Source organism: Macrotis lagotis, chromosome 1, assembly GCF_037893015.1.
Source record: "Macrotis lagotis isolate mMagLag1 chromosome 1, bilby.v1.9.chrom.fasta, whole genome shotgun sequence".
Lineage (NCBI taxonomy): Eukaryota > Metazoa > Chordata > Mammalia > Peramelemorphia > Peramelidae > Macrotis > Macrotis lagotis.
Genome location: NC_133658.1, coordinates 749610823 through 749671770, shown reverse-complemented (window position 1 = coordinate 749671770; position 60948 = coordinate 749610823). Strand labels below are relative to the sequence as shown.

The following is a 60948-nucleotide window of genomic DNA, read 5'->3' as shown; positions in this document are numbered from 1 at the left end:
TGCAGTCTTTCAGCATCTCTTTTCTTTTTGTTTGTTTTTCCTAGGCTGATCTACAAAAGATGGCTAATTTCAGGAACAGATAGAAGACCTTAGGGGCTGATCCCTGAAATCAGTATTTCCCCTGGCCATTTCCAGTTTAGATTAGGGCAGCTAGGTGGCGCAGTGGATAGAATACTGGCAATGGAGTCAGGAGGACAGGAGTTCGAATTTGACCTCAGACATTGTCACTTACTAGCTGTGTGACCTGGGGCAAGTCACTTAACCCTGATTGCCTCTCATCCAGGGCCATCTCCAGATGGACCCAGATGGTTCTGGAGGGGAAAGTGAAGCTGGTGACTTAGCTCAAATTCAATTCATGTGCTTGTCGTGGCATCACCTCCCTGGTGTCGTGTTCTTCGAAAATGAAGGACAATCATTAGATTAGGCTCTCATGGTGATTTATTATTCCCATCACATTTACAGCTTCATCTCCAGATTACTAATGAATTTAAAACGTAGCTAGTTGTCTAGATTGAACACAATATTCCACATGTGGTCTGAAGGGGGAAGATTACAGAAGAAAAATCATTGTCACACACACACACACACACACACACACACACACACACACACACACGACCCCTTTTGCCATTCTTCTGAAAGAGAGGAATACTACAGTCTTTTTTTTCTCCTCTCTTTTGGTGATCTTTCCATTCTTGTGCTAAGTGTGCTTTGATGTCCATGGTTTCAGGAAGATATTACTGTTTTGGGACCTTGGTGTGGGTCTCTGGGGATGTGTGTGTGTATGTATGTGTGTGTAAGACAAAAAGACTTCATTTGCATAAGAGAGACTTCAGATAATCGAGAAACAGAGACAGAATCCTTTGCATACAGTCTTTAACCCAACTTGATAAAGGTCGCCTACAGTAGAACCCAACGGAGATTTTTTTCTGAGGAATGTCCCGAAGGCTCAGGGAAACACCTACCCGGATCCAGTGCGTTATTATCTAGGAAGATCGGAGTTAAGGCAGCATCCTAGCAACCAACTAACCTGTCCCCGGTCCCTGCTGCCTGCTAGCCCCCTCCCCGCGGCTGGCAGAGCAGAACCAGGCTAAGTGGCTCTGGGTCGTGTGGGCGGGGCCCGGTTCTTCGGGCTCCCCGGGAAGCTGGAGGGCTGCCAGTGAGGGGAGGGGCGCCGGCGGCCGAGCCCGGAGCCGCGCGGGCCCTTTAAGAGGGCTCGCCCCGCGCGGCGCCGCCAGGGTCTGCGCCTCTGCCAGTGGCTGCGGAGGCTCCAATGAGCGCCCCGGCGCCTCCCCGCCAGGCCCCGGGCCACGGAGCTCGGGCTTCTGCACTTGACGGCGATCGCATATAAAGCTCCCGAGGCGCGCGCTGCTCGGGGAGCCCCGGGTCGGAGCCGGGCCGGCGCAGCGTGCCCCGGAGCTGCGGCCCCTCGGCTGGGTGCAGCCAAGCCGCCGTGCCCGAGAGGAGGGGGCAGCGCTCTCGCCCCCGGCGCCATGCTCTGGCTAGCCATCCTCGCCCTGGCCCTCGCCGCCGGCGGCTCGGACCCCGAACAGGAGATTGTGGTCCCCGTCCGCCTGGACCCGGACATCAACGGGCGCCACTATTACCGGAGGGGTCCCGAAGACCCCGGGGACCAGAGACTCATCTTCCAGATCGCTGCCTTCCAGGAGGACTTCTACCTACACCTGGCTCCCGACGCCCAGTTTCTGGCGCCCGCCTTCGCCTCTGAGCACCTGGGGGTCTTCCCGGTCGGGGGGTCGGGGGGCTCTCCCGACCTCCGCCGCTGCTTCTACTCCGGGGATGTGAATGCCGAGCGGGACTCCTTTGCGGCCCTGAGCCTGTGCGGGGGTCTTCGCGGCGCCTTTGGCTACAGGGGCTCCGAGTATGTCATCAGCCCCCTGCCCAACGCCAGCGCGCCTGCGGCGCGGCGCAACAGCCAGGGCGCACACCTCCTCCAGCGCAGGAGCGCCCCGGGCCGGGCTCCGGGAGACCCCACCTCCCGCTGCGGCGTGGCTTCGGGCTGGAATCCAGGCATCCTGCGCTCCTTGAACCCCTATAAAGCCCTTCGGGGAGGCTCGGGTGAGAGCCGGCCACCCCGGAGAGCGGGGCGGGCCAAGCGTTTTGTATCCATCCCGCGCTACGTGGAAACACTAGTGGTGGCCGATGAGTCCATGGTGAAGTTCCACGGTGCGGACCTAGAACATTACCTGCTGACCCTGCTGGCCACTGCCGCGCGGCTCTACCGCCACCCCAGCATCCTCAACCCCATCAACATCGCGGTGGTCAAGGTGCTGGTCCTTGCGGACAGAGACAAGGGGCCCAAGGTCACGGGCAACGCAGCCATGACCTTGCGCAACTTTTGCGCCTGGCAGAAGAAACTTAACAAAGTAAGCGACAAGCACCCCGAATACTGGGACACTGCCATTCTCTTCACTCGGCAGGTGAGTAGGGTTGACTCCTCTTTAATCCTAGGTATTTCCGTTACCCCGGGGCTACTCGAAAGTTTCTTTTAATTACCTTTCTAATCCCCCACACATCTCCATTCAACTAATTGGTTTCTATTGTTTGCCTAAAGCCTTATTATCTGAGACCCAATCCAATTCTCTCAAGTTCTTTTTATAGTCACTTAATCCCAAAGGGTTTCCCAAAGAGTTAGGGGAGGAGAGAGAGGGAGGAAAGGGATTTCCGTTTATTTCTAAATCTCGCTACCATTTCAGTTTCTCCTTTGCTTCCGCCCTCCAACTAGGTTGAGTCCCCAGGTCACGTTTTGGCAACGCGCTTTAGGGAAGGTTGGTGCTTCTGGGAGGTGTTGCCCCAAGTGGCCAATCAGCGCTGGAGCAAACCAGGGAGCTCGGTGGGCTGGAATTTGGGAAAACTTGTTGGCTGGTCTCCAATTCTCACCGAGGCCGAGAGGAGGCGCTCTGAGGATGGTTGGTGGAGTTCTTTCAAGTACTGGAGCTATTAATGTGGGGGTGCAAAAGTCTTCACCCAGGCCGCTCTCCTTCCATTGGTCAATAGACGGGAGAATGAAAATCTCAGTGCCAATAAGTTGGGCCCTCTGCGTTGTTGGGCCAGTTGGGCATCCTTCTTGAATAGGATTCGAATGGAAAGAGTTGCTGGCAAGCTCTGTGTCTTCTGGGCGTCAGTCAATGCAAAAGGACAATTCCTTCCTAGGACTCTGAGAGCTCTGTCAGGGTCATGTCTTCAGCTGCTGCCTTTTCTTAAGTTGGCTTTTAGTGGGTGAGTCTGTTTCTTTCTCTGAAGGATGTGTCTGCTTAGAGCAGGATGTCTAGCTAATGCACCTGTTTGGGAGCTGAGGTGCCTGGGTCCTCCTTTAGAACTTCACTTGCAGTAGAAGTTGAAGAGGTTCCATCCGATGAGAATTCTCTGTGGCAGGCTCTGATCAGACTTTGGCTCAACAGGACACCATAATTTATGTCTTTTCTCATTGAAACTTTCTAGTCCTGCTTTTAATATCAAAGTAAAAAAAAACCTGCTGCCTTTGTGTCAGTGTTTGAAGTGGACAGATGAAAGAAACCAAAAGAAAACTTGTTTGGGAAGGTATAGTTAGGCAGAGGAGGAGGGGAGCGCCTGAAAGGGAACAAGAGATACTCATAGGTCAGAAAAGCTGGTCTGTGGTTTAGAACCTTCCGGTTTTGGTCTTTGAAATCCCCAGGCTTGACCAGGGGTTCTGCATTCTATCTACCTGTATCTTCAGGGAGCACCTACCAATCAGAACCAAATCTGACATTGCTTATGCTTGCAAGAACCCAACTCTTTCTTGAGGATTCCCATACATTGGAGGCTGACTCAGATCTTCTGTCTGTTGCAATCTTTGGTCGGTGACTTAACTATCACTATTGCTTCTCTCACTTCCTAAAGAAATGCTTCTTCTTCTTTTTTTTTTTTTTTTTTTTTTTGTGATTTAATTGGTATAGGCTAACTCCCAAGTGAACACACTTTCTCTATGAGAAATTCCTTCTACCAGTTCAAGAACTGGTAACTGTTCTGCAGTCGTCAGTCTTAAGAGAGTTACCTTTGGGTACCAAGAGGTTAAGTAACTTGCCCAGTATCATACAAGCCAGAAGGTGTCATAGGATGGGCTTGAATCTGTTTTCCTAATTTTTAGTGTCACTCTATATATTATGCTGTGCTTCCTGGTCATGACCAGAATATCTACATATAAGACCTTGCATTCTCCTAGCATTCTTCTTCCACCATCTGGTTTCTCTTGGGGGCTGCTTGGCCTGTGGAAGTTGTCTTACACAAATTCTTCCAGACTAGGAAAGTCTATTTGCTGCATCTGCAGGGTTCCTACACTACTGACTAATCTTGGGGGACCATAAAGGGAGTTTCTATGACCCATTCATAAAACCCATCTCTTCCTTCAGTTTTGTGAGAAATAAAGCAAGACCAAGAAGAGGATGCCTATAATGCACCAAGCAGCTATAGTTATTTTTGCTTCTGTGCTTTCAATTCATTAACTGTTGGCTGTCCCCTATGGAGGTCAGTCTTGTGCTCTAAAGCAATGGAGATCCTTTCTGTAATTCAGAACCAAAGCAGATTTTTTGGAACCAATTTGGAGAGCGCAAGTCCCTCAGGGAATTTAGACCATGTAAGACAGAAGGATCCTGTCCTTTGAAGAAAAGAAATCAAACTGAATGGATTGAGGGCTTCTCAGTGATGTGTTACACCCATGACTTGACCCCAGAATGTCATGTTGACCTTGCATAATGAATTCAAGATGCATGACCACTTTGGTCTAATGCTGGGGTTTACAGTGTATATGGCATTCCAAAGCTGCCTTTCCTCAGGAGTTGAGAGGAGAGAGAAACTGCTGGCTGTTTGGTCATCAAGGTATGTGCCTGAGACTAGAGTAACCCCCATTCCCAGCAAATATTTAGGGGTCTGCTGCATTCTAAGGGCCTTACCAAGCCCCTCATTCCTGAAACCTCCAGAGTCAGTACAGTATAATAAGAGAACTCATACCAAACACAGCTGTGTTTTCTGAACTCTGGCAGCTGAAGTCTTCACAGACTAGGGAATTGAGCCTACTACCAAAATACTCCACGATAAGAAGTGGAACTTGTGTTTTCCTTTGTGAGGATCACTTGCATTATTCAAGTCAAATGTATTAGTCCTCTGAGTTCTGTAGTACTTTGGACTCTGAGCAGCATATTTATATTTGGATGAATTCTTTTCTTTTCTCTCTCCTTTTTTAAAAAAGATAACAAACTTCAATACTAACTCATTGGAATGTTTTTCCTCCCTTGAGATTTTTATTCTTCTAGACAGAAACATCTGAACAAAACATTTGATGAAGTTGGATTTATTAAAGCGTGGTCTTCCCTTCCCTGCTTAGAATTGCCATATTTATGGTGAACTTTTTTGTATTCCAAGGGAATTATAAAAAATTGTCTGTGACCCCTATTTTTCTGAGATGGATCAGTGAGTTGACTGGCATGTTTAGGGTTCAAGTTCTTTCTCTTCTAAAGAAGATGTGCACAATAACTAGTGGGCTCCTAGGTACAAGAGATGACTGACTAAATTATAATTTTCTTGTAGTAGGAGCTTAATTTGAATAAAAGCCAAAGCCTCTAAGATGATGGGGTAGGTACCCAGGCAGAGGCTATTGTCTTTTTGGGCTGTGTGTAGCATGATCACTGGGAGGAGAAGACCTTGGAAGGATCTGGAGATATTTTGAATGATTGATTATAGAATAAACATATCAACAGATGGTGGTTTATATTCAGAGTGAAGACAGCTTGGTGGACAAATGTCACACATCTCATGTTGCAGAAGGAACCACAGATGTTCTCCTTGTGGTCATATTGTCAGAACTAACTTTTCTCCAATTTTGCAGTGACTAAAGACAGGTGGAGTCGTCCTCTGTCTTCAACCAGGTAAGGAGTAGCACTGCAGTTATTCTGAATGAAAATTTCCTTAAAGGGGAAAGGCTTTTTCATGTCCCTTTGGTATTTTGGAAAGTATGGAGTCACTGTTGACTCAGTTAGACCTGCTTATGTCTTATGCTTTTACTTCAGGCTAAACATTAATCTTATGCCTCATAGGCAGACCATTATTAAAGCTTGCTGCTTACCAACCTCTGTCGATTTTCCATATAACCATTGTAAGCTTGACCTAAAGGGGTTGGCAGTGTGAAGTTCTCTGCTTCCCTGGGTGCTTGTTGGGAAGGGGGGAGGGAATAACATGTATAAATCAACTGTTATGGGCCAGGCACTGTGCTAATCACTTTTTATAAATATTCCTCATTTGATCCCCACAACAACTCTATGAGGGTGGATGCTTTATTATCTTCATTATTTTAGGGTGGCATAGTAGATAGAGTACCAGTCCTGAAGTCAGTAGTAACCTTAGTTCAAATCTGTTCTCAGTCACTTACTGTCTGTGTGACCCTGGGCAAATCACTTAATCCCAATCACCTATCTCCTCCCCCCGCAAAATCATCTCCATTTTACGGTTAAGGAGATTGAGGTAAATAGAAGTTAAGTGACTTGATCAGGGTCACACAGCTAGTGAGTGTCTGAAACTACTCAGGTCTTCTTGACTTCAGGTCCAGGGCTCTATCCAATGTGCTACCAGCTGTCTCTGTTGAAGAGTCCAATGGGAAAGGGACTAAATTTTCTACTTAATTGGAAATGTTTAGGTTTGGTCCTTTACCATCTTCCCCGAAACAGTCATCATTACCAATTATTACTTAGAATTGGCATTCTCTGTACTAGGAAATCTCAGGTTTCTATTTGTTCCTTCTTTTCTTTTCTTAGATTGATCAATATAATTTTGTTTCTCCCCCTCCCCTCCCCTCCCCTTCTCTCCTCCCCTCTCCTCTTTGCCTCCCTTCCTCCATCCCCCTTTTATTTTTTTTTTTGATTTTTGCAAAGCAATGGGTTTAAGTGACTTGTCCAAGGTCACAGAGCTAAGTAATTATTAAGTGCCTGAGGCAGATTTGAACTCAGGTCCTCCTGACTTCAGGGCCAGCACTCTATCCACTGCACCACCAAGCTGCCTCTTCTCTTTTTTTCCCCTCTCCCCTTCCCTTTTCTTCCCTTCCCTTGTCTTTTTCTCTTTTCTTCTCCTCTTCTCTATTTCTTTTCTCTTCTCTTTAACTTCCTAACTTTCTTCCATTTTTCTTTCATTTTATTTTGTTCATCCTTTCATTCATTCCTTCTCTCCTTGTCTTTGCTAGACTTGTGCTTACCTTCTCATTTATCATGAGAGAATATGTAGTAGTAGGAGCTTGTTGTAGCCATCTGTGTTTTGTTGCTATTGCTTAGTCATTTTCATTTGTGTCTGATTTTCATTCTTGGCAGAGATAATGGAGTGGTTTCCTATTTCCTTCTCTAGCTCATTTTACAAATGAGGAAACTGAGGCAAAAAGGGATGTGACTTCCCTAGGGTCACACAACTAGCAAATGTCAGATTGGATTTGAACTCAGGTCTTCCTGACTATGCCTGGTGCTCTATCTGATGCCCCACCTCACTTCCCTTAGCTTTTTGTTTTTCTTATGAGATTAGAATACAAACTGTGTTTTTGGATTTTTTATGATACTTGGGACATGGCCTTACACATGGTTCAGTTAGTACTCAGTGACTGTTGAATGATTCAGTGGTAGCTTTGGGTGACCTTCTTTCTTGTCAGGGTTTATACTTCTACTCATGCCCTTGGTTTCATCTCTTCCTCTGGGAGCTTTTCCTGGAGGGGCTTATTCTCCCTACCTCTTATCTTATTTTTGGTCTCTCTCTATTCATTCCCTTCCCCCTGTTTAAAAACATACTCACGTGCTTCCCTTCTCATCTTTAAAAGAAAAGAAAGGAAAACAAAAAACCTTCACTTGACCTTTCCATCTTCTCACTGTCCAACTCTTAAGAAGAGTTGCCTACTTTCTATCTTTACCATCCATTTATCTTTTGCCTTTTGACCCCAGTACTAGGTGGCACAGTAGATGGAGCACTGGGCCTGGAGTCAGGAAGACTCCTTCCTGAGTTCAAATTTGTCCTGAGACTAACTGGGTAAGTTACTTAATCCTATTTGCCTCAGTTTCCTCATCTGTATCATGAACTGGAAAAGAAAATTTCAAATCACTGTATTTCTGCTATAAAAACCCAAATGGAGTAATAAAGAACTGGACATGCCTGAAAATGTATTGAACAACAACTTTACTGAAACTAATCTTTTGAAGATTACCAATGATTTCATCTTTGAAATTGGCTGGCATTATTCTCTATGTCCTCTGAGTAGCTTTTGTCATCCTCAGTGCTCTCTCTTTTCCTGGGCTTCTGTGACACTGCTCTCTCCCACTTCTCGGTTTCAATCTTCCTGCTGGGCCTGGTGTGTAGTCCCTGTTACTGGGGAATCTGAAGCTGGTAGATGTTTGGGTGTCTACAATTTCTTGAGCTCACAGGAGTGAAGAGTCACTAGGTAGGGCAAATTAGTTCAGACTGGAAAAAGGGAGTAGGTTAAAGCTTCTATGTCAATGGGATCAAGCCTGGGAAAGAGCACTGTTGTACTGGCCTGGGCAAAATAGGGAGATCCAATCTTAAGACCCCCCCCCCCCAACCAAACCAAACCAAACCAAACCAAAACTTCCTTGTAAAGACACAGTTCTAAACATGCCACTGCTCTGTTCAAAGAACTTTAATAGATTTCTTTTACCTCCTAGATAAAATGCAGATCCTGTAGATTGGAATTTAAAGCTCTTTGTAATCTATCTTCTTTAGTCTGGTTTCCTTCAATGGACATCCCATTTCCTACTCAGGTACATTCATATTTGCCTTGTTCCATTCTTTGAATGCACTCCCTCTCTATCTTTTGTAATTTTCATCTTCCCCCAAGGCTTAGATCAGGGTCCACTTTCTCCCTGAAGCCTTCATTCGTCTCTTCTTCTCCCCCTGCCCATTTCTAGGATTTTCTTCCTTTCCAGATTACTTTATTACATATTTTACCTCTGTATGTGTTATATTCTGATAAGGCTGGGGTTTTGTCTTAGTGTTCCCAGCTTCCAGTCCTGTGTCACGCACAAAGTCAATGTTTAATAACTATTTGATATTGTTTGGGTACTCCTATACCTTTCTCCCCCTTCAACAGATCATTTACTTAACTCTCCAGGGTTGAGTCAGCCTGTTGAGTGAAGGGGGATGGGTTGAGGTCTGGGGCCTTTTTGGCACTTGAGAAAGTGAACTGGGCACTCTGCCACTGGGGCCCGTACCAAAGACTCCAGGGAAAGGAGGGGCTCAGGAGAACAGCTTGTTTAATCCATCCCTGAAGTTAGCAGATGAGGTTCACTGCAGTAAACGGGGTCAGTGTGTCAGTACAGGTGTTGGGCAAGAAGCCAGGAACTTGGCTAACTGGAGAAGCATGGATACTTTGCAGAGACTATGCTTACTGCTTAATCCTTCCATTCCTTTCTCCCCAGGACTCAACCCTCAGCTTTTTAACCAGCACCAGCTTGTATATGGGGAGGAGAGTGAGGAGGGGAGGGGAGATCAGATCAGGGGAGGGGAAACTCATAAGTTTCTGATTTCCCATCTTACTTTGTTGTCCAAGAACAAGGTCAAGGGGGCATTCCTTAATAGATGCCTTTACAGACCAACCCATCTTTGGTGTTCACCCTTGCCAAAGTGCTTTCCCAGTGGACACTTGGGCTGTTCTTCATTTTTCATTTTCTCACTGCAGTGATATTTGCTGTTTTATTTATTTCAACCTCTTCCCTATGGTATCATTCTGAATACCAGTGATTTAAATGCCACTGAAATCAAATCCTCTAATAGAAGTAACTTAATCCTATTCTTTGAGTTGAATTATCTGTCTTCCATTTTCCTATTCCCTCCAACCCTAGTTAGCAAAGACTTATAGATTTTTTTCTTCTAATAAGCAATGGCCATCCTTCCTTAAAAATTACAAATAGCAAAAGGGAATGTGATTTTGGGGCTTGGATTAGGAAATGTAAAAATGTTGGGTAGAAATCCAAATTGGAATGAATTGAAGAGGAATATATACTTGGACATTCTAATGTCTAACTGGAAGGAGAATCCCTAAGTAGGGCACATTACTGGGGATGGAAATTCCTCCCCCCCTAACATTTTAGTACAAGTGAAATAGAAAACTAGCTAAGTGAATGAATAAATCAATAGGAATTTATTAAACTTATGATATTTACCAGAGACTATGCTAGACTCTGGGGCGTAAAAATATAAATGTGATTGGCATAGTAGTACCTGGTACACAAGTGGCACACTAAATAGTTGCTTAATAACTGACTAATCTCAAGGATCTTAGATTCTATTGGGGGAAACAGGATAATATACAAAATAAAAGTAACTTTGGGGGGATGCACTAACAATTAGAGGAATCAGAAAAGACCTCTTGATGGATGTGATATTTGAGGGACTAAGGTTCCAAGAGTCAGAGAAGGGGAGGAAGAGTATCCAAGAAATGAATGGGACACTACCTATACAAAGGCATGGAGGTCAGAGATGAGGTATTGTATCTGGAAAACAGAAAGGAGGCCAGTTTGGTTGAATTATAGAGGTTGTAAGAAGGAATAATGTGTCATCAGCCTAGTAGACTAGAAGCAAAACTGAGAAGGGTTTTATATGTGAGAAGCATTTTGTATTTTATCCTAGAGGTAATTAAGAATTACTGAAGTTTCTTGAACAGGGGATTGACAGAAGATCATAGAATGACAGATCTTAAGGTTGGGACCTCAGTGACCATTTAGTCTAATAGTTTTGTTTTATAAGGGAGGAAATTGAGGCCCAAGGAAGCTTAGTGATCTTCCAAGGTCTCACAAGTAATGAGAACTGGATGTGTGATGGTCACAATGAGACTTTAGGAATAGCAATTTGGGAGCTGGAATTAGGGAGATGAATGAAGGAGAGAGAACTGGGAGGGAGGTCAAGAAGATAGAATTTATAAGAGTTGGCAAATGATTGGATATGGAGGTTAGGGAAGTGGGATAAAAAATTGACAATGTTTGAGGTTGTGAACCAGTATGACCAGGAATATCTTTAATAGAAACTAGGAAGTTAGCAAGAAAACTAGGTTCTAGAGAATTAATAGGCTAGGGAAGTGGTGATGGGTAGAAGAGAAAGCTTTAGATAAGCGTGGTTGCCTGATGTAGATGGTCTGTCTTGATATGTTAGAAATTAGTTGGCTCCATTCAATCAATTTATTATATTGATATTACTCTGGGTGGTGGATATTACTCTGCAAAAGTGGTCCTTTATATGTATAATCTAGGATCACTCTGATTCCTGGAATTAATTTTCTTTGCCAAAATTTGTTCAAATCAGTGGCCATGGTCAGTTTCTCAGACTTACTTCCTTTTGGAAGAGTAGAAGAGAAGAAACAAAAATCTATTAAGTTTTTGCTTCAGGGCCTTATAAATTAAATGATGAGTCCATTAATTCAATTCCACCAACATTTTTTTAGACACTTTCCTTAATGAATGAATAAATGAATGAAAGCCCTTGCTATGAACCAAGTACTATATTAAGTGCTAGAAACACAAATTCAAATGAGCAATAGTTTTTATTGTCAAGGAGCTTCCATTTTAATGGGAGAAATGATACATATGGGAATGATGCCAAGGAAGTGAATTTTAGTTTGGGAAGTCACAGAGATGATCAACTGATCTACAGGAGACTTGATTAACATACTTTTTTCAGAAGTAATGGTCTTATTGATTTGATTATTGTGTGTAGAGCAAAAGGTGGACAGGGAAGAGAATAAGTTCTTGGCAGAAGAGAAGATGACAAGATAACCCCTGGTCTAGATGGAATGTTAAGCATTTTCTGATCCTTACAGGCTAGACATAATGGACCAGGCGAATCTGTACACACTCATTCACTCATCACTCAAGACAGCTCTACCCCAAGGCAGTAGTTCCAAAGTTGTGAGTAGCTTAATTTACCATCCTAGATGCTGAAGATTTAGTAGAACATGAGTTCTGGAAGTTAGAAAAGACTTTGAGAACTGGACTGAGACTGAAGGTAATTTTTCATCTGAGGACCAGTCTGACTAAATTTAGAGAGGTTTGTCACCTGCAGACTACTGTAGGGGGATCAGTTTTTCCATGGCTAGCAACTCGGGAAAACCATTCTGTAAGTAAGAAGACCTGTCAGTTCAGTCTACTTTTTAGCCCACAATTAAGGGCCTACTATGTTGGTCTGATCATGAAATAAGATAATATTTGCAGAGCATTTGGCTTGGTATATTAAGATTTTTTTTTTTTTAGATTTTTTTCAAGGCAGTGGGGTTAAGTGGTTTGCCCAAGGCCACACAGCTAGGTAATTATTAAGTGTCTGAGGTCAGATTTGAACCCAGGTACTCCTGACTCCAAGGCCGGCACTCTATCCACTGCTCCACCTAGCCACCCCTGGCTTGGTATATTTAGAAAGATTTTATTTATTTTGAGTTTTACATTTCCACCCCCCCCCCCCAATCTTGCTTCCCTCCACCCACCCCCACAGAAGGCAGTCTGTTAGTCTTTACATTGTTTCCATGGTATATATTGATCTAAGTTGAATGTGATTAGAGAGAGAAATCATATCCTTAAAGGAAGAAAAATAAAGTATAAGAGATAGCAAAATTACATGATAAAAAAGTTTTTTCTTCTAATTTAAAGTTAATAGTCTTTGGTCTTTGTTTAAACTCCACAATTCTTTTTCTGGATGCAGATGGTATTCTCCATTGCAGACAGCCCCAAATTGTCCCTGATTGTTGAACTGATGGAATGAGCGAGTCCATCAAGGTTGATCATCACCCCCATGTTGCTGTTAGGGTCCACAATGTTTTTCTGGTTCTGCTCATCTCACTCAACATCAGTTCATGCAAATCCTTCTAGACTGCCCTGATTTACCATCCCTCCTGGTTTCTAATAGACAATAGTGTTCCATGACATACATATACCACAGTTTATTAAGCCATTACCTAATTTAAAGACATTTACTTAATTTCCAATTCTTTGCCACTACAAACAGGGATGCTATGAATATTTTTTGTATAACTGATGTTTTTCCCCTTTTTCATGATCCCTTCTGGGTATAGACCCAGTAGTGGTATTGCTGGATCACTCTTTGAACATAATTCCAAACTGCTCTCCAGAAAGGTTGTATTTGTGTCCCAGATTTCCAACATCCCTTCCAACATTGGTCATTGTTGTTTCTGGTCATAATGACCTGGTATAGTTAGACAGTTATTGATTTACATATATTCGCATTATGTAAATTATACTTTATGGAAAGAATTTTGAAAGAAATTTGGATTCCGAGAGAGAGAGAGAGAGAGAGAGAGAGAGAGAGAGAGAATACAGTATTATACAATAAAATTAACATAGGGTTCTGGAGAGCAGTTTGGAATTACACTACCCTGAAGAGATTATGAAAAAGGGGAAAAACATCACTTGTACAAAAATATTCATAGCAGCCCTGTTTGTGGTGACAAAGAATTGGAAATTAAGTAAATGTCCTGTAGTAGACTGTAGACTTCTACAGTCTAATGGAGATACTTTTCAAACAATTATGTACATAGAAGATTTGTAGAGGACATATTGGAGATTTTAGTTCAATAAAGGGAATAATAATAAAGGGAAGGTATTAGCATTAAGGGAGACTAGGAAAGGCTATCTGCAGAAAGTGGGACTTCACTGAGACTTGAAGGGATCCAGAAAAATGAGAAGGTTATGAGAAAGGAGAGGGTTCAGACCAGGGAAAATTCCCAGAGATGGTAGATGGAGTATCTTATGTAAGACATAGTAAGGAGGTCAATGCTACTGGATTACCAAGTATATGGTGGGTTGGAGTGGATTAGCAATAAGAAGGCTAGAAAATAGAGAAGACTAGAAAGGGGCTAGGATATGAAGGCTTTTAAAGTCAAACAGGATTTTAGATGTGATCATGGAGGCAACTGGGACCAATTGGAGGTAATTGAATGGGGAAATGGTGGTGACATGGTGGGACTTGTGTTTTAGGAAGATTAGTTTGAATGAATGGAGGATGGGTTGGAGGGGTGAGAGATGGGGAAAGGAGACCAAATTGTAGGTTATAGAAATAGTTCAAATGTGAGGTGATGAGGGTTTATACTAGGGTTCTGGAAGTGTCAGAGGAGAGAAGAGGATGTATATAAGAGATGTTGGGAAGGGTAGAAATGATAGAAAGTTGAAAGCTAGTTCAAGGTGGTGAGAAAATGAGTCTAAAATGACACCTTGGTTGGAAGCCTGACTGATTGGGAGATACTTACTTGAAGTAATGGAATAGATAGGAAGAGAGGAGGGTTTTTGGGGGGTGGACAGAAAGATAATGAGTTCAGTTTTGATATGTTTTGAGGGATTCAGAATTACTGGGGTAAATCATAAGAATGCATAGTTGACTACGTGGTATGGTGGATAGAGCTCAGGACTTGAAATCTGGTAGATAAACTCTTGAATCTGTAAAGATCAAAAGAGCTAACATATCTAGCGATAATAGAAATGGATGACCAGAAGTGTTTGCTAGGATGGGAATGTGCTGGAGAAAGAATGTGTGGGAATCCTGAGAAAGATGGGTTATGCTGATGAACAGATTGTAACCAAATAAAAGTAGCCTTTGGAAAATGATGATTCAGAGTTGTCTGGATTTCCTGGTCACCAGAAGTAAGTGGATGAGGCAGGAACAGTGGGAGTTCTTAGATGAGATGGAAAAACCATCCTGTCTGGACTATTTCTGATGGGCTATCCTGAAAAGGGGACAGCAGCAGTAGCAGGGAAGATAAATGGTAAATGAAACAAGCAGGAGGATTTTCAGGGAATGTTCCTGCTAACACATGGGAGTCATAACAGATTCCATTCCTGAAGACCTGGGGCTAGACTGAAGGGGTTAAAGAAATCAGAGTGCATCTGGAGTTCTGTCTAGATGGATGGAGGCATTCAATGCTGTAAAGTGAGGAAGAACTGGAAACGGCTGTTTCTGAGGCTCTGTACCACTGCCATAGGTGATGAGAGCAAACAAGCCTTGTGCTTGTCTGTCATATCTCCCTGATGCAGGGGGATCCAGAGCCTGGGCCCCAAACCCTTGCCGTTCTCCATGATGACGTGAATTGTTGATGGACAACAGAGCTCAGCTGGACTCTAGCCCTCACAAAATTGGCTGGACTTTTCCTTACAACCTGTTTTAAGCTATGGGAACAGGAATTTCTTGATGGAAAGAACAGGTTGCTCACCAGCCAGGAAAGCTCTTGTGGTAGAACAGGAAAACCTCTTTTCCTCCCTTCAGTACCCTGAGGTTGCTTCTAGAAACAAATCTTGGTTGATTTGTTCTAATATAAGAGGCAGAGCATGGAAATAATCCCCAAATCTCTGATATTTGGTTTGGGAGCACATTGTGTTATCATTTTGTTTAGTTCTATCAGCATATTTAATCTTAGCAGAATTCATTAGGGCAACATGAGAAGTGATTATTATTCCATCCATGTGCCAAGCTTTCTTTTGTCTCTTTATTTCCCACTGTCCTCATTTGCACCTGCCTGCATTATTGCAATATTTTCCTTACAAGCTGTCCTATTCTGTTCTCCCGTGCCTCTAATCCTCTTTTTTAGGAAAGAAGAAAAGAGGGGAGAAGAAAATAAGGAAGGAAGGAAAGAGGTAGGGAAGGGAAGAAAGAAGGAGAGAGGGAAAGAAGGAAGGGAGAGGGAAAGAAGGAAGGGAGAAGGAAGAAGGTAATGAGCAGAATGGGAAAGAGGTGGGAGGGAAGGAAGGAAGGAAGGAAAGAGAAAAGGAAAGAAGGAAGGAAAGGAAGAAAGAAAATAAGGAAGAAAGAAGGTGGGAAGAGGGGAGAAAGGGAAGGGAGGGAGGGAAGGAAGGATGGAGGAAGGAAAGGCAGGATAGAGAAAGGGAAGGTGGGAAGATAGAAAGGAGGGAAGAGAGGGAAGGAGGGAGGGAAGGAAGTGGTGAAAGAGGGGAAGCAAAAACACTTATTAAATGTTTACTGTGTGCCATCAAATATCTCATTTAATTCTAACAACCCTGGGAGTTAGGTGTGATTATTATCATTCCTATTTTACAGTTGAGAAACCTGACATAACTTCTGGCTTTATAGCAGCCCCCAAAATCTTTTGTTCTATATAGGTCTTAACACTTTCCTGCTCAACAATCCTAAGTGACTCCTTATTTCCCAATATCAACTTTTCTGCCTAGCTTTCAAGGTTCTCCCTTATTTAGCTTCAATTGTACCTTTCTAACCTTATCTCATATTATTCTTATTTTGCTTTAGTTAGACCAGGCTCCCCTCTGTTTCTTGAATCCTCCGTGCTCCCTTACTGTCATGCATTTTTTTAATGAATACCCTTTTTGCCTCTAGATTTGCTCCATATCCTTTAAAGTCCAGTTCAAATATCAGTAAATACCATCCCTTCTTCAGATCTCATATAACACTCTAGGCAACTCTTCATTAAATTTACCATGTTAAGTTGTGTATTATCGTTATCTATGTTTGTCCCTTCTAAGAAGCAGAGTGACACAAGGGATAGGGAGCTGGCCTCAAAGACAGGAAGACCTAGGTTGATATTCTCCTATGATATGGTGGCCGAATAACCCTTGGCAAGTGACCTGTATCAACAGAGGTTGTTTTTTCACACTCATGAGTTCCTGAAATGAATGTAACCCAAGTTTCCAACTAAACCCAGGAATTTTTGGATGCTGCTGTTTAGGTGGAACTCTGAATTGGTAGAAAGAATGGTGATGTAGGACTTTGTGAATATATTATGGATGGAGATATTCCTAGGGCTTTGGAGAGGAGAGCTTTTCTTATTATTTTTTCAAGATGCTGGTTCCAGTCTCTCTTCAGGATAGACTCTAGAAATCAGGAAGAGAGAATAAGACTGTACAAACTGCAGACATGTAGGGGAAGTTCACTCTTCAAAATGTCCTCAATTTCTAGCCCATCTCCCTAGAGACTTTGGAATATTTTCCCTTGGGTGTGATTCGGGCCTCTCTCTTGGAGGAGCTGAGATCTCATCTTATTCTTGAGTGTTTTCTAATATATTTAATCTGTATAACTTCTTCAATTTTTGTTTACTATCTGCTTGGATAAATGGATTTACTCATTATTTACTATTTGATCTTTTGTTAACCAATGTCAGTGAGAAGAACTGGAGCTGGTGAGTGTAATCTTGGTGACCTACCTTAGCAACCCTATGCCCATGTGAGCTATTAGGAAAGTGGCTTTTTGTTTAGGAAATGATTATACTCTAGACCAACAGTATTTAGAGGCAGATAGATATAATTCTGATCCAGTATGTCTTTGTAGACTAGAAGAAAGCATCCAGCCTGGCATTGTTCAAATCACCTGCCTTTCCTCCTTAGCTTTCATCCTCTCCTCAAGGGCAGACCAGATCAATCAATCAATCAATCACTATTTATTAAGTGCCAACTATGTGCTAAGCACTGTGGTATCCATGCTTTCCAGGAACTGCTTATCTAAATGTATAGATATCCCATGTGGATGAACACATAACCTAAATGGGTAGCACACCCCTTATGCCAATAAAATCACAGATCTGCTCCCTTCCTGTCTTTGTGTCTAATGTTCCAGATAGGCTATAAATTCTATGAGGGTAGGGACTTTGTTATGTAACTATATCTCTCCTAGATCCTAGGAGTATAGTATTCTTCACATAGTAATTAGTTAATAGATATTTGTGGTGGCATATAAATGTGTGTGTGTGTGTGTCTGTGTGTGTGTGTGTGTGTGTGTGTGTGTGTGTCTGTGTGTGTGTCTGTGTATCTGTGTGTTGGGGGAAGAAGAGGCCATGAACTGGTCCAGCATTTTGAATGATTAATGGGTGACAGTTTAGCCACATATGAATAACCATATATATATATATACATATATATATATATACACATATATGACAGGAAAGAAGAGTTTTATTTTTTAAAATCTCTGCATAAGAGGTATGAGAATTTTGAGTTCCACTATCTGTTTCTGTCTTCTTAGTTCTCAAGTGAGCCTAGTGATTTACATCTGTCCCTACTTAGGGCCAAGCTGAGATGGGCTGCTGAGAGGAGTGGCAGAGGAGCAAGCGTCCCAAAAGGCCTTGGAGTCTGGTGTGGCTAAGATGCATGCTGAAAATGAGCTCCTCCCCTTCTTCCCTAAAAATATGAAATTCTATTTCAAGCTACTTTTATTGGAAAGGGGACTAAGAAAAACTAGTAGTGGGAGTGATGAAGACTCATAGAATGTTAGAACTGGCAGGGACCCTGATGACCTTCTTGTTGAACCCCTTCCTCTAACAGAGGTTCAAAAAGGAAGAATTACAATCTCAAGGCTACCCAGACAATAGTTCACTGGAAGAAGTTATGATTCTCCTGCTTGCTATTCATGTAACCATTGGCAGGTCCCATAATCTCTGAGGGTCTCAGCTACTTCAGTTGGCCCAGATAGCCTCTGAGGTCTTTTCCATTCTTATTTCTATGATACTATGACTTATAATGGGCAGTTACTAAGTATCAGGGGATAGAGTTCTGAGCTTAGAGTCAGGAAGACTCTTTTTCCTGAGTTCAAATCTGACTCAGACACTAGGGTTTTGACTGTGGACAAGTGTCTTAATCCTATTTGCTTTAGTTTCCTCATCTGTAAAATGAGCTTGAGAAGGAAATAGCAAGCCACTCTAGTATCTTTGCCAAGGGTCACACAGAATTGGAAATGACTGAACAATATTAACAACAAATGGCTTAGAATCCAGGTGTCCTAATCCCTTAGCTAATAATCCTATTTTCCAGTGCTTCTTCTCTTATCCCTTCTTCTTTTCTCTTCCTGGTTTCTGGATAGTATCTAGGACTAAGGGCTGACTAGATTGGCATTTGGGAGTAACTTGCAGGGGAGTTTAGTGAAAGACATTTTTGATGTGATGTAAAAATACATGCATTTTTAATGTCAGAAAAGTTCTCATTCTTCATGACTTATAGGCATTGCTTTGTGATGTCAGATGATAACAAGGGACTGAAGACTCAGAACCTTCAGTGAATGGTCATTTGCAGGGAGAATAATTTCCAGACCTTGCCTTGGGCTCATAGCTGCCTTATTCCAATTCTGCTTCAGGTGAATCTTACAATCTGGTCTGTTTTATTTATCTCCTTTTTGTCATTTGTTCAAGAGACATCTTTCTCCGCTCTTCCTCTTCATGTGATGTCCCCTCTGAGATGTTTATTCTAGAAGAGAATTCCTGAGTATGAGAAGCTCTCAGAGCTGTAAGGACTCCAACTGTGGGTCCACTGATTATGCATAATCCACCAAAGAGTCTGTCTCAAGCCTTACTCTGCTTTTGTCTATAACCAGAGACAGTTGAGTAATTAGAAAGTATGACTAGCACATGATCATGTGTACCCAAGTTTGATTGCTCAAGTGATAAAACTTGGAGAAACCTAAATTAAATCATGAACTATGCCTCCTCCCAATCTCTTCTTCCCCAATAAGTCAAAGCTAAAAAAGAAAATATGATGAATAAACAAGAAGGAGCACAATTAGCACAACTGGAGTGAGGAGAGTTGAGTGATTGTATGTACACACACACACATGCACACACACACACACACACACATAAAGTATATATCCCTCCTAATTCTCTTCCCCTGGGGAAAAAAGGAATTTCAGAGAAGTTGATACAGGCAACTAATTGGCACAGTGGATAGAATGCTTTATCCTGGAGTCAGGAAGACTCATCTCTCTGAGTTCAAATCTGACTTCAGATTCTTACAAGGTGTGTGATACTGGGCAAATTACTTAAACTCTGTTTGTCTCAGTTTCCCATCTGTCAAATTGGTTGGAGAAGGAAATAGAAAACTTCTCCAGTATCTTTGCCAAGAAAACTCCAAACAAAGTCATGAAAAGTTGGACATGTTTGAAGGACCTGAACAACAAAATTGTATACAATTTGGATCAATTAAGTCAACAAATAAGCATCCATTAAGCACCTTCTTTGCGGAACTGTGCTAGATGATATGGAAACAAAGATGATTGTAACTTGAGTCCCTGACCTTAAGGAATTTATATTCTACCCAGGTGAGTGGGGCTTGCTAATGTAGAAGTAGGGAGTGACTTCATAGAGTTTCCTTATGACTGGGGGTGAAGGAAAAGATAACATGTGTGCATATAGGTATATATATATACATACATAATATATATATATATACATGTGTATATATATATATATATATATATATATATATATATATATATATATAACAGATGTGAGGTAATTTGGGAAGTATTTGGATAGGGAATGGTCAGGAAAAGTTTCATTTAGAAGGCAACATTTGAACTGTGTTGAAGAAAGTTAGGGAGTCTTAAAGAGATATATGTAGGAGAGGGGAGGAAAAAGACAGTGCATTCCAGACATGGGATGCAGCTGGGACAAAAGACTTGGAGATGGGAGATGAATGTGGTGAATGAGAAACAGCAAGAAAGTCTGTTTGACTGAATCATAGTGTGCATGAATGCTATTAGGAAAGATAGAGAGTAGATGCCTGCAGGAAGCCTGTCTGCCTCTTCTAACTAAAGCAAACAGGGTTAAGTGACTTGCCCAGGGTTACAAAGTTAAAAAGCTGGATTTGAACTCAGAAAGACGAGTCTTACTGACAGGCCTGACACTGTATCTCCTGTGTCACCTAGTTACTGACCTTTTAAATAGAGTTGGCTGCTCAAAGTTCTTAGCTATCTATAGTCAAGAGGACAAAGATTTAACTCTCAGCTCCATCATTATGTGACCTTGAGCAAGTCACTTCACATCTATGGACCTTTGTTTCTTCATTTGTTAAATGAGAGAATTTGACTACTAGTTCTAAATTTATGAAATTTGGTCTTAAATCTTATTTCAAACAGAGATGACTTTCCTACCAAGTGCTCCTCCCAGATCAGAATTCATCTTTTCTTGTTATAGGCAATCTGCTTCAGCTACATAGAATTATCCCTCACTATTAGTTTTCCTTGACCCTGCATCTGGCATATATAGAAAGCCATGTTCAGATGGCTAAAAGTCTTGCCCTTTAAGAGATGAAGATTGAGAGGAGCTTCTTTTTTAAAATTTTATTTTATTTATTTTTTTGACACTCTTGTTTTAAGTAAAATTTTGAGTCAAATTTTATCCCTTCCTCTCTTCCCTCCTCCTTAAGATAGTAAGCAATTTGATATAGCATATATATATATATATATATATATATATATGCAAAAATCACGTAAAACATATTTAGATATTATGTTTTAAAAGAAGAAACATAGCAAAAGAAAACTATGAAAAAGTGTAAATACTATGCTTTGATCTGACAGAATCTTCTAAAGTCAAATGTTGACTGTGGAAGGGGAGTATGCCCACTTTCTACCTTGTCTTTCCTCTTTGGACACCAAGGCCTCAACCCAACTAAAGAGTCTTGTCTCAGTAGGTTAGGAGGGCTTTCTCTATGTAAATGACCCTCTGGATTTATTTCAAGCATCCTAATTTTCCCCAAGGATGGTGCCCCAGACAGGAAGTAGGCAGAGCTTCCCTGGCAAACCACAAAGCATTCATCTTAGGGCCAGTCATCTTTTTAAGTCTGGTCAACCCCCTTGTCATCTCTATAGTAGCTTCTTCATCCCTCTTGACAGAAGGCAGAAATTAAACTGTCTAGGAAAGGACTGATGGGGTCAGGAATGATATTAAGCAGATATATTCTAGGTAATTTTATTTCTTCTTCCTTTCCCCCACCCCATTCCCCAAGGTCACTGTTGTTTTTTTGTTAACTTCTGGCTGTTTACTCCTCCTTCTTCCATTGCAGGATCTGTGTGGTGCTAAAACTTGTGATACCCTGGGAATGGCTGATGTGGGCACCATGTGTGACCCCAAGAGAAGCTGCTCAGTCATTGAGGATGATGGACTTCCATCTGCCTTCACTACTGCTCATGAGCTGGGTAAGGTGGGAGAGAAGAGAGAGAGAGAGAGAGAGAGAGAGAGAGAGAGAGAGAGAGAGAGAGAGAGAGAGAAATTTTTTTTGCTCCTGGGCTCCTGGGTTTGCTCTGAATGTTTCCAAGGATCAGAGAGATTAGCCTCTGCTTAGGTTTGTTTTAGTATTTGGGCTCAAGAGGGACCCTGCTTCTCATCTGCATAAATGCATAGGTCCTTTGGCCCTGAATGAGCACCTACTGTGTGCATCATGCTTTTATGGGATGTTGGATGCAGAAAAAGAGAGAACTCAGCCTTTTGGGGGATATTGGCTGCAGGTGTGCAAAGGACATGAGTACTCTTATGAAGCAATATGGAAACAAGTATATATAATTTACATAAATTATACATATATATATATATAATTTATATAAATTACTTAGGAAAAGGAGAGGGAGTAAACATGTGAGGATTCTACCACCTTTTTCAGCTATCACCCTGTGCTTCCTTCTCTCAGTTCCTTCAGGCTGCTTTTTTGTTCCAATTTTTTGCCTTTGTCACCAACTTTGTGGGATCTCTCCCCCCAGAGGGCTACTTTTCCCTTTTGTTGCGTGTTTCTTATCTCTCCTTGGCTGTTCTCTGAGTGGTCTGCTTCCTTAGCCTAAACAATCAATTTTTCTTGTTTTACCCACCCAGGTCATGTGTTCAACATGCCCCATGACAATGTGAAGGTGTGTGAGGAGGTGTTTGGGAAGCTAAGGGCCAATCACATGATGTCCCCTACCCTCATCCAGATTGACCGGGCCAACCCCTGGTCAGCCTGTAGTGCAGCCATCATCACTGACTTTCTGGACAGTGGGCATGGTGAGTAGGGGTATTAAAAGAGGGAGGCAGGAAGGCATCAGTGGGAGGCCATGTGTTGAACTAGACTGGCCTACAATTTTATGATTTTAGGCAATGGTCAGTCATCTTTTGGTACCTGATGTCTCTACTCTGGAGACAAATAGTCTAAGACTTAATTAGCTCCTTGTAATAGCTCAGTATAGTTTCTTTTGTAAGAAGAAAGCTTTTCTCTAGAAAGGTTAAAATCTGAAATAGGAGCCAGGAATAAAAATCCTTGGGCTGTACAGAGATGGAAAAAGGATGGGTAACAAGAGTGTTGAACTTAATCTTACTATAAGATTGGCAGGTTTTTATCACAAGTATCACTGAGACTTGTTGGAATAAGCTCAATGACTAGAGTAAAGCTCTGGAAGGTTAGATCCAATTTAAAAGATCAGGACAGGTACAAGTGTGTGTCTATGTGTGGATGCCAGAACATGGAGAAGTATTGTATATAAAGAAGTTATACTCATGTGAAGAAATCCAGGGAAGGGCATAATGAAGAGCATTAGAGGTCAAAACAAGAGCAATGTAGTCATCAGAACATATTACAGCTCATCTGACCAGAAAGAAAATAGGTGAAGAGTATGGAAGATACATCATAAACTTGGCACAGAAGCATGACATGGAAATGAGGGTAAACTTAAATTATCTACATATTTATTGGAGTTCTCTTGCTACCAAAAGCAGAACAGTTGATAATTTCTTCCATTGCCTTAAGTATAATTTTACCTTCAGAAAATAGAGATACCAATAAAAGGAAATTCAATTCTGGATTTGATTCGGACCAACAGCAATTATGAAGGACTGGAGTAAAAATGATGAGAACTGAGGAGGATATTACTATTTTATTTTTAAATTTGTGATAGAGAAGAGGAAGCCAAGAATAGTCTGCTGGGCACTCTACATTTTAAGAGTGAAGCTCTCAATAATAAAATTCTGAAGTCATAACAAGCAGCAATTCCCACAAGAAAGAAAAGGAATTAACCCACAAGAAAAAAAAGGGAAGGACTTCTCTCCTCCTACCCTGGGATCCCTGTGAATGCACAGGAAATTGTCTGTTCAATTTAGATTTTTAAAAATGTTCAGAAGATGGAAGCAAGGCTAGGTAATGGGGATGAATATAAAAGTATAGCATAATCATTGTTGAAACTAACACAATTGTAAGAGTGTTGAAGAATTGATTCACAAGATATTGAAAGGAAGTAAAGATACCAAAGGGAAGAGAAGAAATTCAGATTTTTATTAATGTCCCAAATCCTAAATTGGAAATTTATATTTATTTGAGTGCACCATTTTAAGAAGGCTATTGATAATCTAAAAGATGTCTAGAGGAGGCCACTAGGATAATGAAGTCCCTTAAGTTTGTGATCATTTAATTATCACTGAGGGAACTGGGAATGAAAGAAACTACTTTAGGAAACATGAATGCCATCCTTAAAGATTATTATTTGGAAGAGGGATTAGATTTATTCTACTTGGACCCCAGAAGGCAGAAAAATGCAGATAAAAGTTGAAGAGGTCAATATAGGTTTCATATGAGGATAAGTTATTTAGTTGATTTTCATCTGTGTCTGACTCTCTGTAACATATTTTGGGGTTTTCTTGGAAATAATACTAGCGTGGTTTGCCAGTTTTTCCCCTCCAGTTCATTTTACAGATGAGGAAACTGAGGCAAACAGGGTTAAATGACTTGTCTAGGGTCACACAGTTCGTAAGTATCTGAGGCTGTGAACTCAGAAAGATGAGTCTTCCTGACTCTAGGCATTCTAATGACTGTGCTACCTGCCTGCCCTGGTTTAAAGAAAAACTTCCTAATAGAATGATCCAAAAGTATAATTGTCTATCATGGGAAAGAGTAGGTGCCTCTCTTTAGAGAAGTTCAGATGAAGATTGGATATTCAATTGTTAGGTATGTTGCAGAGAGGATTTTTTTTCAGGTATAGGTTGGATAAGATGGCCTCTGAGATACCTTCTAGCAAGATAGCATATGGCATAATGAAGAGAGTGGTGGATTTAGAGTTAAAAAAATCTGAGTTCAAATCATGTCTCAGACCCTTGCTAATTTATATGATCCTGGAAAATCCTTTAATCTCTCCTAGTCTCAGTTTCCTCATCTAAAAAAATGGGGATAATTATTGTACCTAAGTCAGAGGATTGTTGTGAGGATCAAATGTGTGCTTTACAAACCTTAAAGTGTATATTAATTCTAGCTATTATTCCAACTCTTAGATTCTTAGATCCTGAGTAAGCCATAATTAAACTCTTCACTGAGGCATCTAAATAACACAAAGCATAGAATATTTGCCCCAGTTTCCTCATCTGTAAAAGGAGTTGGAGAAGGACATGGCAAACCACTTTAGTATCTCTGCCAAGAAAACCCCAAATGGGATCATGAAGAGTCAGACATGACTGAACAACAAGTTCTTCTCTTGCCATAGGTAAAACTCTAAATCTCAGCTTTGTAAGATTTTGTGTTTCTTGTCTATAATATGATTAGAATTGTTCCTATCCTCCTTACTTTATATGATTATGAGGCCAAATAAAGGGATAGAAAAGAGAGTGCTTTGATAGTAAAAGTGCCTTCCAGGAAAGGTTGAATGGAGGCAGGGTAATGGACTACAAGATCTCTAGCAACAATTCTTTGTTTCTAGATTTCCAAATGTAAAGGGCATGGGGGCGGAAAACTTTTCCTCCTTCTTTTGGGAAGTAGCCCTCAACTGCTGCTGGGATAAATTAATCCCAAGTAACCAGCAACTCTGGACTTTCTCATTTCCTCCTTTTTCAATTCCCTTGGCTTTCCACAGGTGATTGCCTCTTGGACCAACCCAGCAAGCCCATTTCACTTCCTGAGGATCTACCAGGATCCAGTTACACCCTGAACCAGCAGTGCGAGTTAGCTTTTGGTGTGGGCTCCAAACCTTGCCCTTATATGCAGTACTGTACCAAGCTGTGGTGCACAGGCAAGGCAAAGGGCCAGATGGTGTGCCAGACCCGCCACTTTCCCTGGGCAGATGGCACTGGGTGTGGAGAAGGCAAGTTTTGCCTGAAGGGGGCTTGTGTGGAGAGGCATAACATCAGTAAATACAGGGTGAGTACCATAGTCTACTTGTTTCTGGGAATGTCCATGGGGAGGAGGGCAAGGTGGAGTGTCCTCTTGTAGTTAGTTTCCTTCTGTAGCAATGCAGTGTCTAGGAAGAAACAAGGGCTCCCAGAGAGGCAGGGGATACAGATTCTATATCTTCTACTAATTCATTGCATGACCTTAGGGATCATGAATTTTTTCATTAGATCTCAGTTCTTCCATCTACTTTTCCTAACTTTTAAGGAGTCGGGAGAGGAGATGAAACAAATTCAAGGAACTTGGTGGATTTTATTGAATGACTTGTCAAAAGAACCATCCAGAATGAGTAGATGTTAGGACCCCATTTTCTGTGTCTTTCTTCCTACCTTGGGGAACCCTAGGTTTGACCTGTAATCCTTCAGGGATGGCTGTTTCCCCGTTAATGTCACCAAACTGGCATTCATTCATTCATTCATGATTTGATGAATAAATACTTAATAAACCCTTATTAGATGGTAGACACTCTCCTGGGTGCTGTGCTATACAAAAAATGTACCAGTTGTGCTTTTGGCCTTAAGTGGCTTTCAGTCTAGAAGGTTGTTAGGGCTAAAATTTAAACTGGGCCAAGAGTAAAAAACCTGAATGAATCTGAGGGTTTGCTGAATCTAGAATCAAAGCTAATAAATAATAATATATTATTTAATAATAAATTATTTTTACTGACCTAAAATTTCCCTCCATCCTTTTCAGTTCTACTCCACCCTTTCAGATCAGAACATCATCTTGCTTATAAATCACTTCATTTTCTTCATGACCCTGGATAGTTAAGGACTTAATGTCCCTCAAGAGAGATCCCACAATTTTTTTTTTCATGTTAGAACACCCTTCTGGGTTACTGAGTGAGGGCTTGGCTCTATTTGATGTAAGGGTGAGTCTTGTTCACCAAAAACAGCATTTACTTTGGGGCCAGTTACTTATTGGCCCGGAAGTTATGCAGAGTTCTGCCTTCTAGGGGCCTATGATTTGAATGAGAGGCAGGTACACTTAAGGATAAGAGAAGAATAGAATAAATATGCTGACTAAGTACACAAAAAGTTTAAGCCTTTCTCTGGGTGTATAAAGTGATGTCATGCAGAGGAGGTATTAGGGTTATTTTGCTTGGCTCTAGGGAGTAGAGTTAAACAGCTAATAGGTGTCATTGAAAGGTACATTTTAGCTGCAGGTAAGAACATAATTCCTGACAGTCAGTCTTACTCAGCTTCATCCTACTCCTCGCTTTCCTTTCCTTTTCTTCTCACTGCCAGGATAGCTTGTTTCTTCTTATCTGAGCTGGGTTGCAAGATGAATATGTGACTGTTGCTCCATTGTTGTCCCTGGGAAAGTGTTGCTTCTGAGGTGGAAGGATCTCCCTCAGTGAAGGTCTTTGAGGGGCGACTGCCTATTAGAAACACTTGTCAGGAATGTTATTCAAAAACTTTAAGGATCTATTACATGTAATACAAGCCAAAGAAAGACAACTTGGCATAGTAGAAAGAGTACTGGGCTTACAATTAAGAAGTGGTTTTAAATCATGCATCTTATACTTACTAGTTATACGACTTAAGGTCACTTGATCTCTCTCTATGTGCTTAGGACATATGTCCTTAGGACATATTACCTTATAAGTCATAGAGGGGCTATGATCTTCATAAGAGTAAAGAGATCCCATTCCAGGAATTCTCTATTCTGATGAAATCACAGCTACTTTCTATTTTTGCAATATTTTACATTCCAGGCTGGCACAATGTTGGTCAGATGGTATGTGCTCAGGGATTGCAGACTCATTTTAAAACATTAAAATACCAGAAAGACATGATTTGGAGGCTAAATTTACTGTTCTCTGTCTCCCCGGGCCCTAAACAAAAATCAAACCTTCATTCCGTAATCTATCTCAAAGTTGAAATAATTTTAGGGTTGTGGGAAACCGAATATTCATTAGCAGATTATATTGTATGATACAATCCAGCAAATTAGTTCAGGTGGTGGGGTGGGGGGACTGAATTGATTTAGAGTTACAGTGAAAATATTGAATGTTTTAAAAGTGATACTTTTAGATTCATAAGGTAACTGTTTTTTCCTTTTACAACAGTGTCATTTCTTAATAACTCTTCACTTAAAGAATGAAAATGCAACTAAGCAAAACAGATCAACAGATTGAGTTTGTCTGACAATATAAATTTAATCCCACATCTGTAGTCCACAACCTCTCCACTGAAAGGAGATGGGCCTTTTTGTCAACAGTTCACTGTTCTTGGGGCAGCTAGGTGGCACAGTGGATAGAGCACCAGCCCTGGAGTCAGGAGTACCTGAGTTCAAATCCGACCTCAGACATTTAATAATTACCTAAATGAAGTTCTAATTCATAGAATTTGTAGAATTCTGAGATGCAAATATTCTCACTGAAAATTTAATGGTCCTGTTTGAATTGACCTGAGTGAACACCTTTTTCCAGCCCAGTACATGAGAATCCTAGGAAATTCTGAACCGGTGGAGCCTCAAAATTTATATTACTTTGCTACAGGGTAAATGCACTAGTGAGTTGTTGAATCAGGGGAATTTCACAGATATTAAACAGAATCTCTCTTTCCAGGTGGATGGTTCCTGGGCCAAATGGGAACCTTATGGACCCTGTTCTCGGACTTGTGGGGGAGGTGTGCAGTTGGCCCGACGGGAGTGTAGTAATCCTGCCCCTGCAAATGGGGGTAAATATTGTGAGGGAGTGAGAGTCAAGTATCGATCCTGTAACCTGGAGCCATGCCCCAGCTCAGGTAAGGAGGAACCAGAAGCTGGATAACTTATCCTGGGAATGTGGGAGTTGAGGCTGGATTCTCATCTTCTAAAACAAATCTAAGTATTAAAACTACTCTATCTAAGATGTCAGTCCTTCAATTGGCAGTACTTAAAGGGATCTTCTGATATACCCTTCTTCTTTCTCTGGGAAGAGCTTTCTATACTGAGCATGAAGGGTCTCTGACCTATTTAAATTGGAAAAAAAATGGACATTCTTTATTTTTCATCACTTTTATTTGAAAATATATCCCTCTTCATTCACTCAATAGTGAGTTACCAAATCTGGCTTACTTTTAAAATTTCTGTGTATAGAAATGACAAAACTGCTCTTAGTTAAAGAAGCAAAGAAGTCCATATTCTTGAGCAAGAAGAGAGACTGTGGGAAAGGACTAGAACATTTGATGTGAAGATGAGGACTCTAGTGGCATCTGGACCTGGAGGACTGGGAAAAGTGACCCTGGGAAATCTAATTCATCTCTTTCCCAAATTATTTTGGGTCAGTTTATATCAGTTCTCTTAGCTTCAGTTTTAGTTTAGTTTCAGTTTTAGTCTAATGGGGGAGAATGATGGGCAAGGATGAATGCAGAGAATGAATTTCTCATGGCTAAAAATCCCCCAGGAGTCTTGGCCTGCATTCCTATCCCATCCAGATCTCTTTCTGAAATTCCTGTGTTTGCTTCCCCCCACCCAAGTCTCTGGCAAGAGCTTCCGGGAGGAACAGTGTGAGGCTTTCAATGGCTACAACCACAGCACCAACCGGCTCACCCTCACCATGGCTTGGGTGCCCAAGTACTCGGGTGTCTCACCCCGGGATAAATGCAAGCTCATCTGTCGAGCCAGCGGCACTGGCTACTTCTACGTGCTTGCACCCAAGGTGAGAGGAGACCGGAGGGAGGGATATCGTAACAGGGAGGGGTGTCTTCCTTTAGAGAAAAGCTGAGGAAACATGCCAACTCATCCATATTTCTCTCTCTCTCTCTCTCTCTCTCTCTCTCTCTCTCTCTCTCTCTCTCTCTCTCTCTCCCCCCCCCCCAATCCCTCCTATGGGGACCATAGGTGGTGGATGGTACCCCATGCACTCCAGATTCCACCTCAGTTTGTGTCCAGGGCAAATGCATCAAGGCAGGCTGTGATGGAAATCTGGGCTCTAAGAAGAAATTTGACAAATGTGGAGTGTGTGGGGGAGACAACAAGAGCTGCAAGAGGGTCACTGGACTCTTTACCAAACCCATGTGAGTTTTTGTTTGTACATAAGGCTATAATCAGCAATTCTAATTTAAAGCTTTTTATTTTTTAATGAACATTTATTTTCTCTTCCTCCAAAATTACCTGGTTCTACTGGGGGGAAATAATAGCAATAAAATTCCTTTAACAAAAATGCATTAGTCAAGCAAAAAAATAAAATCCTATACTGGCCATGTCCAAACCCTGACTTTAACAACTTTCTTTTTCAGGATGTGGGTAGCATGCTTCATTATCAGTCTGTTAGAATCATGGTTGATAAAGAATTCTTGGGTCTTTTGAAATTGTTTTTATGATGTTATTTTGCTATAAATTGTTCTTCTGGTTCTGCTCACTTCATTTTGTATCAGTTCCTTCAAATCTTCCTAGGTTTCTCTGAAATTATCTCCATCATTTGGTTTGCCATTTGGTTCTTACATTTTTGCCTCATGTTGTTCAGCCATTCCCTAATTGATGGGTACCCCCCTTACCCTTCTTAGTTTTTAGTTATTTGCCTCCACAAAATGAGCTGCTATAAATATTTTTATATCTATAATTTATTTTTCTCTTTGATTTCTTTGGGGTATAGACCTAATAGTGATCTCACTGAGTCAACAGGTATGCAGTTTAGTAACTTTGGGAATATATTTCCAAACTGATATTCAAAATAGTTGTATCAATTCATCCCTCTACCAAGAATGTATAATCATGCCTGATTTCCCAAAGTTTCTCTTGCATATGAATTTCAGACCTGGGAAAGTAGTAGCTATTGGAGGGGTAAAGAAGGAAAGCAAAACTTCTCTCCTCCCTCTCTTCTCATAGTCTAGCTGTGATTTAAGCAGCTCTTAAGTGACTGAGACAGATTCCAGATTCTGCTCAATACCCCCAGCTATAATAATAGCTAGCATTTTTATAGTCCTTTAAAATTTACAAAGTACTCTTTGGAACCTCATGAATTAGAGACTGTTATGCCCATTATACAGATGAGAAAACTGAAAGAGGTTAAAGAGCTTGAGCAGGGTACACAGCTAGCAAGTCTGAGGTAGGCTATGAACTTAGGTCTTTTAGATTCCAATTCTAGATTGCACATGACGCTTCCCTAGTCCACAGATCTCTGAAGTAAATTTTATGGGTATTTATTGAGTTCTTACACTCTGTTAGGTACTATGGTGGGTGCTAAACTTAAGAAATAAACAAAAAACAAATGAGACATGATCTTTGATACTAGAAAATAAAATGAACTTATGAGTAGTAAGGATATAGGGCAGAGAAAGAGTGTGTCCTATAAAGGTTCCTATCTTTTTTTCCAGGGAAGATTTGGTTTGGGGGAAGGGATTGATATGAATTAGAAGAGTAGCTTTTGAGTGGGGGTCAATTAGGCATATAGATTTTCATTGCCTAGAAAATTGTGACTGACTTCTTCCAAGACCTTGGCTGTGTGGCACCTGTTATCTCCAGAGCTCTAGGGTTCAACTTCTGCATTCAAGTGAACACACTGTTGCCAAAAGCAGTGACTTCTCAGCTTAGGTCTGGGAAGAAGTCTGTTCTTTGACAGTGTTCCCCCTTTTACCATCAAAGTCTGTTTTTTTTTGGGGGGGGAGGGATTACACAAAAGTTGACATAGGAATATATTGATCCTGAAAATTTGGGGCTCTTAATCCTGACTGCTTTGCATTGAGCTCTCTATGTGTTCAGACTTGAAATGAGAAGATATTTGGTTGCTATGTTCAGAAAGCTAAGAGGGCCAAATTCCATGTATAGCCCAAGCTATTCAAAAAATAATACACAAACAAGAGCTATAGGAAATTTTAGAGTTAGCTCATACTGAACTGTGTGCAAATTATCTATTTCAAGGATGATCTCTGGCATACTTTAACTATGAGAAATCCTCCTTTTGCGTCATCTCCCTTAGTTGATACTTGGTCTAGAACTATAAACCTTTTGTGTTAGCCTAAGGAAGCCACAATCAGGAAGATAAACCTATTGTTGCAGAAACTACAACAGCAACATCCAAACCAACTGATTCCTCCCCCACAATAAAGATCATAAGCCAAAACAAATGAACAATTAATATTTAATTATTCTTTATAATGTAAACTTCAGTCCATTAGTATAACTAATGAAGAGGTCATGGTAATGAATGTTGTTGTGATTGCTGCAGTGATTGGTTTAGGATTGGTTAGTTTAAGAAGACTGTGGGGTTAAGGATGCTTCCAATTCAGCCATCTTCTCAAAGAAGTAGGTAATCATAGGAATAGGTTGCTTAGCTGGCACAGTGAAAACTCATCTTCCTGAGTTCAAATACAATCTTGGATACTTGCTAGTTTGAGCAAGTCACTTCATAGCTTCCTTATCTGTAAAATGAAATGAAAAAGAAATGGTAAACCATTCTAAGATCTTTGCCACAAAACCCCCAAATGGAGTCACAAAGAGACCTACTTTTTATCCACCATGCCATACTACCTCACTTGTAGGAATATCAGAATACCAAGGAAAAAGTTTATGCTTAATAAATTGATTGTTAACATTATTTTATATATTTGGTACTTTAAGATTTGCAAATTATACACTATCACATTTGACTTTTACAATAACCCTATGAGTTAGTTAATTCAAATATTATTATCCCATTTGCTGATGAAGGAATTGAGGTTCAGAGAGATCAAAGGACATGTCCATGGTCACCCAATTAATAAGTGATCTGAGTCCTAAAATCCTATACTACAAAGTGTCAGAGCTAGATTTTGAACCCAGGTCTCCTGACTTAAAAATTCAAGGTTCTTTTCACTATACCATGAATGAATTCTTGTTTCTTTTGTTAAGACTTATGATTTCATTGGAATGGAGTGAACCCCCTGTTTAGAAATTGTCTTCACCACTGTAGATAAGGAATTTATGTTTTATTTACAATGTATAGTCTTAGAGTTGCCAGGGGGCCTGCTATTTATAAGATAGATCAGAGCTGGAAGTTGATCTCAGATGTTCTTGACTATCATATCATGCTGCCTTTGGCCAGGAATAAAATTTAATTTAAATAAGAATTATCCAAGTTGTAAGTGGCTGTTATTAGGGGTGTCAGGTTTCCATTTAGTGGACCTCTTTAAGAAAAAGTTTGATTACCTGTTAGATACAATGTTCTGGTATAGGTTGGATTGGTTGTGTTCTGAGGTGAAGTCTGTGAAGTGGTACAGGTATGATTTTTTTCTTCTGAATTAACCTGAATCAAATAGAAACTGGATAAACCAATTGTCATGTGTATTAAAGTGGGAATTCCTTCCATGTAAGATTGAATTAGCATGCTTCTAAAATCTCTTCTTCATTTAGTTATTCTGTGATCCCTCATTCTACCAAAACTTATCTCTAACTCTTATTCTCTCTTTTTTTTTTCTCACATAGGCATGGCTATAACTTTGTGGTGGCTATTCCAGCAGGTGCCTCAAGCATTGACATCCGCCAGCGGGGTTACCAAGGCTTGATCAGTGATGACAACTACTTGGCCCTGAAAAATGGGCAAGGCAAGTACTTGCTCAATGGGCACTTTGTGGTATCTGCTGTGGAGCGGGACCTGATGGTGAAAGGCAGTCTGGTTCGTTACAGTGGGACCAGTACAGCAGTAGAGAGGTTACAGGCATCAAGGCCCATCCAGGAGCCTTTGACTGTAGAGGTACTTTCTGTTGGCAAGATGACCCCACCTCGCATCCGATACTCTTTCTACCTACCCAAGGAACCTCGCGAGGACAAGTCTGCCTATCGCAAGGACAACCGGGGATCATCTGTGCTCAACAACAGTGTTCTCAGCCTTTCTAACCAGGTGGAACAACCAGATAACAGACCTTCAGCTCGCTGGGTAGTAGGCAGCTGGGGGAGCTGCTCTGTAACCTGTGGGAGTGGACTGCAGAAACGTATGGTGGACTGCCGGGGCTCCCCAGGGCCTCTTGTTGCTTCTGCCTGTGATACAGTCCAGCGACCAACAGAGACAAGGTCCTGTGGGGAGCCTTGCCCGACTTGGGAGACAGGTGCCTGGTCTCCCTGCTCCAAGAGCTGTGGCCGGGGATTTAAGAGACGACCACTGAGGTGTGTAGGCTATGGGGGACGGCTGCTGGCCAGGGATCAATGCAACCTTCGTCGGAAACCCCAGGAGTTGGATTTCTGCACCCTGAGGCCATGTTGAATTAGGCTCTTTTTGCCACCCCCTCACTCTCCCCACCCTCACATTAGGGCCATCAGCACTCTGGTCAGCTGGCATGATGGGCACTGGCCAAGGGAATCACCTCAGGACCCAGCTCACATCCAGGAGCTAAGGACTATTGAACAAGGGTGAGAGGTTCTCCTCACCCTCCTTCACTTGAGCAGAGTGGTACTAAACTCACAGTCTACCTCGTGCCAGGCTCCTCCAATGCCCAGGTGCGGGGGGGAATAGGAGGGAGAACCTGAGACGGGAGCATGCTGGGCATAGAAGGATTGGAGCCCAGTTTAAAAAGAGACCTGGAGAATGGGCATCTCCAGGGAAGAACTTCAGGAACTGTGGCACTCCCTCAAGGGAGGTCATAGGCTGCTGGAAGAGCCAAGGTTGACAGCCTGGCACCCTCAGGGGTCCCTGAGGGCTCTTGCACCATCTCTGAACAATGCAGGTTTTCACGGTGCTTGCAACCCACTTTCCTTTTCTTTTCTGACTGGTAATGGGAAAAAAACAAAAATCCAAATTCAACAAACTCTAAACTTTGTAGGATAAGGGGACCCTAAGGGAAAGCGGGAAACAGATTATCATAATGGTGAAACCATTTTCAACATGGGGGGATGAGGAATCATCACAGTAATCTTCAGGGAATTTCCCAACTTTCTCTTCTCCTTCATGGTCCCCCAAAACATTCCCTTTCTTGCAAAACCCCTGGTTTATAGAATAATGTATTCATTTGGGGTTGGAGGGTAGGGTGGGAAATCATTTTTGAGGAATAGCCTCTATAGCCTTGTAGAGAGGAAAAGTCCTTAGAGTTGAGAACAACTTGAGAATATGGAAGTTGAGAAAGTCTAGATCCCCCTGGAAGAGGGATTGGACCAAAAAAAAATTCAGCTTTGGGATCCTGGAAACTGTAACAGAACCAATGACCAGTATAACAAAACATAAGGGGGTGAAAACTCCAGACAGGAAACAGCTGTCACAGGATAGGAATTCTGGAATCTCCCAGATCTCTTCCCTTTCAGATTCTTCTGGGGTTTCACCCAGCAAGGGTACTGTTTCCCCAGAATGAATGATCCTGTCTCTCCTGAGGGGCTGACGAAGGGTATTCAACTTCAACTTCTCTGTTACCCCAAACTCCCTCAAAGTGACTGTAGCCTCATATCCCTGGTGACAGTGATGCTTCAGAGGAGAGATGGTACAGCCCACTAGTCAGAAACAGAGAAAGCTTAAATCAGGGTGCTGAATATTGAGGTGCCTTTCCCTTTCTCTGACATCAAGACTGTTGTGAGACCTTTGGTATGTTTATTTGCCTCCCGGGACCTCAGTTTCCCCACCTGCTAAATGGGGTAAATTTCTACCTCAGGTTCTACTTTCTGGGTACCCCTGTTTTCCTTTCCTCCACTTCCTCACCACAGTAGGAAGTGGTGACTGTATTAACTCAGAGCTGAGGGATCTTCTCAGAAAGTCATACTGCATGGGCCATGGAGATTAATTGGTCTCTTTGGGGAAGGGGCCCCCAATTTTGAGAAAGAATACCTCCCTAACCCCAATATAGGTTTCCTTAGGGGCTAATATGAAACTCATAGTTACACCTATGATAGAATTTCAGAGTTGACAGATCCCAGAGAAGCCATCTAGGTTATTCTGAATCTAAGACATGGATTCCCAAGAACATTTATAGCCTTGAGGGAAAGCATTTCAGTTAAATTCAGAGTCTACAAATTAGGTGGTCTAGGTGACCTATGCTTGTGAGCCCCAGGACCCTAAAGAAACTTGGTTGACTGTGGGTTAGAAAGAAGACTGTAGTGTTAGGGATTGAGGCTAGTTCATAACTACAGAGCATTCTCTTTCAGAATAAAGTCACTCCAGCACAAGTTATAGAGTCTCCCATGACTGATGTTGAGATCCAGATTCAAGTGTGGGTATTCCTCAAATGGAATTAAAGAAGGCGGAGTTCCTAAGGAGAGGGTTTTGATTCATCTAACTATTCAGTCAACCATTAAATGAACTATGGCCCTCTAGCTTTTCTCCTTAGGGAGTGAACTGAAAGGTAGAATTCCTTTGGGTGATAAAAAGTGGAGACCTTTAATTTAAGGGGAGACAAGGACCATAAGAGTTGAGATAGAGATTCAATTGACAGACCAGGATAATCAATTTTTACTGCATCTCACTGGGAATCAGGGAAAGGGTGGGTGCTGTGAAGAAGAGACAGGGACATGGATGTGGGTAGATGAGTAATAGAGATACCTCTTCTAGGGTAACTGGCCTCTTAGAAGAAGAATCCTTATCACTCACTTAAAGATGTTCTTTAAGTTCTTTAAAGTTCTTTAAGAATGAACATTCTTTCTTGTTCCTGACACAAACTAGGTCCAGAAGTCTTTTTTTCCTGGTTGTTGTTTTTTTTCCTTCCTTATTAAAAATAATATGACCAAGGTAGCTTATTTAAAAGTTGCCCTCGACTATGAACATTCCACTAATCAAATTATGTCTTCCAGGACTGAACAAAGGTTGAACTTGAGACAGATTTTTGGAGGTTGGGACAAAGAGGCTGGGGAGGCATCTCAGGTCTAAGTGACAAATTGGAGTCCCTCAAAAAAGCCAAGTTTTTTTTTTTCCATTGGTTTGGGAAAAAATAGAAATTGAGTTTAGCTTGGTCTTGTCCCCCTTATCCTTCCTGTGCACTGACTGTAGAAACCTGACCCTAGCACTCACCTTACTGACCTTGTGCTTTGGGAAAGGAGGGAGGTTGCAAGGGGGCATCCTGAGGGACTGTTGTGGTTTCCTCTTCCTGATGATTGGCTTCCTGAAAATGCCAGAACTTGTCACTGTCACTTGTGGAGTTTGTTTTTGTTTTCTTCCCTTTTGGGGGGTATGTGTGTGTGTGTTTGTGTGTGTGATAAATAAATTTGGTTCGTTTACGCCCTGGGTACTGCAGAAGGTCAGCAGAGCCTAGGTACTGGCTGGGCTATGTATACTGTGTATACCTGGGGGTTGGCTGATGAGTTGTGAACGGCCACTCCTAATAAAGTTGTAAGGATTTATAATCTTTGCCCAGTCTCAGTGATTTTTATCACTTCATCAGACATTTTCCAAAGCTGAATGAAGGATCCATTCAGTTGAGAGAATGTGTTGATGCTCTCATTTAATTCTGGTACAATAAATTTTTAAAAACAGTCATTTATTAAATATCCACAAGTATTAGACTAGAAGTTCCAGGCTACAAAGAAAGCAAAAATGGCTTCTATGTTCAAGAACCTGATAGCATAATGGGGAGACAACATAGAAAGAACTATATACAAAAAAGAAAATTGCAGGACAGATCGGTGATAATCAATAGAGGGCAAGGGATTAGTATTAAGAGGGGATGAGAAAAATATAAATTTTATTTGGATTCAGACTGGTTAGCTAAGTGACACTGAAAAACAAAACAAGAAAACTTTGATTCAGGAAAAAAGCATGTATATAAAAACCATGTACACATGTGTATATATACATTTGTGTACACATATACTCATATGCATTTGTGTGTGTGTATATATATATATATATATATATATATATATATCTTATTACTAATTTATTTTAAGGGATTGCCATGATAGAAAAAAATCATCACCTATAGCCAACTTACTGATGAGTCTTTTGTACTGAGTTAAGTAAGTCTCCAGACAGCAGAAAAAATCTGGTTCTGTCCAGGGCTTCCTCTGAGATTGTGATAGAAGCTACTAAAGTTTCAGCCCCCACCCCCCAACTTAAATGGAAGTCGGAATCTGCTAAGAGTGTGCAACAACTTACCTGCTGAATCAACCAGCCTTGAAAATGGATGGCATTGGGCCCATGCCTAGCTGTTGCTGGCAATGGGTAAACCACACAGGAGCAGTTGAAGGTACCTACTTTTGAGTCTCCTTGGAGGCTAGGCCACAAAGAGTAGGAGGGTGTCATGGACCTGTTGCCAGATATCATATGTTGGTGCTTGACTGGTGCTGATGCTGCACCATTGATACTGGAGGAAGCAAAACCAATTTAAAACCAAGAGACTTCTGAAGCAACCAGACCATCTCTTATAATCCTGTTCCTATCAATCAGACCATGGGTGGAGTAATTATGGTAGAGGCAAGTGTGAAGGATGTTTTGCATAGCCAACCCCTCATTATAATAAATATAATTGTGCAATTCACACCTCCAATCACTTTGTTGGTCAGTCTGGTCCTTTTTGATAATTAGACTAGTAGTAGTACTTAAATTCAATTCATTTGCATGTCATGGCATCACATCCCTGATGTCATCTTTGAGAATGAAGGGCAAATAAGCAACAACAACACTTTTCATAGTCTTTGAAAACTGAAGTTCATTTTCATATTGAAATAAAGTCACTGAAGATGACATTTATGGGAAGTTCAATAGGCAAATATAGTAATTTGTTTTAAAAATCATACTTTGAGTTCTAACTCCTGTTACTAAACCCCCAGAATCTGAAGGCTTAGGCTCATTTTCTTATTTCCTAACCATCAGATGTAAGAGAGAAGGGTTTCTTTGATCTTTTAAAAGAAGGAGCCTTAGAAGACAGATGCTTTAAGGTCCTACCTTGATGTAGTTGCAATACTGTGGGCTTGTTGGCTATATGTGCTGCTCTGATCATTTACTTGGGCAACTAGGTGATATCACAGAGTGTGCGAAACTCAGGGTAATGAAAACTTGAGCTGGAATACCCTCCCAGACATTTAATAGGTAAGACTTAATAGGTAAGTGACTTAATTTGTAGTTTGTTTCCTTGTCTGTTAAATGAGGATAAGAAGCATCTATCTACCTCACAGAGTTGTGAAGTTGAAATAAGATAGACTGTAGAGTGGCTTGTAAACTTAGAGTACTATGTATGTTAGTTGTTATTAACATACCTAATTAATGTTACATATGTTAATTATGTAAAATTAATGATTTAATGTTATATAAAATATAATTTTATTTTATTAAATATTAACAACATTTAATGATTAAGTTGTTAATAATTTGTTATTTAGTTTTTGCCAAAGGAATAGCTTTTGTCATTCTTGATTTTGTTTTGGGGGGAAGGGTGCTTTGAAAAATATCACCATAGTAACTTGATAATCCTAGACCTGGAAAGAGACCTTGAGGTTTTTGAGTAGATCATCTCCATGCCTCCAGGCAGGATCATAGTCAGACCATCCCAAACAGATGAGAAAGCCTTGTTTTGAAAGTTCTCCAGAAGAAGTTTCCTAATCATGGCTGGATCTTGTAGAGAGGCAGGAACAATTTGCTTTGTAATCCATATTCCAGTGGGGGACGCTTTCTTTGCCCCAGGAGAGAAGTAGATTTGGTGATTGCAAAAAAAAAAAAATTTTTTTCCCTCCCTCGATAGTGCTTCCGTGGCCAAGTCAAGTCCTGGCAACATACTCAGCAGGCTGAGTTGGCACGCCAATCTGCAATGTGTGTGACCCTGAATAGTCTCTCCATTTCTGGTTGGCTCCTCTCCAGCTCTTGCTGAATGAGTCAGCCACAGTGCTTCAGGTTCCATCAGCAAATCCTAGAAGAGCAAATCATCTTCCTTTTGACCTCTTTGTAGACTCACCCATGAACCAATGGCAGCAAATGATAGTCTCAAATAAGCTCTCCTAACTTTCTAAAGCATGTGACTGCAAGAGAATCAAATTATGTTGTAAACCCAGTCGAGTGCCAGTAACCCAACAGTCATCCATCCATCCTCTCCCACTCAAGACAATCAGATGACTTCTGTTGCCCCTTTCCTCCTCCCCTCTCTGTTCAGGAAATACTTCCATTTCAGTTTTTGAGGTCTCTGTCTCTTCTGGTTTGATTTGCAAACCACATTCCTAATGCAGATCATAATGCTGAAGGAGATAAGAGTTCCTGGCTTTGAAGGAAATTCCAAGGAACAAACAGATCTATTTGTCTCCAAAAGAGCACAGCTTGAGAGGAAATTAAAGTAGGAGACAGTCAGGAAGTATCCTTGCAAACAAAGTCATTACACATCTGGGTAGAGTAGGGACAATGTAGTCCCAATGAACAACTCTATTAGGTTGAGAAGAACTCATTGATGGCACTTTCTTGAAACTCAGGTCATTCTTACTTCCTTTTCTTCTGGGAAAGTACAGAATCTCTTAAAGATCATGGGCCACCTGTCCAGTTAACTATGAGGGATGGTGGTGTAGGACTAAGTTTTTGGTGTAGAGGAGGGTAGACTAAGTAACTAATGACAACACAACTGGACTATTTATTTGACTACATGTAATGATGACTTTCAGGAAGGAAATCTACATTTAAGGGAGCAGAGAAGATGAAGATGAAAGATCTTATAGAGCTTCTGCCTGCTCTATATATTTAACTGTTGGAAGCCTGAGCAAGAGAGCAGGGATGGATTTCACTGGAAATTTCCATCATAAGAAATGGGAAAAATTAGCCTATCTCTTAGGATTTCGAACTAGAAGAGGCTTTAGAGATGACTTAGTTCAGTCTCCCTATTTTTCAGAGAAGGAAACTAGAGCCCAATATTGTGAAATGATTTGCCCCAAAGACTTGGGATAAACTGATGAAGAACAAGGTTAACAAAACCAGAAGAACAATTTAAACAATAGGAATAACACTATGAAGAAAAACAACCATAAAAGACTTAAGTACTCCTATCAATGTGATGGACTGATTCCATCACATGATTCCATAAGTTCAATGATCAAGTATTTTACCTACCTGATGTCTGATGATGGACTTAAAATGCAAAATGTGATATATTTGCAGACATAACCAACATGGAAAAAATTTTAAACCATGCATATTTGTTAAAAGGGCTTTAATTTTCCTCCCCGCCCCCCAACTTGGAAGATGAGAAAGACAAAAGGTGAGCTAATCATAAGGTTGCAAAGGAAAACAAGGAAAGGAAAAGAAGGAAAAGATTGTTGTTTAAGTGTAACACTCCCTTGGTCTCCCTCAACTCTTGGAGTAAGAGTTCCTGCCATGATCTATTTGGGGAGTGGGTAGTATAGGTGATGAGTAAACTTTTTTGCTCATCTAGGTAGACTCCTTCCAGGACTAGGTATCTAGGCTAACTGACCCACTGTTGGGCTGCTGCTGCTACTATCAGCTCTCTTTGTCTGTAAGACATCTCTGAGAGTCTTGATAAGTATCTGATCACCTGGACATTCTCTTTCCTGGGTATGTAGTTTGCCTAACACCTGGAAAGAATAAAGACAAAAGAAATAGAAATGTCATTTGTTCAGTGACAATTGATGGCAGGGTAGGTGAAGAAAGTAGCCATCTTCTTCCTCATTCAAAATCCACCAAGGAAAAAGAGGGCTGAGAGTTGGGATTATGCCTTTATCCTATCCACCAATTTCTGATGTAGCAGGCAATTAAAAGAATTTTTTGTCATTATACAGTACAAACCCCTTGGTAACTGTGTTGATTGGAAGTAGTCAGTGGATTTCTGCACAAGGTCTGAAATGGGAAGGAGGGGAGATCTAGTACACGTTCATTCCAAATTTCCATTGAGTTGTCAATTACATGGAAAGTTTTCTTGTATTTTTTCCATGTGGTTGGACAACAACTGAATATACCCAAAGTTGGGGATGACATATATAGGGTCCTAAAGAAACATTTCAAAAAATGCACACAAGAGAACAGAAGGAAGGTCAAAAGATCCACAGACAAGCAGGACAGCTTGTTACTTAAAAAGAAAAGCGAGCTATATGAAATAAAGATTTATAATTTTTTAATGATAGGTATCTTTATTTTTCTTTTTTAAAATGCAAAATAAGAAAAAAAATGTGCACAGCAAAACATGAGAAGATCCATAACATAAAGCAATAAATTTTATTCAAGAAAACCTATATAATTAATACTCACATTGTGCTCAAAATTGTCCATCTTTTCTTTGTTTCTTTGTAGATTTTCTTCGGTTCTCTGCTACACTCTGTTTATTTTATTTTTTCCTCTCCCACACCCTCCCTCTTCCCTTCCTTTCCAAACTAGAGGGAAGTAGAATCTATGTTCCTGGGAAAGACTAGCATTGTTATTGTCAGTTCCTGGACTGCTATGAAAGTTTATTTGGCTATTTCAGAGGAGATGTTCCCTTTTTCTTAGATATCTCATCCACCTTCTATTGACAGAAAACAACTAATTTTTGCCTGAATCTGTCCTTAATAGGAAATCTGTTCACTCTTGGTGTATTGCCTTTTGGCAATAAGAACCTTGGGAATGACATTCAAAGCCCCAAAGTGACCAACTACCACATAGATATGATTAGGGTGGAAGGAAAGCTCAAAAAGCTCAAAAAGAAGGTAAAATATTATTAAACCTTTATTATTATCATTAATATTATACCTTATTTTTTATTCTTAAACAATTAATTGAAAATTCTAAAATTCTAGTCCTGCATACAGGGATTTTAAAGAACAATCAAAGATTCAGAGATGGTAGAAATCAGTCCATTAGCTGGTTAATAAATATTTATTAAGTATCTGTTATTTGCCCAACATTGTACTAAGTGCTAGGGGAATAAAAATTCAAAAGGCAGTACCAGCTCTCAAGGAGCTTACAGTCTAAGGAGCTTCAGCCATTACCAGGACAATAATTTCCTCCACAACATACCTGACAACAAATCATTCAGCCTCTCTGAACACCTCCAAGGTGAACCCATTTCACTTTCATGTACTACTAAATAGAAAAGTTTTTTCTGACAATAGGACAAAATTTGCAACTTCTACTCATTGTTCTAAGGTCTGCCTTTGTTGGCTAAGTAGAACCAGTCTAGGCCTTCTTTTTCATATTTTCCCTTCAAATACTTGTCTCTCCACCTGTTTCTTTTTCCTATCTCAAATCCTTTCTTCTCTAGGCTAAATATTTTTAGTTCCTACAAGTGAGTGTCATATGGTATTGTCCTTCATTATTTTGGTTGCCCTCCTTCAGATATGCTCCAGTTTATTGATAGCCTTCCAAAATAAAAACTTTTCCTTATGAAATCTGATAAGGCCAAGTAAAATAGGACATACTCCTTACAATCCTGGATACTATTCTTTTACTTATTTATTTATACTATTTTATATTTTTACCTAATTAAATATAAAAATAATTTTTAGCATTCTTTTTAAAAATGTTGAGTTCCAAATTCTCTTCTTATCTACCTTCCCGCCTCCCTGAGAAGGTAAACAATTTGATATATGTGTAATCATGCAAAGCCTATTTTTATATTAGTCATGTTGGGAAAGAAAACCTAGACCAAAAAAACCCTCATGAAGAAAATAAAGTGAAAAAGACTATGCTTTAGTTTGCAGTTTCCATCAGTTCTCTCTCTCTGGGGATGAATAGCATTTTTTTTTATCAGTAGTTCTTTGGAATTGTCTTGGATCATTGAATTCCTGGGAATAGTTAAGTCATCTACAGTTGATTCTTGTACAATATTGTTGCTACTATGTACAGTGTTCTGGTTCTAATCACTTCATTTTGCATTAGTTCAGTAAGTCTTCATTTCTTAGAGTATAATAGTATTCCATTGCAATCTTATATCACGACTTGTTCAGTCATTCTCCAGTTGATTAGTATCCCATTAATTTCCAATTCTTTGCCACCTTAAAAAAAGAGCTGCTATGAATATTTTGTACAAATAGGCCCTTTTCCCTTTTTTGACTCTTTGAGATACAGATCTAGTGGCAGGATTGCTAGATCAAAAAGTATGCACAGTTTTAGACCCTTGACACTATTCTTTTAATGTAGCAAAAGATCATAGGACCATAGATCTAGAGATGGAAGACACCTCATAGACAAACACCTGAAATCATATAGATACTAAACTTCAAAGGTGGGATTGAAACTCATGTCCTCTCACTCTAGAATCAGTGTTCTTTCCTCTGGTACTTTTTTGATTGTCATTTAATATTGTTGGCATATATTAGACTTGCTTATTCCATAGTGGGATGCAATCTCAATATTAAAATTATAAAAGGATTGGAAAGAGATTGTTGATGGTGGGTTGGAGGTATAGCTGTGAGAAATACTTTACAATCATGTTAATGTTCCTCTAATGTAAAGAAATCCAAGGTAGGGCTGAACATTTGTGGTAGTACAGATTAGATATCAATACTTTCAACATTAATCTTTTTTTCAAGCATTCTTTCACTGGGGGAACTGGAGCTTAAAATCAGGAGAATATACTGGTTGCTACTGATTTTTCGGTTAATGCTTTCTGTCCTCTTGGCTGATTCTCCAAACTCTTCAAATCCTGTCAATAAATATATTATCTTATTCCCCTCCTCAAACTCCAAACTGAGCACTTTATGCCTATCTTGGAACCAAGAAGCTACAATAGCAAAGGGCAAGGGAGCCTAAAAACAAACTAAGAGTAGTGAGAGAAGATAGAAAGATTATCCATAGACATTAATGTGAAAGCAGCTACATGATATTTAAAATATATTTCAGCATAGGTCATATAAAGAGGTTTATTTTTTTAATATACCCCCTGTATCTTTCAGTCATATATGCAATGTATATATTATATTTCAATGCACATATCTCAGGATAGGAATAGCAGAAACATATGTTAAACAAAGTTATATTAACTCCAGGGACAGCATCACTGGGTTACTGGGTATTATGTCTCTATGTGCTTCAACAACACATGTTATTCATAATGGATCCGAAGCATTAATTTACTGGGCTTGACTGGAGGAGCATGTTGGAAGACGGGCAGAGAAAATGAAGTTCTCTTGAATATATACTGTATCAGAATTAATAGACCTTCACAAAGGGCACAGGGAAATCCCCATGTTGCCAAACCATTATACAAGACAGAGTTTTCAAAGGAACAGATCACTTTTATTTTATTGACACTGTCCTGGAAAAAAGTTAAAAAGTACAGGAAGCCTTATAGGAAACCAGACAAACACAAGACTGATTTAGCACAGAATCATAAAATTTCTATTAGAAGAGACATTAGAGCTTATCTAGTCTAATTCATACATAAACAGGAATTCTCTTTTCAACATCCCCAATAAATGGTGTAATAGGCCCAGATTCTTGGTTTATTACCTGAGGCTCTGGGCCTTAAGGACAAATCCAATTGAAATTTTCAGGATGATTTTTTTTTTAGGGATACATTGCCTTAGACACTGGGATACAACCTATATCAGGAAGGCAACCAAATCTGACTAGGATGAGAGAAGAAAGGAAAATTTACAATCCTTTAGGGATATACAGCAATATTGTCCAGGAAGTCTATGAATTCTGACATATTTTTGCGACCCCCATGGAGCAAGGAGATGAAATATTTAGCCTGTGGAGGGGTGATAAGTCAAGGAATGTTCCAATTGCAGGAAAACAATTGCTTCATGAATAGAGCTGCTTAGACACAGTTCACTTACAAACAAAAGTGCCAGACTTTTCACCACTTGAGAGCATGAGTCTTTCAGGTGGCTATAGCAATTTTCAAGTTCTAGGATGTCTGCAGTGAAGTCTCAATGCACATATTCTGTTGATATTAAGGAGTTCTTTCTTCATTTTAGAAGTAGGACTCTGGGAGATGGTGTTTTCCCAAGAGACTCTAGTGAGAATTGGGATGAGTATGACTTTATAACATTGTACGTGTTAACAATAACAATAACAAGCATTTATTAGACATTTATTATGTGTGACCACATAATAATATGTTGTACTAGGTGCTTCAGAGTATACTCACACACATACACACACAGCATGTATGTAGCTTAGGCACTTTAAAAACAAAATAAAAAAAAAAACCAAACAAACCAGTCTCTGTCCTCTGGGAGTTTATACTATACCAGAGGGCTACAATATATATTTAGATAATTAAATACAAAGTAATTTCTATTGAAAGAAGTGTTAGGAGTTGGAGTAATCAGGAAAGGTCTCCCATAGAAATTTTTGCATTAGTTGCAAATGATTACATAGAAAGTGGAGCTTGAGTAGAGACTCAAAGGAATCTTGTGGTGAGGAGAGAGAGATTTTCAGGCAAGGGATGCAGCAGAGGAGGAAGGAATGTCATGTGAAGGGAATTAAATATTTGTTAAGTTTAAAAATGCATGTTCCTTTTCTGGTCTCCTAGTAAGGTGCAAACTGAGTACAGATGATTTTAATAGTTTCAAAGGGAACTGGAATGGGAACGTAAGCCAACTGAGGCACACTTATTTCCAAAATTAACCTCCATTCAAACCAATAATTCACACAAATCTAGAGTTGAGAATGTTACAAATATTCATCTCTTCTCTCATTGAAGACTTCCAGTGACAGAAAAACCACTAGCCCTCGAGGCAGTTTGTTCCACTTTTGTATGCCTCTAATTATTAGAGAATTTTTTTTTATTATATTGAGTTGAAATCTGACTTTCTACAAATTCCATCTGCTGCTTCTAGCTTTGCCTTCTGGAGAAAAGCAGAATAACTCTTCCATTTGAGTGGCCTTCCCATACAAGGAAACACTATCATTTCCCTACTTAATCTACTGTTCTCTAGGGTAGACCCAGTTGCTTCAAATGGTCTTCATATGGCTTGTTCTACAATCCTCTCACCAATCCTAGCCATTCTCCTCTGGAAGGCTGCAGCTTTTCAAGGTTATTCCTCAAATGGGTCACTCTGAATTGAATATAACACTCTAGAGGTGATGTGACAAATGGGATATTCTTATCAATGCAGCTTCAGACCCCAACTCCATTAGTTTTTTGGTCACCATGTCATATTTTTGTCATTGTACTATATCAATAAAGTATTTTATGAAACCAATGACTCTATAACAATTTTGCTATTCTCCTTCTAGCTCTTCACACTTATATACAATTCTGCGTAGAGCTAAGGTCTCCAGGAAGGACTAGAAGCATTGTGGTGAAATGGAAAGTGAGAACTGGAAGACAAAGGATCGGTATTCTAGACCTAGAATTCGATTTCTTTATTATAAAATGAAGGAGTTGGAATTATGATATCCAGGGTCTCAAAATTGTATATTAGAATTGGAGAGTCATATAGATCATTTTTCCAATTTGTAAGTGTCTTCCTCCATGTAATACCTTGAAGTGGTAGCGCATACCCAATAGTGACCTGATAAAGCTCCTTGAGGTTGGACCAGTAACATCACAGGATGATTCCTTGACTTTGTGTGAATTGGATTTAAGTAAGACAGCATTGCACAAAGTCATTTGCTTCACCTTCACTTCCAGAGTCATTAAAGTCCAGTGGCAGGATGCAAATCAACTAGTGATGACCCAGAATGCAGTAGATTACTTAGGTATCTTTGATGTCTGACCAAACTCTAAGTGCTTGACACCATCTGTTTCAGTCAACTTTATGGCCATTGGAACAATTTTGTTCTTTTCTGTCCATTCTGCCAGAAGTCTTTACATGCTTGCGGTAGACATTCTGGTTTTTTTTTTTTTTAGATTTTTGCTAGGCAATGGGGTTAAGTGGCTTGCCCAAGACCACACAGCTAGGTAATTATTAAGTGTCTGAGAATGGATTTGAACCCAGGTACTCCTGACTCCAGGGCCAGTGCTTTATCCACTACGCCACCTAGCCGCCCCAAACATTCAGGTTTTTTGACCAAAAGTCTCCACTCTATTTACTATGTCAGGTGTTCAAGCTCATACGAAATGAGAAGCAGAGTTGGATTAGATATCAGGTCCAACTCTGATTGATTCAATAAACTCTGCTTTTTTTTTTTTTTTTTTTGCAAGGCAATAGGGTTAAGTGGCTTGCCCAAGGCCACACAGTTAGGTAATTCTTAAGTGTCTGAGGCCGGATGTTACTTTTGTCTCCAGGGCCAGTGCTCTATCCACTGCACCACCTAGCTGCCCCTAAACTCTGTTTTTCAATCCCGATTACCAAGATCATTTGCAGTCCTACCTCAGACAGGAATTAGTCCAAATTTGTGACTTGGTGACTTCCAAACCCTTTAATTCTCCCTGAGAAGTTTACCTTTTTAATTTATCCTTCCATACTCAATCTCTGGTTGGAGAGTGAGTTCTGAAAATATCTCAGGAAATTCAATATGTGACTTGGGTGTTGTCTCTGGTGATTCTTAAGTTAAAATGGGAACCTAAGTATTCAAAGTACTTCGACCTACAAAGCATTTTGTTCTACACCCTTCTGATTCATTTTTATTTATTTATTCATCTATTCATTCATTAATTCATTTTATTCATTCATTCATTATTTATTTTTCATTCATTCATTCATTCATCTATTTATTTGTTTGCTTATTTATTTGTTTGTTTGTTTATTTAGTTTTTTGCAAGGCAATGGGGCCAAGTGACTTGCCCAAGGTCACACAGCTGGGTAATTATTAAGTAACTGAGGTCAGATTTGAACTCAGCCACTCCTGACTCCAGGGCTGGTGCTCCATCCACTGCGCCACCTAGCTGCCTCTTCTGATTAATTTTTCATGTATCATAGTAACTAGACTGTAAGCTCCATGAGGACAGGGTCTTCATCTTATCTAAATTTTGTTTTCCAGTATCTACTATAATAATCTGTTCACAGTAGATGTTAGATAATGTTAATTGAGTCAAATTCAACTGAACTGCTAGAAGCAGGTTTCATAGAAGAAATAATACTGAGTTTAGAGTCAGATGACTTAGGTTTGAATTCCATCCCTGCTATCTACTCATGGGTAAAATATGATGGGTAAGTAATTTAACATCTTAACATTTAACATCCCTGGTTTGAGTTTCCCTATATAAAAATAAGGGATTGACCAGATGATTTTCAAAGTTCCTCCCAACTTTATGTCCTATGATTAGATATTGGGACCCTTATGGGTAAGGCATTGGTGAAATCCAAACTATTTTGGAGCTCTGCACTGACCCCCAGTGGTGCCCTGAACCACTGCATTCTCATTGTATCAAAAATCTTGAGGCCCGGAGTCTGATTTTTTTTTTTTTTTTGAGTGAAGTAAGATTGACTTTAGGCTTCAAGTCATTTGAGAGGGTATCTTTTCTTTGAACATGTGAACAGCTATCATTAATTCAGTCTCAGTTTTAACAACTACTCCATTCCAAACACTAGACAATTCAATAAACTTTTAAGTTCCTACTATTTATATGGCACTATGCTCATTGATACAGAGATAAAATATAACATATATAATCAGAACCTTTAAGGAACTTATATTCAAAGCATGTACATGAGCATGTGATATGTCATACATATATTACATATATGCATATTAAATTGCTGATTAGTATTTTCAATTAATTTTAATGTTTTCTCTGAGTGTGAGGATGTAAGACTCCATAAGAAATATAAGGTATAGATCCTGCTCTTGTGGATATGATATTCCATTTTAAGAAATAGTCTATATATTCAGGAGCTACTTGATGGATAACAATACAAGACATAATTAAGTGACAAAATGAGTGGTAGAAGCAATGTAGTAAAAATTTAGAGATGGGCAGAACAAGTATTAATGAAGTCAGAGAGAATTTCAGGGAAGAAGTAGGACAAACCATACCTTGAAGAATGAAAAGTGAGAGGTCAGGGCATTCACTAATTATAGACGTCAAGTATGGGATGGGAAATAGTATTAATTTGTATGAATAAAATGAACATAGTTTGTGATGAACTTCTGGAAGGTTTGCTTTTGGGAGTCATGGGACAGAAAAGCTGAATGATTTGTGAAACTAGACTGTGGAAGACTTTGAAAACCATGTGATAAATTTTGACTTCATTTTGAAGACAGTTGGAATCCATTGAAGATTTTAGAATAGGGGAGTGATATAATGAGAGTAATATTTTGTATTGTGGTAGTGAGGTAAAAATAAAACAAACAAGTATTCTTAAATGATCTACATAAGTAACAGGTTTCTGTATTAGTGAAGATCCTTTCCCCTTTAAACTACTTGAAACCAGCTCTGGAAAACTTTCCACTGATGCTGTGCCATTGCATTTCTCTACCAAGAAATATTCCTGGAGGGATTTTAGCAATGATAACAAGCAAATTGTTAGGATAACATCACTTTCCAGGCAATTTGGCCTCTACATGTTTAGAGGCCTTGCTTAATGAAACCAGAAGATGACCGTTCCCAAGTAGAAATTAAAGACAGAAAAGAATCCAGGCAAGGATTCTCAGTTTTCTTCCATCTCTGAGCAACAGGCTGATTTTATTTATTTACTTATTTTAGCTTTGTTTCTGTAAAGAAGGTCAGCTATGATTTGAAAAACAGAACAGAGAGCTCTGTAAATGAGGAACAAGGAGGTCAAGTTGGTGCAGGGAAAGAACTAAAGATATAGTGTTACTGTTCAGTCATGTCCAAGTCTCTATTATTCCATTTTGGTGTTTTCTTTTCTTTTTTTTTTCTTTTTGGTTTTTGCAAGGCAATTGGGTTAAGTGACCTGCCCAAGGCCACAGAGCTATGTAATTGTTAAGTGTCTGAGGCTGGATTTGAACTCAGGTCCTCCTGACTCTAGGGTGGGTGCTCTATCCCCTGCACCACCTAGCTGCCCCAGTTTTGAAGGTTTCTTGACAAAGATACTGGAGTAGTTTGCCATTTCTTTCTCCAGCTCACTTTAGAGATAAGGAACTGAGGCAAACTGGGTTAAAGTGACTTGTCCAAAGTCACATAGTAGTCTGGGATTTGAACTCATGAAAATGAGTTTTTTTTGATTTTAAGTCCAGTGCTCTAAACCACTCTGTACCACTTATCTGCCTGCCAGAGTTAGATAATTTAAACTGAATATGTAAGAATACCCAAGCTCTTTGTATCTGCTTTGTGAACAATCTTATGATAACATTTCTAAATACAGAGCCTCGAGTGCCCAGTAGGAAGACACTCATCTGTACATGAGACCCAAATGATCTCTTTGGATTTATCAATTTATCAAATTTATCAATTTATCAAGATTCTCAATAAAAATGAAATGAAACAGGAAGGACAATTCAAGTTTAGGGGTATATGAAGGATGGGAGCCAAACCAGGACAGAGCTATGTTGGGGAGCACAATGCTGTTTTTTTTGTCATTCAACTAACAATAGCTGTTATTAAAGGTCTATTTTGTGAAAGGCTTAGTATTGGTGATACAAAGATTTTTTCAAAAAGGAATTGAGTTCTGAACTCAAAAGTCTAACAGAAAGAATATGACACACTTACAAGTAAGTTTGATGGAAGCTACCCTTGATGAACCATTTGTGAAATGTGAACCCCTTTATCTGATGGAATGAAGCCAACTCTAAATTATTTTGTATTTACTTTTTATACATTTTTATTTATGCATATGCGCTTTCATTTTCATTTTTGTACCCTTAGTTTCTAACCCAGTGCTTTGTCCGGAGTAAACCTTTAAAAAAGCTTGTTGAATTGAATTGACAAGTAAACTGGATTGAGGAAAGACTATTGTCAAGGTTCAAATAGAGTAGGAGAGTGAGGATAAAATTGAGAATCAGTTTGTTTAGAATGTGTTATTAAATCTCAGAGTGGTGGCAAAAGAGGAACTTCTGATCTATTCATATATAAATATCTTGACAACTGACCTTTGATTGAAAAAGATGTCTAGGGAGGGTGAATATACTACCTTTCAAGGATTTCAAGGCAACCCTTTCTAATTTTGGTCAGCTCTGGTTATTAGGGAATTTATTTTTTTTTCTTAAATTGAATTGAACTGTGTCTCTTTTCAACTTTATTTATGACTTATTTTGAGTTTCCAATTTTTTTCCTACAATTTTTATTCTAGTTGAGCTCTAGCCATTTTTTTGTTTATGCAACTATTTCAAATACAAATGGAGGCCTTTTATTTATCTGTTCTATTTTATATCCAAAAGTGTCCTTCAGTGGCTAGAAAGTTGACCTTGGAGTCAGGAAGATCTAAGTTCATGTCTGTCCTCTGACACACCCTGATTGTAGGATTCTGAGCAAGTCACTAAGCCTCTCACTTCTCTAATGCTCTAAGATGGAGCTGCCCTGCACTGGTAGAAGGAGTTTCCTTTCCTGTAAATTCTCTATATCAGTGAATTCAATAGGCTGGTCTTGTTCCTTCATTAGATCAATCTTTCATCTAGGATGTTGAGATTTTTTTTTGTTTTTGAATCTTGATTTTCTAAATTCAACATGGTAAATATTCCTCCTAGCTTCTGTGTCTTCTGAAAACTTGATAGGTATACTATCTAAACCTTTGCACAAAGCTAGAGCTTTGCTAGTTCTGTTCCTTCTTTGTTGTTAAAGTTCATGTATGAATTTCTGAATATTTGCATGTACATAAGGGCAATATTATTCCCTCTCTCAACACAGCTGATATAGTTACAAGATTTAGTCATATATGATGAGGCTTTAATGTGGTTACAAGTGTTAAATGAATTTAAAAATGGTAGCCCCTGGTGAGTCATTTATGAAATGTGAACCTTTTTCTCTGATGTAATTAAGGAAGAATAGCCTCATTGGGCGAGAAAAGCCCCAGAACATCTTTGTAAGTTTTAAATAGTTAAACTCAAGAGAGAGAGTATGTCAGATCAAGATAGTAGTAGTAGAAGGACCTGAACAATCCCTTGAGAGAAATTCATTCATCTTTGAAGGTGGGGGTGGGAAGAGGCAGGGATTTCCTCTCTGCTCTTCCAATTTGGCTTAGTATCTAGCAGCAGACATGAAAATGCTCCAACTAGCAGCTTAATAATTCTTTAGTTTGATATAATTTAAGCATAATTGAAAAACCAGACATGGTCACAGAAAAGTAGCCACTTGAGGGAACAAAGACCTTCACAGAACAGGAGTACTGGCTGCAGAGAAGAGAGTTGACTATGGAGAGGAACAGACCCTTGGAACTCAGTAGGTCAACCTATCAAGTTGAGAGGCTGCACTCAATTAAAGCTATGTGAGAACTCTGAAGAGACAAAGGGCTTCCAGGTCCTAGAAAAGTGTATCTTAGATGTGAGCCTCACTCATTGTGCTTTAATTTTGAGCCCACTCTTTCTATGCATTCCGTGTTTATGGGAGAGTACAATCCAGGTTTATAGAGAAATGTTTTGTAGCTACTGTTTTGCTCTGCTATTTTCACAAATGATTTTTCTAAGAGTAAGTTGTGTCTATTGTTTAATTATTGATGGGAAATATAATAGGGGGCTATAGTGTTAAATCTTGGCATCCACTCTCCAACATGAGGTATTGGTCATCCTCTGGGACTCAATTTGTGAATAAATATAGAAGCTATGTTTAATAAGGAAAGGTTAACTAATACAGTAATATGTTGCTATTTCTTAAATCGTATAGGACCATAGGATCAATTCAAATTAACAAGCATTGATTAAGCATCCAGGCAGCACTAGCCCTGGAATCAGGAGTTCAGGAGTTCAAATTCAGCTTCAGACACTTGACTAACTGTGTGACCTTGGACAAGTCACCTAACCCTGATTGCCTTGCATCCAGGGCCATCTTCAGTCATCCTGGTTACTGGACCCAGATGGAGGAGAAAGTGAAGCTAGTGACCTAGTACAGCATCCCCTCAATCAAATTCAATTCATGTGCTTGACATGATATCACTTCCCTTACTTCATTGTCTTTTTTGAGAGCAAAGGACAAACAACTTCATCATTATCACTATGAGCCAGGCACTCTATTAAGGGTTGTTGAGACAAAAAAAAAAAAAAAGCAAAACCAAAAGCAACAACAAAACAACTCCTAGAATGATCAGAGCAAAGTCATAGAAAAGAATGCTACAAATCAGAATGCCACTTTATGATTTGACACTGAATGCTATAATTTGCCTGCCAGTCAGGAACATAGGTACTGGCTGGTCAGCTTATTCCCTTCCTGGAAGGGATTGTTTTGGGGAACCAAATGAAGACCAGAAGTCAGTTATACTGTCAGGAAAAGAGGGAATGAATGATCGTAAGAGATAGAGTTGTCTAGCTATGCCAACGTGATACCCCTATTGTATCTAATTTAGGCACACAGTTACCAGGCATATTGGGATATTTGTGTTAGTTGATTGGCCTGTTAGAAAAATTCTGGCAAACTAATTCTTCCTTTTTTGATTTCCCCTTATCACCAAATGTTTTTGTTATTACATCACTTCATGTTACAATTTTCAAGATTATGGCATCACCAGTTTTATATTTTAGAGTGGTTGCTTCCAGGAACCTTAATCCTATCAGTCAACTATCCCCAATTACAGTGTAGGATGGATTGTTTCTGGGAAGGCTTTTGCAAATAGCCAATTTAATCAGTAGTGTGTTGATTTTGGTTTCTTGTCCCTGTTTCTGAAGGGGTTTTTGCTCCCTTTTTTTTAACCTGTCAATTCTTTATCTGCTTACTACACTGTTAAGGATGTTTATCTTTGATTGACATTTTGCCTCCTCTGCTAGAAACATCCTTTTTCCAATTCCTACAACCTCCTTCCTAGCTCTCTGCTCTCTCTGGTCATATCTGCTCTGTAGCTATGTGCCAAAGTCTTCGTGTAAAGCTATTGCAATCAGGGTTTTCTTGTTTACTCACAGTGAGGCTGCTTAAAGCCAACCTGACAGAAAAATAAATGTGTATTTGGGTTTCAACTCGGGAGGACTCAATGTTCTTTTGTGCTCTTCTGCTGAGGAGGATTGGAGATGTTTGGAACGGAAACCTGTTGGTGGAGCGAAGAGTGGCAGATGAATTACAAAATCCCTTCAGGTGAAGAGAGACTGTATTGCTTCTCAGGCAGGGAGGGAAAGAGGAGAGAGAAAGGTGAGCAGTGGAAAAAGAGAGAAGTATTAAGACTGAACAATGAGGGGTCAGGGATGTGATTTAAAGATCCTATTACTTGTTGTTATTAGAACCTACAGGACTCTGGGCTCTTCCTGGAATCAGATCACTGAATAATTTTATAGTCTTAGGTAAATTACACGGGAATCTATATTGAATGCACCCCCCCCTTCCATATATTTCATTCTATACCAAAAGGGTTAGAAAAATCAGACTTAGATTGTCAAAGGCACAATTTGAGAGATTACTGGTGAGAGACTGAGACAATGGTTGAGGAATCTGTGAAGAGATTATTTTCAGGAGAATTTAGAAATATATGTGGGTCTTTGGGAGCTAAGGCCTAAAAGGGGAACCAAGAAGAAAAGATGCAAGGGTGATAAAACAGATGATAAGAATCTGACACTAATTAGCCTTTGTATTCTCCCCCTCCTCTTTCCCACTGTTCCATAAAAATTCCAACCAAATGGAGATTCTCCCTACTCCCCAAACATCCCTTGAGTTTTCCTACCTCTGCCTATGATGGTTCTCTGCCAGGAATGCCTGCATCCCATTACTCCTGGTCTACTCAGCCTTGAGATCTCAGCATTAATCCTAATTTCTCCATGAAGCCTTCACTGAATGCCCCTTATCAGACTTTTTTTGAAGTCCTATAACATTTTTTGCAACCCCTTTCATGGTAATTAATGTATCCTGCCTTGTAAGTCCTTATACATATATTTGTATGCTCCCTCCCTCCTCCCCAGATCATAAGCTCCTGGAATGAATGAAGTCACCTTTGACTTGCCCAAAGCACCTAATACTGACAAAGTCTTAGGTAGTAGAAGCAACACAAACAATTGTTGAATGAAGAATTAAGTAATGACTTTAAATTATTAACTCACTTGATTATAGCATTATGCTATAACTAATCAGGTTGTGATTGTGAATCTTTTTTTCAAAAATTTATTTATTTATTTTGAATTTTACAATTCTCCCCCTAATCTTGCTTCCCTCCCCCTACCTCCCACAGAAGGCAGTCTGTTAGTCTTTACATTATTTCCATGGTATACATTGATTTAAATTGAATGTGATGAGAGAGAAATCATATTCTTAAGGAAGAAAAATAAAGTATAAGAGATAGCAAAATTACATAATAAGTTAACAGTTTTTTTAAAAATAAAAGGCAATAGTCTTTGGTCTTTGTTCAAACTCCACAATTCTTTCTCTGAATACAAGTAAGTCAACAAACTTCCATTGCAGAGACCCCAAAACTGTGCCTGATTGCTGCACTGATGGAATGAGCAAGTCCATTAAGATTGATCATCACCCCTATGTTGCTGTTGGGGTGTACAGTGTTCTTCTGGTTTTGCTCATCTGGCTCAGCATGTGATTGTGAATCTTATTTAGCCATTTCTCTTTATTCTCTTACCTGCTGAAACATTAAAAATAGATCTCATGATCTATGGAGGGCTTCCAGATATACATCCTATTCATAGGATCATAGATTTAGATAGGAAACAGGCATTAAACTATCTCATTACCAGGTGCTTTACTCATCTATTTCATTAGAGCCTCACAGCAAACCCATGAGATAGATACTATCCTTTTCTCCATTGTACAGTTGAAAGAATTGAGGTAGAAAGCTATATGACTTGTTCAGGGTCAAAAAACTATTAAGTTTTTGAGGCTTGATTTGAACTCAGGTCTTCCTGTTTCTATGACCAGAGCTCTATGCAGTGTGCCCCCCTGACTACCTCTAGATTTAGAGATGGAAAGGAATTAAGGCACATTGAGTCATATCCTTTATTTTACAAATGAGGAAACTGAAACTCAAAGAGTTAACGGACTTGACCAAGCTTACATTGGAAAGGATAGAGACAGGATTGGAACTCAGGGCTTCTGACTTCAAAGTCTCTTTACTCTGATTCTGGCCACCTATCCCACACATTTGCCAATGACCTCAAAGTCTATGTGGAGGATACTAATTAATAATAATAAATAATAATAATAATAATAATAATGGTACAAAGCACATTAAATATACAGTTATCCTTTCTACATCACAACTTTTCTCATTGAAGTTTTGATATATTGTGGTCTAGCATTAAGAAATTAAAAAAAGGAATTTTAGTAGAGTTTTGTGGAAGCTGCAGATGATACAAGAAAGCTAATGGACAACCAGAAGTTTAGAAACTCAGAAATGCATGAAATATATGTATAGTACAGTATAATATCAATATATTTTATCTTTTCATATCATAATAATTCAAGCTTCTCTAGTATGAAAGAAGGGACAAAAAATTTTACCTATATTTTCCAGATTGTGGGGACATCACACTCCTTAACCCTTCTGATGTGGAAGGAGTAATTGTGATATATATATATATATATATATATATATATATATATATATATATATATAATTTTCTCAACACTGTAGATATTATTACAACTTTACAGATGAGGAAACTGAGGCTCAGAGATATAAAAGGACTCACAGTCACACAACTAGTTATAAAGGAGTTTCAAAATTAGGTTGGTCTTTGTAACTCCAAGTCTACTGACCCTCATGAAAACTAACTAGCAATGGGTTAGCATCATTTTTAGTTATTAATGATACAAAATTAGTTTGATCCATGTAAGTAATATTTGTTGGAGACCTTAGCTAGGACATTGTGTGAGTGAGTTATAGAAGCCCTAGGAAGCCAAATAGGGGGATGGTGGTAAGGTATGTGTTAGGAGAATTGCAGGACTGAGGAAGGGAATAGTTCACCCCAGACCTGAGTAAATAGAACAACTAAATGGAGCACATGTATGCATGCATGCATGAAAGGCTGGGATCATAAGGAGGGAAGTGGATGAGATGTTTGATGACCTCCAGAGGACCTGAATTTTTCTTTCCAATTCTCCTTCTGTCTCCTACCCCCATTTTCTGTCTCTTGTCATTCCCTGTGAGAGCAGTTTCCCTCTTCACAAGGTGGCTTTTGATCCACAAGGACTGGAGAGGTTTGTTGGCTTCCTTGAAGCAACAGCCAACAACACTTCTTTCATCAGACCCCAATTTTTTCTGCTTCGGACTCTTTGGCTCTGAAAGCCTGGGCCCACCCAGTCGAAGGACTCCCCTCAGAAACATTTGTCACCTGGGCTACAGATGACTTTTTTCCCTCTACTTGTCAAGCCCTCACCCCTGGAGAGGGGATCTCGGACAGGCCTGCCACTGCAACTTTCCACAGTGAGGAAGGTTTCAGCACTGCTCTGGCTTTCATGGTAGAAAGATTAAGTGTGATTTCCCTTGCACTGGGGAGACTGAGCCAACCCCAGGCTGAGGTTATCTCGTCATTCTGTCCAGTGTTTGTTTTAGAAAAATCAAAGCACTTTCCCCCCCGATTTCTTCAAAGGGAGGGGAAAGAGAACTGGCTGCTGCTAAAGGGCCTAGGGAATTATTGAGACGCAGGGTGGACCAGACCAGTCTAAGTTAGGCCAAAGATGTTTTCCTGGACCCTTGTGAAGTAAAGACTTTTGGTTCCTGCAGTATCTAGTCCTGTGATATTGGATTATACCAGAGACCTGGGAATAAGCACTTCTGGGTTCACATCCCAGTTGCAACTAGTTCAAAATTAAGATCATAGATTTAGAAGTGGAAGGGATATTAAAGGTCAGCAAATGACAGAATCACAGATTCAGAATTCAAAAGGGCCTTTGAGGACATCTAGTTTAACCTAATTTTACAGATGGAGAAAGAAAGGATTTTGAATCCATCTTTTCTGACCCAAAAGCACTATTGGCCTTGACAACAGAGTTGATGCCCTTCTCCCTTTACCATACTGTCCCCTCATTTAAAATATAAGGAAATAAGAGGCCAAGTATCTTACTCAAATAGTAGTTTTGAACTCAAATTCTCTCTCTCTAAAATCTAGTATTCTTTACATTCTGAGTTGTGGGAGATCTCTAGGATTCTTTCAGCTTTTGGGTGACCAAAATGAGTCTAGTTCTTGCTTCTGCTTCAGCCCTGGCTCAAGATTTACCCAGACTTCATTTGACCCTACAGCTTTTCCTTCCCGCTGAGATTTCTTTTCTTTGATTGCAGGTAAGGCACTGTGGATGCTTATTCCCTTTGCTTCCCGCTACCCTATTTTGAGGGTCCTCACAACTTTACTAGATTCTTGATGCAAAGGCGACCCTGGGATCAGAGTGACTAGGATTAGAGGAATAAACTCTGGATAACAGCAATTCTCATTCCTTTCCACTCCTCCTCTCCCCTTTCCCTTAGCCTACCTTTAATTGCACCAGTCCACAGTGACTGTCACTCTTCTCCCCCCACTCTGGGTAGGGCAAGGACACTTCCTCTTGCCTTCCTCTACTCTGGATCATGGGTTCCTTGTTGCAGGGACTGTGACAATTTGAATCACTGCCAATACAAAGAGAACAATTAATTTATTGTAGGAGCTGCTGTTGGGAGTATTTTATTGGAAGTCCATTAGGTCACCAGAGCTTCCTTAACTAGGGTTGAGGGGTGAGAAGTATGTGGAGCACTCCATAAACCTGACTCAATGGTGAACATAACTGTTGAACACATAATGGCATCCCTTCTTGGGTTTGTTGTGCCTAGTGTCTTGTTGAAGATGTGGTCAGTGCAGCCATTACCAGAGAACAAATCTCAGAAACAGAGAAATTAAATGCAACCTTTATTAAGTGCCAAACTGTTCAGTGAACCACAACTTCTGAGTTAACTCTCCTAATTCCTATTAACAATGGAAGATTGGATCTCCACTGCCTAAAATATGGTGCAATGAACTGAACACAATATTGTAGATGGAGTTCTGACTAGGGCAGAGTGCAAAGACTACCACCCACTTATTCCTGGAAGCTATATCTCTCATTAATTATTTTTGGCTGCTCTGCGATACTGCTGACTCATGTTGAGTTTGCTGCATACTAAGTCAGCATCTGGGACCTCCTCATCCTGGAACATCCATTCACCATCCCAGTCCCTTCTCCCACTGGCGAGTGCCTTCTGGAACCTCTGTTTTGGAGAAAGGCCCAGATTGGTCAACCTTCGTTCCCCTCCCAGCTGTGCTTTTGATTTTCTGGATTTCAACACTATGCCTCTACTGGAAACTCCTCCAGTGACTGGGATCTCTTCCCCTTTGAACATTCATCTGCCATACCAGCCTCCTTCTCCCATTGGTGAGCTTATCATGCTGTCATTTTGTAGAGGTGTCTAGGCTTTTAACTTTTATTCCCTTACTGACTATTCCCAATTATAACAACATGTCCCACAAAATAAGCATTTTATGTCTGTTGCTCATTCTTCATTCTTAAAGAGGACTGTTGACATCACCAGCATGATAATTTGACTTATGTTAGATTTGAATGAGGTAGAGCTGAGCAACATTGCCAGTCTCATTCTCTCCTCCAGAGTAACTGGAGTTCAGTGGCAAGATAAAGGTCAAGGGTACCTTTATTCCCAACTCCTTTTCTGCTCCTTTTTTTCTTTATTGTCTTCTCTCATTAGAAAGTTAATTTCTTGAGAGCAAGAGTTATCTGTCTTTTTATTCCATTTGTATTTCCTGTCTTAGAACAGTAGCTACTGTATCCCAAAGAGTTCATAAAAAGGGAAAAGGACCCATGTGTTAAAAAAAAATATTTATAGCAACTCTTTTGTGGTGGCAAGGAATTGAAGTTTGAGGGTATGCCTATCAATTGGTGTATGGTATATGAATATAATGTAATATTATTGTGCTAGAAGAAATTACAAGTAGACATATTTCAGAAACATCTATGCAAAGTGAAGTGAGCAGAGCCAGTAGAACATTGTACATAGTAGTAGCAACATTGTGCAATGATCTACTCTGAATGACTGCTATTCTCAACAATACAATGATACATGATAATTCCCAAAAAACTCATGATAGGAAGTGCTATCCATATCCAGAGAAAGAAATGATGGTGTTGAAATGCAGATCAAAATGTACTGTTCTCTCTTACTTTTTTCCTTATGTAAACTGTACATTTTTGCAAACGATTTCTTCTTTCACAATATGACTAATATGGAAATAGTTTTTTTACATGATTGCACATATATAATGCATATCAAATTGTTTACCCATTTAGGGAGAAGAGATTAGAGGGAGGGAAGGAGGAAATTTGAACTCAAAATTTTATAAAAAATGAATGTTAAAATTATCTTTACATGTAATTGG

The 60948-nt window shown here is 39.9% G+C and overlaps 1 protein-coding gene across 1 annotated transcript; it reads left to right on the top strand.

Moving 5' to 3' along the window:
• Positions 1–1493: 1493 nt before the first annotated feature.
• On the top strand, positions 1494–38941 carry ADAMTS15 (ADAM metallopeptidase with thrombospondin type 1 motif 15). The gene is made up of 8 exons (XM_074216289.1): positions 1494–2441; positions 21804–21936; positions 22604–22771; positions 25597–25880; positions 28483–28660; positions 29375–29556; positions 29739–29914; positions 33300–38941. Exons 1-8 carry the CDS (start codon positions 1494–1496, stop codon positions 34072–34074), a joined length of 2844 nt encoding a protein of 947 aa, XP_074072390.1. The 3' UTR covers positions 34075–38941.
• The last annotated feature ends 22007 nt before the right edge of the window (positions 38942–60948 follow it).

Bases quoted from the DNA above. Each gene is read 5' to 3' on its own strand.
- ADAMTS15 (XM_074216289.1), top strand. From the start codon at position 1,494: ATGCTCTGGCTAGCCATCCTCGCCCTGGCCCTCGCCGCCGGCGGCTCG. The intron at 22,772-25,596 runs GTGAGTAGGGGT...GGCTTTCCACAG, and splicing joins CTTTCTGGACAGTGGGCATG to GTGATTGCCTCTTGGACCAA. The intron at 28,661-29,374 runs GTAAGGAGGAAC...CCCCCACCCAAG, and splicing joins GGAGCCATGCCCCAGCTCAG to TCTCTGGCAAGAGCTTCCGG.